Source organism: Quercus lobata, unplaced genomic scaffold (genome assembly GCF_001633185.2).
Source record: "Quercus lobata isolate SW786 unplaced genomic scaffold, ValleyOak3.0 Primary Assembly Scq3eQI_73, whole genome shotgun sequence".
Classification (NCBI taxonomy): domain Eukaryota; kingdom Viridiplantae; phylum Streptophyta; class Magnoliopsida; order Fagales; family Fagaceae; genus Quercus; species Quercus lobata.
In genome coordinates this window covers 550,807-622,895 of record NW_022154703.1, presented here as the reverse complement: position 1 = coordinate 622,895, position 72,089 = coordinate 550,807, and the positions used below count along the sequence as shown (strand labels likewise).

The window sequence follows — 72,089 nt, the reverse complement described above, 5'->3', positions numbered from 1 at the left end:
CCATCATTCTCACCACCCATTTGAATTCAAATGTCTGACTATCAATGTGTATGAATCCATGATCCTACATGAACATGAACATATAAATTATCAATCAATAAAAAAAGAAAAAAAAAATACGACAATTCAATTGGAAAAAACGGCAGGCAGTTTTGGAGTGGTTGTATTAGTATTCAACATAAAATAGTAAAATTAATCTGAGTGCCTACATCCAATACTCTATGATTTTTATAAATTTAAAATAATTGTAATAAAATAATAGTGTTTAAGATATAGATGTAGGTACACATAAAACTTTATAGTTTTTGATGCTATTATGGCATAATGCAAAATTCTTAATAGTGATGGACAAAATAATGTGGGTGATTTCTAAGAGCCACTGGTGCTATGGTAAAACGAAAATAGACAAAAGCACAAAATAGAGCTTTAGATGTAAATTCTTACAAAGTAATAGCATAATTTGGAAGTGGTTAGTTGCTAAAAATTAGTTTTTTTTTTTTTTTTTTAACAACGAAATTATGTATGACACAACTTGAAACAATGTAGGTGCTATAGAGATGTAATAGTACTATTATTTTAATTTTACAAATTATCTGTAGGAACTGGGTTCGAGCACTTCTCCTGTTGGATGAATGGTCTCAAGCCCAACTAGCCCAATACAATAAATTTGTAGAGAATATGTTTAAGAACTAGGTCCTAGTTTGGACTATAATGACTAGACACGGTTACATACGATTTGAGTAACGAGGATATGGATTAAAGCATGAAATTTTTTCCTCGGGCGTTTCGTCCGAGGAACTTAGTATTCTTCTTCTTCCTTCAATACTAGGTTACAGAGGTTTCCAAGATCATGCAGACTATTACTGTCTTCTCCTTTTTCTCTCCTCCTGCTCTTTTTTTTTGTGCCCCCTATTTTTGGAGGGTCTCTCACATTATATACTTCTTTCCAGTCGATCTTGACCCTCCACCTGTTGATCATGCAGGTCATTACTCGAGTACTCGTCCCTTCAGCCACCTTCCTAAACCCTCTGTGAGTTGCGGTAATCAAGGCCGCACTATTCAGGGGTCACTTCCTCATTAATGCGGCCAGAACGTTAGTTGGGTGCATTCAATGCAGAGGTAACAGTTTCTCCTTGAACTATTCATGCACCATACGCCCATAGGTGTCCTACTGTACTTGCCCTTCTCCTAGGGGCACTCTGGGAGGCTGCCTTTGCCGGCGTGTTGCTCTCTCCTCCTGGGATTTGGGATGCCGAGAGCAGGATCATCCTCGGCAATGTTTCCAGGCTATTTGGGTTTTCTTTGTTCATCCTTGGCCATTTCTCCCTCCTCGGCGTGGGTTTTGGGCTCAGTATAAAGTGGGCCGGGGTTGTCAAATTCTTTAGCCCCACAACAGCCCCTCAAAATCCTGCTGTCCGGCTCCTTGGACGAAGAGGAGGGTTTTGGTGACATCGGGCCTTTGTCGTGACTTGTCAAGTCTTGTCCTCCATCAATGCCAGAGCCTCTTCGCTTGCCTGAGGCACGTTCCTGATGCCTTGGTATATGAAGCGTGTCTTCATTAAATTCTGGCGGCTTTGTGCTCCTCACATTCAACTGTGTGATGATAATCTAACGGTGGAGATTTCCTTACCTTTATAGGCAGGAAAACCTGCACAGTTACTTTTAATGGGAGGTATAATACCCATTTGAACTTATTTGTCTATTTACCTTTGCACTTAAGAGTTCTTGCGCACATATCCTGAGTTCAGTCAAACTTCCAGCCAAACTCAAGTCTCTTTCTAGCATAAAAAGCCTGTCCGAGGAGCTTTTCCTCATTTTTGTAAGTTTTCTTCTCTCTCCAACTCACATTTTCTCTCTTTTAAGTTTCTTTTTCTCTTGCTCCTCTCCTTCTTTTGTCGTTCCCTGAGTCTCTTTAGCTGTTTCTAGAGATGGGTAAATTAAAAAAGTTGGTTAAGACCGAAGAAGCGATGGAAAAATTCATCGCCGATTATAGGATACCCCCCAATGTAGGTTTGAGGTATTGTGAGGAAGGGGAATGGCATTTTAGGAGAAACAAGGGTGAAGTGGTGATTCCCCTAATCGCCTTTATAGAAGGTGGTGTGAGAATCCCCATGGGGCCAGTAATGAGGGATTACCTTAGGCATTTCCGATTAGCTCCCACCCAGTGCGCTGCTAATGCGTTTAGGATCTTGGGTTGTATGGATGCTTTAAACGAGAAAATGGGGCTAAGATTAACCCATCACGATGTAAACTGGTGTTACAACCTCCAACTCTTGAAAGGCAAGTCCTACTATATGAAGACGATGGACGATAAGGTTCGGCTTATTCAGTGCCTCCCCGAGTCCAGCAAAGGATTAAACAAGGACTTTCTCATTGTGTCTAGGGAGTGGCACGATGGCCTTCATTGCCTAACAGAGGAGGGGGAACCAGGTGAGGTATTGAGAGTAGGAGAGGGCTGATCTTCTGTGCCATCATAATTTGCATGGTTTGGTTACTAATATGAACATGTTTTCTTTTTGCAAATCCACACGCCTTTTCTTTCACTTGACCAACCGGGGAGATTTAGAGACTATTCTCAAGGCGGCGGTTTTTGTAAACGAAGCAAACAACCAGGTCAGAGCCGCTCACAAGATATTAGGGTACAATCCTATCCAGAAGTCATTCACCGCCCTAAGGCACGTGATTAGAGCTAACGATCCTCGGCTTCAAAAAATCGCTGTAGTAGAGCACGGATTTTTGATTCCCGAAGGATCTCCTGTCCCAGGGGGCATCCTGTTGGTAGGCTCTTCTTCATCCCACCAAGCAACGAAGGCCGAAGGTGATTTGGGTTCGTCCGAAGAAGGATTCGGTGTACTTGACCAAGCTAGTCCGTCCGAGGATCCTTCTGGTGACTTGGGTGACCCCGCTTTGTCCGAGGCGGATCTCTTGTCAGTGGAAACATCTTCTCAGGCAGAGATGGGCTTTAAGAGAAAGCCCCCGACCAGCCTGTTCGACCTGATTGAGGGCCAGTCAGGGAAGGATGCACCAGGGAAGTCACAATCCAAGTTTCCTCCTCCTCCACCACAGCCTTAACCTGTTCAGACCGGGTCTTCTCCCACCCAATCGTGGCCACCATCTCCTCGATCCAAACTTCCTACTCCTCCCCAATCGACTCTGCCTCTTCGGCCTAAACCCACCGACCCAAAGAGGAAGAGGAGTTCCAAGGGTAAAGAGCCAATGGATGGGGGGAAGTCTCACTCATCTCAAGAGGAAGGTGAAGCCCCGCGAGCTCAAAAGCAATTAAAGATTGGGCATCAAGGCCAGGGAAAAGAGGTCGATGCCCACCCTGCGCCCCAGACTTGGCTTCCTGCCCCAATGCTTCATAGGGAGCCGCTGATGGACAACGCTTCCCCAAGGGACTCTAGGGCGGCGAAGGCACTTATATGGCCAACGCATTGGAGAGGACCTTACTGCTCCCTGCCGATATGGACGAGTTGAGGAGTCTGAGGAGGCAAGAGGTCTTCCTCAACATCAAGAGGTATTTGGGCTTGGTAAGGTTTCTTACACTTGTGACTCCGTTGATTTCTACTCCTTGATTTCCCATTTATCGTGTGTTTGTTCCAATTGGTAGGCAGTCCAGACCACTTATAGGCTAGAGGATGAGGCTAAGGAGTAGAGCAAGTCTTTGGAGCTTGAACGTAACAAGCGCATGGACGCTGTGCGGACCCTTAAAAACTCTGAGGCTGACCTCTCTAAGGCTAGGGAGGATCTGAAGGAGATGACCAGGGCCAGGGACAGCGCCGAATCAGGCCTAGCCAGGGCCCAAAGGCAGGCCGAAAACCAAACAAAACGCCTACTTGAAACTGAAGATTAGCTGAAGATTGCTAAGGAGCAAATCGTTGATCTAAAGAAGAAACTGGTTGAGGCGGAGAAGGCCAAAAATGTTGGGAAGTGGGCCAGGGACGAAGCTTTGAGGGCTAAGACAGAGGCTGAATTTGCTAGGACGGAAGCCGAGAGCTCCAAGGAGAAAGTCGAGAAGGAGGCTTATGACTCAGGGGTGGCTGAGACCCAGGCCATTCTCAAGGCTCAAATCCCTGGAGTATGCAGGCTCTACTGCTCCTAGGTCTGGAATGAAGCCTTCAAACAAGCTGGGGTTGAGGCTTCATCCGATTTGTGGAAGGTGGGGAAGGTGTACTATCCTCCGGCCATCCGTGAGACCGCCCCTGCCAACTCCGAGGCTGTGAGTGCTATAGAGGAGGTTGAGGCTACTCGGCTTGAGGCTGCTCTGGCCGTGTCCACTTCTGACGAGCCAACCAAGGGGGACGAGCTTCCTGGGGCGACAGAAACACATGGAGGTTCGAATTCTGAAGCGCCCCAGGAGGCTGCCGAGTCTATAGTCAGTGCTCAAGCCTCTCATGCCGAGGAGCCAGCTCTCTTGGTTCAACCCCTTCAGACCATTCCCCCGGCTGATATCTCCAAGGGTCTTGAGGCCAATCCTGCTCAACTTCCCAGGGAAAGGGCCAAAATAAAGTTGAAGAAGTAGGGGTCCGGCCAATTTTTGTATCAGCTTTAATATATATATATATATATATTTTTTTTAGTTAGTGCTTTTTTGTTCTAAGGACCTTGGAATGGATGTAATTAAAATTTTTGACCACATGTGTTTACTGTTATTGCTATTATTGTTATTACTGTGAACCTTTTGCCTTGTAAATTGGTTATTCTAAGCAGCTTTACAACCCCAATTATAAAAAAATTGGAATAAGCAATTGGTAATAAAACATTACCATCCATCCATGAATCGCTTGACACAAGGCATGAGGGAAGGTGAACTTTAATTTAAAAGAAATGATTCTACCAATTTAAACTTTAAGCTCCATATACACACTATTGCTGCCAGGTGTATGTATCGTAATTGAAATTTAAACTTTAAGTTCTAACTCACCAGCATTAAGGGGACTCTTAGTTTATGTCTTCCCACATTCTTAGGGGGTAGGGGCCGAGCCTATGATCCGAGGTATCGAGCGTGCACTTAGGCCATATCCACAACTTTTACGAATCTTGAAGTAGCTAGTTTCCCCACAGGTTTGAGTCCGAGGACCATGCAAGACCTTGGTTCTGTCTAGTACTTGGATTTTTCTTGGAGTAGCTAGTTTCCCCATAGGTTTAAGTCCGAGGACCATGCAAGACCTTGGGACTGTCTAGTACTTGGATTTTTCTCAGAGTAGCTAGTTTATTTTTCTTGGAGTAGCTAGTTTCTCCATAGGTTTGAGTCCGAGGATCATGCAAGACCTTGGTTCTATCTAGTACTTAGATTTTTCTTAGAGTAGCTAGTTTCCCCATAGGTTTGAGTCCAAGGACCATGCAAGACCTTGGTTTTGTCTGGTACTTAGATTTTTCTTGGAGTAGCTAGTTTCCCAATAGGTTTTAGTTCGAGGACCATGCAAGACCTTGGTTCTGTCTAGAAAAATGCTTTTATTAATAATAATAATACCTTCTCAGGTTATTTACATTTCATGGATGAGGTACAGCTTTTTCATCTAAGTCTTCTAGGTAGTAGGCTCCTATTCCTGCAACTGAAGTAATTCGGTATGGCCCTTCCCAATTAGGTCCAAGCTTTCCCCATGATGGGTTCTTGGTAGCACCCACAACTTTCCTCAGCACTAAGTCCCCTGGTGCTAGCGGTCTAAGCTTCACATTGGCATCATACCCCTGTTTGAGCTTCTGGTGGTAATAGGCTAATTGGATCATTGCCTTTTCTTTTCGTTCGTCAACCAGGTCTAGGTTCTTCCTCTGTAGCTCATCATTATTGCCCTGGGTGAAAGAGCTCGTCCTTAGAGTTGGGAAGTTTGCCTCCAGAGGAATAACAGCCTCGACCCTATAGGTCATGGCGAAAGGTGTCTCCCCTGTTGACTGTCGTGGTGTAGTCCGATAGGTCCATAAGACGTGCGGTAGCTCTTCTACTCATCTCCCCTTGGCATCATCTAGTCTCTTCTTAAGCTCGTTGACTATGACCTTATTAACAGCCTCGACTTGTCCATTTCCTTGAGGATAAGCTGGAGTTGAGTACCTGTTAGTGATTCCTAACTCACAACAGTATCTTCTAAAGGCCTTGCTATCAAATTGGAGCCCATTATCAGAAATGAGGGTGCGAGGGACCCCAAATCGTGTGACAATGTTTCTCCAGATGAATTTCTTAGCATCCACATCCCTGATATTTGCCAGGGGCTCAGCTTCGACCCATTTGGTGAAGTAATCTGTGCCAACCAGCAAATATCTCTTATTTCCTGCTGCTTTTGGGAAAGGGCCTACAATATCCAGGCCCCATTGGGTGAACGGCCATGGACTGGACAAAGGGCTGAGGACCCCGCCTGGCTGATGAATATTTGGGGCAAACCTTTGGCACTGGTCACACTTTTTAACATATTTCAGGGCTTCCTTCTGCATCCCTGGCCATCAATACCCCTGGGTAATGGCTCGGTGTGACAGAGATCTTCCTCCTATGTGACTCCCGCAAATCCCTTCGTGCAACTCTTCAAGCAGTAGTTCTAATGCCTCAGGGTGGACACACAGTAAATATGGCCCGAAATACAAGCGCTTGTACAATTTGTGGTCCTCGGACAACCAGAACCGAGGAGCTTTTCTTCGTATCTTTTCAGCCCCGACCTTTCCTCGAGCAAGATATCATCTTTGAGGAACCTTACCATAGGGTCCATCCAGCTAGGGCCCATCCAACTAGGGCCCACTCTAACCTCATGGATATGGACCATGCCTTTGGCTACTTCATTCACTCTATCCAGATGCTCGACAAGAATAATTCGAGGCAGATCCCCTGCCGAGGAGGGGGCAAGCGTGGCCAGTGAATCTGCATGAGTGTTTCCACTTCTGGAGACATGCGACAAGCTGAAAAGATAGAATCCCGATTGCAAGCTGTACGGCACCTGGATCCCGGGCCCATACAGGCCCAGAGCCCAGCCTCATGCCGTCCTTGGGCACAGGCCCATGCAGGCCCCAGGCCCAGTCCTATGCTGGCCTTAGACACAGGCCCATTAGAAAGGCCCAATTCTCCTGCGCCCTTCCTGAAGCTTCCTTGATAAACAAGCAAGTGCAAGGTATTGAGGTCCAAGTGGTGGTAGGTCAAAAGTTCCCGGTCATGTATATAAACCTTTACCGGGAAGGTGCGACTTGCACAGGAAACTGTATTGCCGAGCATGATCAGGCACGATGGAACCAAGTTCCAAGATCATAAATGCCGCACCGTCCTCCCACCTGAACATCCACTTTAATCAGAAAGTATTGGACCTTCAGTAGCACTAACGGTGGCTGTAATCACAATCTCCCCACTAACCTTGGCTATAAATAGAGGAAAGTTGGGAGAAGAAAGGGGTTCAGAAAATTTGAGGGAGAAGAGTGAAGGAGTGAATATCAACTGGGCGTTGCTTTGAGTCTCTCTGCCGAGAACGACCCATAGTAGGAAATCTTCAAACCCACTACAAATAGATTGTGAGCCCAAAGTAATCCAAGGCCCATAGGTCTTATACTTGGTTCTTACAATTGGCGCCCACCGTGGGGCCCTCCTACAAAGCTGTGGTTCGACTGAGACTCAAACGACAAGGATGTCTGAGGAGCGTTCAGGAGAGCGTGTACCAAGCGGCTCCATGGGATCTTCTCGGGGGTCAACATGGAGGGAGAGAAGGCAAAAACGGCGGGAAGATAGGGAGCACTCAAGAAGGGAGGAAGGGTCCGGACAAGGAGAAGGGTCGGCTCAGACACACTGGACGGTTCCGGACGTCTCGGCGCACCGGCAGCATGACGAAAGGGACCGAGAGCTGGAACGGTTACGCAGACGGGTAATGGACTTAAAGCTGGAAGCAAGGGGTCGGCGAGATGAAATGAATCGCAACTCCCAGCAAAGGAGAAACCAGGGCGAGGCCTCCAGCCGATCCAGTACGCATCGATCCCGAGACCGGTCGCGCTCCCAAGAGTCGCGCCGGCAATCACGGGAACCACATCATCGGCGGAACCGTTCACGGTCGCACGGTTATGATCGCCAAGGATCAGAATCACCGGAGGAACGACTGCATCACAATGCCTCCATGGACGCAATGAGCCGGGCTTTGCGGATGGCTGCCCGGTCTCCATTTTCCGAAGAAATTGAACGGGCCCCGATGCCGAGCAGATTCACACGACCACCATTCAATTCGTATGAGGGAAGGACAGACCCCGTGGAGCATGTTAGCCATTACATCCACATGATGTCTTTGCATGCGCACAACGATGCATTAATGTGTAAAGTTTTCCCCTCTAGTCTCGGTTCCACTGCACTGAGATGGTTCAATGGGTTGCGGAAGGGTTCCATACACAGCTTTGCCGAGCTGATTCAAGAATTCGGCAGCAGGTTCGTGACATGTAGCCGGGTGCAACAGCCGGTCGACGCGCTACTTTCCATGAAGATGAGGGTCGGGGAAACCCTCCGGAGTTATGCCAGCCGATACTGGGAACTCTACAACGAGATTGGTGGAGGAAACGAGAAAATTGCGGCGAGCACCTTCAGAATGGGGCTCCCTGAGGATTCTGAATTACGGGAGTCACTGACGAGAAGACCCCTCGAGGATATGAGGCAACTGATGAGACGCATAGAGGAGTACAAACGCCTGGAAGATGATCGGCTGCAAAGCAGGGGGAAAGCTCCATTAGTGGGGAGATCTCGGCAAAGCGTTTTGCCGGCAAAACCGAAACGAGACTTCAGAATGCAGGGACCAGAGATGCAGATCGACGGGGTCAATGTAGTGTTTAAAGAGCCAGTGCACAAGATCCTGGAACGGATCAAAAACGAGCCATTCTTTAGGTGGCCGAACAAAATGGGGGGCGACCCATCTCGGAGGAACCAAAACCTATACTGCACCTATCACAGAGACAAGGGGCACACAACAGAACAGTGCCGGGTATTAAAAGATCATCTCGGACAGCTAGCAAGGGCCGGGTACTTGAAAGAGTTTGTAGCAGATTCCGTTGACCGAGAGACCGGGCAGGGCGCCCAACATAAAAGGAATCCTCTTCCACCACCCCTGGGGGTAATCGAAGTCATCCATGCTGCACCAACAAGGGCAGCAGCGGCAAAAAGGATACTGACAGTGGTCTGCGCGGAAGGAGAATCATCCAAGAAGAAAAAGAAAGTTGGACGGCTGACCATCTCGTTCGGAGAAGACGATTTTGAGGGGACGGTCCAACCCCACGACGATGCTTTGGTGGTGAATGCCCGGATAGGCGGATTCCTGGTGAAGAGGGTAATGATTGATCAAGGAAGCGGAGCCGACGTCATGTACCCGGATCTCTTTGAAGGGCTAGGGTTAAAGACCCAGGATTTGGCAAAGTATGACACGCCACTGGTCTCTTTTGAGGGGAGGGTTGTAATTCCCGAGGGGCAAATCTCTCTCCCAGTAGACATGGAGGGCAAGGCAGTTACAGTTACGTTTATAGTAGTCCGATCATTCGCACCGTACACTGCAATCCTGGGAAGGCCGTGGATTCACGCCATGGGGGCTGTCCCGTCCACCCTTCACGTGAAAGTGAAATTTCCTACTGAGAGTGGAGTTGCCGTGGTAAGGGGGAATCAACAGGTAGCGAGGCAGTGCCTTGTCGCCGCAGTCCGGCGGAAGAAGGAACAGCTCGGTCAAACTGAGGAGAACGAGAAAGAAAATTCATAGCAATTACAGAAACCCCAGGGGGAAGCTGGGGCGGACGTTGCCGAGGAGGTGCTGAAGGTAAGAATTCTCCCAGATACTGACAAGTATTTCCAGATAGGTACAAGCATGAACGACCGGGAAAGGGTAGATATGTTGCTGTTCCTATTGCAGAACGTGGATGTTTTCGCATGGAGCCCGTATGAAGTGCCCGGCGTAGATCCCGAGTTCATTGTCCACAAACTCAACGTGGATCCGTTATTCCCCCCAAAGAAGTAGAAACCGAGAAGAGCGTCGAGGGAACACGTCGATGCAGTAAACCTGGAGGTACAGCGGCTGAAGGATGCCGGAGCCATAAAGGAGATATTCTTCCCGAAGTGGTTGGCAAACACTGTCGTGGTGAAGAAGAAAAATGGGAAATGGAGAGTTTGTGTTGATTTCACAGACTTGAACAAGGCATGTCCCAAGGACCCATTCCCGATGCCCAAGATCGACCAGCTGGTAGATGCAACGTACGGACACCCGAGGATGAGCTTCCTAGATGCCTTCCAGGGCTACCACCAGATTGCCTTGGCGCCCGAAGACCGAGAAAAGACAGCATTTATCTCCCCGAATGCAAATTATCACTACGAGGTCATGCCGTTCGGATTGAAGAACGCCGGGGCTACGTATCAGCGAATGATGACGAGAATGTTCCGAGAAAAAATTGGATGCACGGTTGAAGTTTATATCGATGATATGGTGGTGAAAAGCAGAATTGAGTCGCAACATACCGAAGATCTCCGGGGAGTGTTTGAGATACTACGTCGGCACAGATTGCGTTTGAATGCCGAGAAGTGCACTTTCGGAGTGGGGGCTGGTAAGTTCCTGGGATATCTGATCTCTACTCGGGGAATAGAAGCTAACCCCGACCAGATAGAGGCCGTGAACCGCCTCAAACCACCAAGCAATCCCAAAGAGGTGCAAGTGCTCACTGGAATGTTAGCGGCCCTGAACAGATTCATCTCCAAGTCTGCCGACCGTTGCCGGCCTTTTTATCAGCTTCTGAAAAAGTGGAAGGGGTTCCGATGGGACGAGAGCTGCGATGAAGCCTTTCGAGAGCTAAAGGAGTATTTGGCAAAGGCGCCGAGGTTGACTGCCCCGGATCCCGGGGAAGATCTGTTTATGTATCTCGCTGTCACCGACCATGCAGTAAGTGCTGTGTTGCTAAGAGACCGAGGAGTGCAGATGCCGGTGTATTACGTGAGCAAAACCTTGGTCGATGCCGAGACAAGGTACCTGCCTCTCGAGAAGTTAGTTTTGGCCCTGGTGCACGCCACGAGAAAGTTGCCACATTATTTCCAGGCACACACAGTGTTCGTCCTCACCGAGTATCCGTTGCAGTCACTATTGAAGAGATCAGACTTCACAGGGCGGATTGCCAAATGGGGGACTCGGTTGGGATCGTTTGACATAAGATACCGACCTAGAAGCTCAGTGAAGGGACAGGTTCTGGCTGACTTCATCGCAGAGTTTACACCCAAGGAAGAAGGCAAGATAATCTGTAGTACGGAGATTCGCCCGTGGAGGTTATTTGTGGACGGCGCATCGAATGCTATGGGGGCCGGGGCTGGTATAGTCATAGTCACCCCTGAGGGTATACGACTGGAACACTCCCTCAGATTGGGGTTCAAAGCCTCGAACAACGAAGCCGAATACGAAGCCATGCTGGCCGGGTTAAGGGCAGTATTACATCTGGGCGCAAAGGACGTAGAGATCTACTCTGACTCTCGACTGGTTGTTTATCAGATCACCGGGGACTTCGAAGTTCGGGACCCCAGAATGAAAGCTTATCTCAGTATGGCAAAGCAGATTATCGGTCAGTTTGGGACGGTAAAGATATCCCAAGTAGCCCGGTCACAAAATAAGCACGCTGACTCTCTTGCCACGTTAGCCTCATCGGCTACCGAGGATACGCCGAGGCTCATCACGGTAGAACTTGTAAGGGAGCCAAGCATCCATGTGAAGAATGCTCCCGATCAAACCGGAGTAGAGATCGCGCAGGTGGCGGTGGCTAGTCAAAGTTGGATGAAGCCGATCATAGACTTCCTTGCGGAAGATAAAGTTCCGGAGAATGAGGCCGAGGCCAACAAGATTCGACGAATGGCTCCCAGATACTGGCTGTCTTCAGACCGAAAACTGTACCGAAGATCCTTCGCAGGCCCCTACCTCTTGTGCCTACATCCAGAAAGAGTCAAAGAACTCCTGACCGAGTTGCATGAGGGAGTGTGCGGCGGGCATGCCGGGGGGCGATCTTTAGCACACAGAGCAATGACACAGGGGTTTTGGTGGCCACAGATGCAGAAGGATGCCGCCGAATACGTTCGAAGTTGCGAACAATGTCAAAAGCACGCCCCAATGATCCATCAGCCCGCAGGACAGCTAAATCCTGTCAGCAGCCCGTGGCCATTTGCACAATGGGGGCTTGACATCCTCGGGCCATTCCCCCGGGCAACGGGGAACCGCCGTTTTGTATTGGTGGCTGTAGACTACTTCACAAAGTGGGCTGAAGCTGAAGCCTTGGCTAATATCCGGGATTCGGACGTGAAAAAGTTTGTATGGAAAAACATAGTTACACGGTTTGGGGTGCCGAATTCGCTGGTGACGGACAATGGGCTGCAGTTCGACAGCAATGCTTTCCGGGGCTTTTGTAGTAAGCTTGGCATCAAGAACAAGTATTCAACCCCAGCGTACCCACAAAGCAACGGCCAAGCTGAAGCGGTAAACAAGACTATTTTGAACGGGCTCAAGAGAAGGTTGGACGGAGCGAAGGGAAGATGGGCGGAGGAGCTACCCAGTGTATTGTGGGCCTACTGTACGACCCCCAGGAGATCCACGGGTGAAACCCCATTTTCCCTGACATACGGCTCGGAAGCAGTAATACCAACCGAGGTGAGCTTATGCAGTGCACGGGTTGCCGGGTTTGACCCCATACAGAACGCCGACCTTATGATGGAACACTTGGATTGGCTAGAAGAATGCAGGGAGGCCGCGACCGTACGTCTTGCCAAGTATCAGCAGAAACTGGCCCAAAGGTACAACCGAAACGTGAAAAACAGGGAATTTAGTGCCGGGGAACTAGTTTTAAGACGGGTAGTAGGGAACATGCGGGACATGGCTGCAGGGAAGCTCGCTCAGAGTTGGGAAGGACCATACAGAGTCACAGCCATTGCGGGTGCGGGGGCTTACTACTTGGAAGACCTTGACGAGAGGCCACTCCCCCGACCATGGAACGCCAACAACCTGAAGAAATTCTACGCATAATCATCGGTGTAAGCCAGAACTTGTATTCCATTGAAATTAAAAGCATGATGAATCCTTTTGTATATGCTGTTTTTGATTCTGTAGCCACCCACCAAGAAAATTACTAACCAAATATCTAAGGATCTCTAAGGACAGAAACCTGACCCTCGGCTCGATCAATATCGCCGAGCAGGTGGAAACCTTACACATAAATCTCTAAGGACAGAAACCTGACCCTCGGCTCGATCAATATCGCCGAGCAGGTGGAAACCTACAAATGAATCTCTAAGGGCAGAAACCTGACCCTCGGCTCGATCAATATCGCCGAGCAGGTGGAAACCTTACACATAAATCTCTAAGGACAGAAACCTGACCCTCGGCTCGATCAATATCGCCGAGCAGGTGGAAACCTTACACATAAATCTCTAAGGACAGAAACCTGACCCTCGGCTCGATCAATATCGCCGAGCAGGTGGAAACCTACAAATGAATCTCTAAGGACAGAAACCTGACCCTCGGTTCGATCAATATCGCCGAGCAGGTGGAAACCTTACACAAATCTCTAAGGACAGAAACCTGGCTCTCGGTTAAACTCAACCTAACAAGCAAATAATCTTAATACGAAAGCTCGATTCCCGGTTCACCGAAGCCTGATGAAAACCTAACCCTTTTTACAAATACTAAGTCAAATAGCGCTCTCAAATTACACAAAGCGCCGCACAATAGGTTCTCGGGGGTACCATTCAATTGAGCAGCCATAGCGTTGACGTGATCCAAGCAAAACACATAAATAAATGTAAACTCATTCGACAAATTGAGACGGAAAAAGAAAACGGTCCGCTAATTAAAGAAAGCAATTGTGCAATCACCACATCCCGGTGAAATGGGCAAACAAAACCAACAAAATAAAGCAATTGTTCGGTCACCACATCCCGGTGACATAAGCAAATAAAACTAATAAAATAAAAATAAGCAAGCAAATGAAAGTAAAATCAGCTGGGAGGTTGAGTCGGCGGAGTCACGTCCTGCTGGACGGTCAGAGGAAAGGGCGGGGCCTCACCGAGAAGCTCTTGCACAGTCGGGATACTGGTGACTTCCATCTCTTCGGGCTCGGCGTGAGCATCGATTTGTTCAACCAACTCCCTCATACTAGCCGTCTCCTCCTCATCAATAGCAACCGGGGCTTCCTTTGCGGCAGGTGCAGGGCTCGGGAATGGAATCTGGCCGGGGTCTCTCAAATGGGAATCTTCGGGAACTCCCAGTGCTTGGAGAGCAGCAAACCACCCGGCCTCAAAACCCATATTCCGAGCACGAGCCACCACCGGCTCTGCGGAATTTTCGGCATCAGCAAAACCGACATCATACCATTTTTGCTCCGCTGCCGCCAAGCCTGCCCTGAGGTCGGCAATCTCCTCGGCGTTGGAGGTGTTAAGGCTGATGGCTTCGGCTAGCTTGAGCTCCGTCTCATTCTGCTTAGTCAAGAGCTCCGCGTACCTCTTCTCGGCTAACGCCCGGTTCTTCTCTGCAGCAGCAGCCTTCTTCTCGGCAGATTCAGCAGCCTTCAGTTTTTCCTTAGCCGATTTCACAGCTGACTCCCGCGCCCCCCTTTCGCACTCATTTTCCTCGGCAAGCTCCCATGCGCGGGCAGCCACAATGTGAGCCATTTGAGCAGCCTAGCAAGCACAAAGGTTAGAAAGGAAGCAGAAGGAAATATATACGAAGGAGTAGATAGACGAAAGAATTACCGCAATGGCATGCCACTCTAACCGGCGCCCCACAGACTCCTCGGACCCGTCCTCAAAAGCATGCACGTACTCGGGAAGTTGGAGAGCTTCAGCCAAAGCTTGGGCAATACGGCCGCCCTCGCCCTTATCCCACATCCGAATACAGGCGGTTGAGGGCAAGGGCTTGCCGTCCAGAAGGATCTTTGGCTCCCACGCTGGAGCCACTCGGGAGGAGGACGCGCCCCCCGTGCCCGCGTCGGTTTGGGGCTCGCGGATAACAATTGAACCTGCTGGCCGGGGAGGAGTGTGAGCAGCGGTGTCCCCCGGGAAATTGGAAGGTTGGTCGGTAACTTTCTGTTTCTTTTTGGCACGACCAGCCTGCGAGGGGGATGGGGGCTGAGGCAGTTGACCCCGGTCCTGAGAAGGCGGGGGCTGATTGGTTTGCCGAGCACCGGGCACGAACCGGTCTATTGACATCACCTTTCTCGATACCATCTCTCCGCTAGACCGGACAGCTTCAGTTAGCAGGGCGGCCGCTTCTATCGCTTGCTGTTGAGGCACGGCGGCTGGGTTCTCGGGAACGGGCTGCTCTTGCACTTGTTCTTCCTGCTGTATGGGTACGTGGGCTAACTCCCTGAGGCGCCGGGATGCTTGCTCTGCAGATTCGTCTCGCAAGGGGGCTTGCTCGTCCGCGCAAGTATACCGCGGACCAAATTCTCTCGCTTCCCCGGTCGTGAGCTTCGGCGGCAAAAAGTTCACGTACCGGACGTCTATGTACGATAGCAGGGGGCTGTCAACTAACAGTGCCTGCTTGAAAGGCTGCCAGGTGGAATAGACCGGCTCCACTCCAAGGATTAAGTGAGAGGCCCGTAGTTGCCCGTCCCAGTGCACGTAGATCTCGGAACGGAGGACGAAGTTTAAATCCTTGGCGTGGACGGGTCTGAGGTCCTGCACAAACACTTTGCCGTTTGCAAAAGAACACATGACATTAGTCTCTTATAATAAAGATTGTACGGGGGAAGGAAAGCAATTGTACGAAGGGGATGGTACGAACCCACTTCACGCTTTGTAAGGGGGCAGGGGATCTCCCCGGCAAACCAATTGCCGCGCACCCTAACGAACTCCCCGGCGGAGTTCCTGTTCGAATCAGGTAGGCATGATATCAGCCGTACCCGAGCATCTCTTGTCTTTAAGTAATAATTGGTTGCCTTGCTCCCACAGAGCCTATACATTTGGTTAATATCGTGGTGGTCTAACTGTAAATTAAAGGTGTGGTTCAGTTTACTGACACAACTAACTACCCGGTAAAAATTGGGGGGAAGTTGGTCGGGGCATAGCCCATAGTAAGTAAGCGCGTTTATCAGGAGGGGATCTACGGGAAACCTGACCCCACCTTCTAAAATGGACATCAAAGGAAAGAAGGCTGTACCCTGTCCTCGGTGGAGTTCAATATCACTCTCGTGACAGTAAGCCACATCCACGTCATTAGGAATATTAAATTTACTCCTAAAAGTGGCCAAAGCAGAAGGGGATTCTAAGAGGTAAGAGTAACCCATACCTAATGCCTAAAAACTACGAAAGTGAACTCAAAGAAACAAAGCTGAAGGAACAGGAAAGGGAAGAGAAACTTACTTTGGGTCCTAAGGAGGAAAAGAACACTGAGCAAGCAAGCGCACAGAAATGTGGTCGGCAGAGAGTAAGCACTAAAAGATCAGAGGCAAGGGAAAAATGGAATAGTATTCAGTGGGGAACTATTTATAGAGCCAGAAAGAGATGAGGGAAGAAGAAACGCCTAATCAAGCAATAAATGGGCACAGTGTACGAGCAACCCAGCGAATGCCAAGCGTAATAGATTCGCACGCCGCTTCGGTTCACGAACCGTCAAGCAATGATGACGACTGCGCCTGGCGCCGCGAAACGGCGCGTCTTTTGAGATGGATATTAATGAGAAGTGACAGTCGGAAGTCCCAGGCTAGAAGATTCCCGAGGTCAAAGGGCCCAGACAGCTCCTTGATTCTTCTCGGCTACCGAGTATGAATCAAGGGGGGGCTATTGTACGGCACCTGGATCCCGGGCCCATACAGGCCCGGAGCCCAGCCTCATGCCGTCCTTGGGCACAGGCCCATGCAGGCCCCAGGCCCAGTCCTATGCTGGCCTTAGACACAGGCCCATTAGAAAGGTCCAATTCTCCTGCGCCCTTCCTGAAGCTTCCTTGATAAACAAACAAGTGTAAGGTATTGAGGTCCAAGTGGTGGTCGGTCAAAAGTTCCCGGTCATGTATATAAACCTTTACCGGGAAGGTGCGACTTGCACAGGAAACTGTATTGCCGAGCATGATCAGGCACGATGGAACCAAGTTCCAAGATCATAAATGCCGCACCGTCCTCCCACCTGAACATCCACTTTAATCAGAAAGTATTGGACCTTCAGTAGCACTAACGGTGGCTGTAATCACAATCTCCCCACTAACCTTGGCTATAAATAGAGGAAAGTTGGGAGAAGAAAGGGGTTCAGAAAATTTGAGGGAGAAGAGTGAAGGAGTGAATATCAACTGGGCGTTGCTTTGAGTCTCTCTGCCGAGAACGACCCATAGTAGGAAATCTTCAAACCCACTACAAATAGATTGTGAGCCCAAAGTAATCCAAGGCCCATAGGTCTTATACTTGGTTCTTACACAAGCGTTTGACCTGGCTTAAGTACTCTTGCATCCTTGCGTCTCTGGCCTCTAATTCTCCCTTCACCTGGCCCACTACTAGTCTCGAGTCCGAGAACATCTTTACTGCTTTTCCTCCCATTTTCCGCACCATGGCAATTCCTTGTAGCAAGGCCTCATACTCGGCTTCGTTGTTCATGGCTGAGAACCCAAGTCTCAGGGATTTCTCTATGATAGTTTTTTCAGGAGATATTAGGACTAGCCCCAATCCGGACCCCTTTTAATTTGCTGCTCCATTGACGTACACCTTCCAACATGGGGGTCCTGACGTAGAGATTACTCCAACAGATTTTTCATCCATGTTATGCTCCTTTGCTACTATTTCTACCGGAGGTTCAGCAAATTCGGCCACCAAGTTAACTAGAACTTGGCCCTTTATGGAGGTCCGAGGCATGTACTTGATGTCAAGAGCTCCAAGAATTGTGCTCCATATGGCAATCCTTCCAGTGTAATCGGTGGTTTGAAGTACAGACTTCAAGGGTAGTTAGGTTAGAACAACCACTGTGTGGGCTTGGAAATAATGGGGAAGCTTTCGCGTGACGTGGACCACAGTAGTATGGCCTTCTCTAAGGGTAAGTATCTGATATCAGCTTCATGCAACGACTTGGTCAAGTAATAGACTGGCTTTTAAAGGCCATTGTCATGCCATATTAGCACCAAGCTCACAGTATGGGGGGCCACAGCAATATATGCGTATAGGACTTCATCGGCCTCGGGACTGGACATGATAGGCGGTCGGGATAGGTATTCCTTGAGTTGCTGGAAGGCCAGAACACAGTCCTCGGACCATTCAAACCCCTTCCACTTGTTGATCAAGAGAGAGAACGGTCTACATCTATCCGCTGACTTGGAAATGAATCGATTGAGGGTTGCGATCATCCCAGTGAGCTTTTGGACCTCCTTTGCATTTTGTGGTGGTTTCAGATCATTTATAGCCTTGATCTGGTCAGGGTTAACCTCAATTTCCCTATGAGTAACCATGTAGTCCAAAAACTTGCCTGATCCCATGCCAAATGAGCATTTGGAAGCATTCAAGCGCAGCTTATGCTTCCTTAAGACGCCAAAGGTGCTGCCGAGGTCCTTTAAATGCTCGGACACCACTTTACTCTTCACCACCATATCATCGACATAGATTTTGATCCTCTTGCGCAACTGTGGCTCGAACATTCTTGTTATTATCCGTTGATAAGTGGATCCTGCGTTCTTCAGACTGAACGGCATTACCTTGTAGTGGTAATTCCCAGTTGGTGTCACGAAGGCTATTTTCTCCCGATCCTCCAATGCTAGCGGTATTTGATGGTAGCCTTGAAAGGCATCTAAGAAGCTCATCTGAGGATGGCCTGCTGTCGCATCTACCAGCTAGTCTATCCGAGGCATAAGGAACGGGTCTTTTGGGCACGCTTTATTTAGGTCCGTGAAGTCCACACAAAACCGCCATTTCCCACTTTTCTTCTTGACCACCACAGTGTTGGCCAGCCATTCGGGGTAAAAGACCTCTTTGATTGCCCCAGCATGCTTAAGCTTCGCCACTTCATCCTTAATCGCATTGGCATGCTCTCTTAACAGGCGACGTGGTGGTTGCTTCTTGGGAGTGATGGTCGAGTTGACATTGAGGTGATGACAGATGAAGGCTGGGTCAATCCCGGGGGCATCGCAAGCATCCCATGCAAACACATCAATATTTCTTTTAAGAAACTCAATCAGCTCCTCCTTCTCCTGAAGAGGCAGCTGAGCCCCTACCAGAAAGAATTTCTCCGGGTCGCCACCAATAACCACCTCTTCTAAATCTTCACATTTCGCCTCTTCGGCAGTTGTGTCAGGGGGTGAAACCAGGGCCCTTGATTGCTATAAACTCTTCTCAGCGGAGGCCAAGGATTCCGCATGGAGCCGATGTAAGACGGCCGCTACCACACATTGCCTCGTCGTGGGTTGACAACCACAAATTTCCAGAACTTGGTCCCCTGACGGGAATTTCACCTTCTAATACAACGAGGAGGCAACAACCCCTAAGGTATGGAGCCAAGGCCTACCGACGATGGCTGTATAGGGGGAGTAAGTGTCCACCACAATAAAGTTCACCTCCACTATCTCTGGGCCGGTCTGAATGGGCAGCCTAATCATTTCCTTTGGAATGACAAGCTTCTCGTCAAAGCTCATCAGAGAGGAGTTATAGGGCGTCAAATCTTCTGGTTTTAACCCCAGCCCCTTATAGAGGTCAGGGTACATAACCTCTGCCGCACTGCCGTTATCTACCATCACTCTTTTCACATTGTAGTCCTCAATTCTGAGAGTGATCAACAGCACATCGTCATGGGGTTGGATGGTTCCGATCTTGTCCTCCTCTGAAAAACTCAAGATGGGACGAAAGTTCATTCTGGCCCTCTTCAGCCCTGGCTAGGACTCCTCGACAGGTAGTTGAGCCACCGATAACACTCGTGCCAGGCGCGTGCCTGTTCTTCCTAGTGCGGCCACGATTATGTTGATCGTCCCTGCGGGTGGCCTTAGGGTAGCATCCCTCCTGGCTTCTTGATGGCCTTGATGAACACTGGAGTGATGCAGAAGGTGCTTCAGCTTTCCTTCTCGGACTAGCTGGTCCAGGTAGTTCCAGAGGTTCTTGTAGTTCTCCGTGGTATGTCTGTGGTCTTGGTGGTATTGGCAATAAAATTTTTGATCGCGCCTTGAGGGTTCTCCCACCATCTTATTCGGCCCCTAAAGTATGGCTCATTCTTGATTTTCTCCAATACCCGATGTACTGGTTCTCGGAATACAGTATTGACAGTCTATGCGTTAGTTGTTCTGGGTTGCCCTACGAAGTCTCTCCTCGAGCAGTTGCTGTTATACTTGTCCGACCTGAAATCCCTCCTCTCCTGAGGGATAACCTTCTCTTTTCCTCTTCCCTGCAACTAGTCTTCCTCCACTCGCTTATACTTATCTATCCGATCCATCAGTTGGCGCATACTGGTGGCGGGCTTGCCAGTCAGAGACTTCCTCAGGCTGTGATCAGCTGGGAGACTATTTTTGAAGGTGATAATGGTGACGTCATCAAAATTTTCTTCCATTTCATTGTACGTCTCCCAATATCTATCCGAGTAGGCCTTTAGGGTTTCTTTCTCATGCATGGATAGCGACAACAACGCACTCAAAGGCCGAGGAGCTCTGCGGTTTGTAACGAAGCGGGAGCCAAAAGCTTGGGTCAACTGCCTATACGAATCTATGGAATTCGTCCTTAGACCATTAAACCACCTCATTGCCACTGGTCCCAAGCTAGATGGAAAAACCTTGCACATCAGCGCCTCGTTTCTAGAATGGACAGCCATCCTTTGGCTGAACTAGCTCACACGCTCCACAGGGTTTGTTTATCGTTGTAAATGGCGAAGGTTGGCTGCTGGAATCGTCGAGGAAGTATGGCCCCTTCAATATGATGCATGAAAGGCGACTTAGAGAGTTGATCCAACGCCCTACTCATGGCATCGTTTCCCAAGCCCCTAAGAGATGGGCTTCTATGCCTACGCCTCCGGTAGTGTTCTTCTTCATGAGAAAATGTCTCACTTGGGGGAGTCCTCGATCTTCGTCTATAGTCATCATCACTTTCATCGTTAGTGGGCATGTCAGGCCTAAAACGAGATTGGCTTTGCTGTGCATGGTGCAGCTTTCTCTTCAAATCGTCTATTTCTCGCTGCATGGCCGGCTTATCATTCTGTTTCTGAGACATATGGCTCCTAACTTCTTCTGGTTGTGGGGCCCGGCTGTTATTTTTTCTCTGAAGCACGTGACTGCCCGCGCAAGAGTAGCTTTTGCTGGTTTGAGTGGTGTTTACGCTCCCCTCTCGAAACCTTCCATTTTCTTCATTTCGATCACGTTCGGGGTTAGAAAAGTTACCCTGTTGTCAGGATTTGGTTGGATCGGGCTGATAGGAGCCTGCTTGATGGGGGCTTGATCCTACCATGCCTAATTGTTACCCCTACTAACACACAAGTTCTTTCCCACAGACGGCGCCAATTGTAGGGACTGGGTTCGAGCACTTCTCCTGTTGGATGAATGGTCTAAAGGCCAACAAGCCCAATACAATAAATTTATAGAGAATGGATTTGAGAACTAGGTCCTAGTTTGGACTATAACGACTAGACACGGTTACATATGATCTGAGTAACGAGGATATGGATTACAGCATGAAATTTTCTCCTCGGGCGTTTCATCCAAGGAACTTAGTATTCTTCTTCTTCCTTCAGTACTAGGTTACAAAGGTTTCCAAGATCATGCAGACTACTACTGTCTTCTCCTTTTTCTCTCCTCCTACTCTTTTTTTTGTGCCCCCTATTCTTGGAGGGTCTCTCACATTATATACTTCTTTCCAGTCGATCTTGACCCTCCACCTGTTGATAATACAGGTCATTACTTGAGTGCTCATCCCATTAGCCACCTTCCTAAACCCTCTGTGAGTTGCGGCAACCAAGGCCACACTGTTCAGGGGTCACTTCCTCATTAATGCGGCCAGAACGTTAGTTGGGTGCATTCAATGCGAAGGTGACAGTTTCTCCTTGAATCCTGCACCATACGCCCATGGGTGTCCTACTGTACTTGCCCTTCTCTTGGGGGCGCTCTGGGAGGCTGCCTTTGCCGGCATGCTGCTCTTTCCTCCTGGGATTTGGGATGCCAAGAGTAGGATCGTCCTCGGCAATGTTTCTAGGCTATTTGGGCTTTCTTTATTCATCCTCGGCCATTTCTCCCTCCTCGGCATGGGTTTTGGGCTCAGTATAAAGTGGACTGGGGTTGTCAAATTCTTTGGCCCCACATTATCCTATTAAAATTTTTGTAAAATTAAAAAATAATCTTGATGGGGGCACTGAAAATTTGGGAGATGAGAATCAATATTATTATAAGGCTCTTTTATTTTTTTTAGTAAAATTTTATGATTTTTTTTTTTTTTTTTTGAGAAGGAGTACTAAAGGTTAATGATTTTCATTCATTATATTTTGAGATTATTATATTTTGTAATCATAAAAATATCTAAGGGTGTGATTAATGTTGTGCGTTTTGGATGAAATAATTTTTTCATTAATTACACCTATAAGTATTTTTTCATTACGCACGTGCTCAAATGCTAGTATTGTATATGATGATATGATTTTAAAGGTTATGCTTTTAAAACCCAACAATTGGACCCATTACGGTGACTCATTGGCCAAAATCCAGGTGAATAAAGATGACCCAAATTGGGCACCATCATTGAAAGCCACGAAGCCCATCTACGATTCTGCAATGCAATAATATTTTGGGTAATGGTCATTTTTGGAATGCTCTTTCTAATCCAATTCTCTGTCTATTTTGATGGAAAACCTTCTGTAAAAATATTTTTTTCATGTTTTTCAGTGTTTGGTAGTATTAAAAAAAATAAAGTCAAAGGAAAACTATCTTTGGTCAACAGAAAAAGTATAGCTTATTTTTAGAGATTGTTTTCCATTAAATTTTTTAAGAAAACAACTTTATCTCACAGCAAGCTAAATAAAGGAAGTAAAAGGATTATTTTTGAACTCATTTAAGGTAATTACCAAACATAGGAAAATGAAATAATTTTATAGAAAATAGTTTTTTAAAAATGACTCATTTTTTAGAAAATATTTTTGTCTAAACAAACAAAGCGCTACGCAAGGTTATCAGAATTGAACTGGACTGACCGGTCGGACCATGTTACATGTGAACCGATCATAATCCAGTTTTTTATATATGAAAACCGAGCATTTGAATATTTTGAGTGAACCTCTTGAACCGAGGTTCAACCTGAAAAACCGGCTGAACCATGGGCCGGTTCAACCGGTCAAAGAGTTGACTTTATTTCTTAAAAATGGAGAAAAGGGAGCCGTGGAGTTTAGAACTTGAGACCTATGCCTTATTTAAGAATGACTCATTTTTTAGAAAATATTTTTGTCTAAACAAACAAAGCGTTATGCAAGGTTATCAGAATCAAACCAGACCGACCGGTCTAACCAAGTTACGCATGAATCAGTCACAATCCGGTTTTTTATATGTGAAAACCGAGCATTTAAATATTTTGAGTGAACCTCTTGAATCGGGGTTCAACCCGAAAAACCAACTGAACTGTGCGCCGGTTCAACTAGTCAAAGAGTTGACTTTATTTCTTAAAAATGGAGAAAAGGGAGCAGTGGAGTTTAGAACTTGAGACCTATGCCTCATTCAAGAATCAAGTCCAACATCATGATCAATGCACCACACCTGTCGCTTGTGAACAACTATGAAGTGTATTATATTTATTATAGATTTATGTCAATTTTAATTTTTCAACTTATTCTATCACATCTCTCTCAATTTATTAAATATTACTAAATTTATTTCCTTTGATTAATTCAACTTTGATTAAAGAATAATGCATTTGCATGTGAATTTACTAAAATAATCAAAAATAATTTTTTTTATTTAATCAAATTAATTTAGACTTGTTGGATTATTATGAAATATTTTTTTAATGCTTATTTATGTTGTACTATTTTATATTAACCTTATAATATCAATAAATTTTATTTTAAATTCTGTTTCAATTATTTTTAGATATTTTTAGTCAATTTTGCTACTTTTTTTATATTTAAAATACCTTTATTTGTATTTTATTTAATTATATAATTAATTATGACATCATCACGGTTCAACCTCAGTTGAACCTCAGTCCAACCTTAAAAATCTTGAACTTCTCCCTTTTCCGGTTCTTTGAATAGTTTAGGTTTGAAAACCATGGCGCTATGTAAAAAATAAAAAACCTAGGTATAAATACAATTATTTATCACTGTTTTCTGTTTCATACTATATTAACCTTATAATATCAATAAATTTTATTTTAAATTCTGTTTCAATTATTTTTAGATATTTTTAGTCAATTTTGCTACTTTTTTTATATTTAAAATACCTTTATTTGTATTTTATTTAATTATATAATTAATTATGACATCATCACGGTTCAACCTCAGTTGAACCTCAGTCCAACCTTAAAAATCTTGAACTTCTCCCTTTTCCGGTTCTTTGAATAGTTTAGGTTTGAAAACCATGGCGCTATGTAAAAAATAAAAAACCTAGGTATAAATACAATTATTTATCACTGTTTTCTGTTTCATACTTTGCTGCCACAAGACAAGACTGAAAAGAAAAGTCAGTTGATTCCGGATTTCATCTTTGTTAAGCCTGATTCTATATTCAAAAGTAATAATTTTTTGTTGTTATTTGCTTGCTAGTTCAGTTCAAGTATGATTTTTGTATAGTTTTTTTTTTTTTTTTTCTTCTTCTTCTTCTTTGATGTTGTTTAGTGAATAGTAAGTTTTACTTGATAGTTTATAGGGTTCTTTGATATAATGAGGTCCTTTAGTTGCTCTTAAACATATAATTTTTCAAATACTTTTGTCTTTCAACATGTCCTTTATTATTTTGTTTAAACTTTCTTCTGCTTTATTTCCTTGACTTCCAAGTCTTCTTAGTCTCTTACTTATAATATAAATATACTTAGGAGTAAGGATATATCAGGGACAGAATTAAGATTTCAAGCTAGGGGGCCGAAGATAAGCAAAAAAAAAAAAAAAAAAAAATCAAACACACATCCATATAATATTAAGGGTACGTTTGGATACCGCTTATTTTGCTAAAACTGAAAACAATAAAAAAGATATTGTTCATGCTAAAAGTACTGTGCATTTTCCTTAATGCACTATTCATGTCCTATGAATAGTGCAAGAGGCGTTGGTTCCACAAAAAAAAAAAAAAAAAAAAAAAAAAAAAAAAAAAGGAAGAAAACGCAGACACCAGCATTTTCATCCATATCCAAACCAACACTAAGAAACTTTTTTTTTTTTTTTTTTTTTAAACCGGAACCAAATGACTTTCATTAAATCAAAAGACTGGAATCCAAATACAGAGCATCCACAGCAGGGGGAGGATCCTTCTCCATCCATACAATATCATTATCAAATAACCTAGCAAATTTTGCCAAAGCATGAGCAACACCATTGGCACTACGCCTAACACAGCTAGCTGAGATGGATCTAAAACCTGTAGCCAAGCACCAAATATCTTCATAGATCAATCCAAGTCGAGAGAAGTTTGGTTAAGCCTGTGAAACTGTCTTCATAACCAAGGCATTATCACCTTCTAGTATCACCTCCATAAAACCAACATCTATAGCAAATTCCAAAGCTTTGCGACAAGCCATCACCTCAAATTCTTCACTATCCCTCACAACACCACCCTTGGCAGATACAGCAGCCATAACTTCACCATTCCTATTGCGAATAACAGCACCATAGCTCGAAGTCGCACCATTATCAAAACTGGCTCCATCAAAATTTAGCTTGAAGAACTCTCCTTGTGGTGGTTGCCATGCTTGACTTGTAGGGATGTGGATTGATACAGGTACACTCAGTTGGTCTTAAGCCTCAACAAACTCTCTCAAATAATCCGATGCACGTTGGTGAGACCGTGATGGGTGTTGGAAGACACCCCCATGCAACACCGTGTTCCTCTGCAGCCAAATTTGCCAACAAATCACCCAAAATAAATCCCATTCCTCCAATGACAGCTTCGGCATAAGGCCAGCTACTAGCTGTCTAAAATCCACTTGCTCAGTCCCAAATTTTTGAAATCTGATAGCACTACTCGCCCACACATCCTGTGCAGCCCCACACTCCCAAAGCACATGCAATACCGTTTCCGTAGCTCTATGACAAAAGCAACAACTTGCATCCACCATCCTTCTCCAAGCCAAATTATCCCGTGTAGGCAATATATTTTGACATGCTCTCCAAGAAAAGAGTTTTACCTTATTGGGGACCCTTGCTTTCCAAACCTGTAACCATAAGGAAGTGCTTGATCTTTGCACTGAAGTCTCTCCTGAAGAACTCTCTGCCATCTTCAATAGCTTAGCGACATGGTACCCGGACCTCACACTATAACTGCCCTTCTTTGTAAACAACCATACCAAGGAATCTTGCACAACCCGCCTGCTCAAAGGAACCTGAAGAATAGCTTCAGCATCAAACTGATGGAATAAAGCCTGAATCTGTTCTCTATCCCACTGGTGGGTCTGGCAATCTATTAAGTCTAAAACCCTTCACTCCCAAATATCCTCCTCGGGTTGGAACAAAATTTTTCTAGTTGGCTAATTAGGTAACCAACAGTCCTTCAGAACATGGATGGAAGCACCATTACCCACTCTCCAATAACACCCTCTCCTCAAAACCGGTTAAGCAGCCAGTAAGCTCTTGCACACCGCGGAAAATATTTTGCCTTAAAACAATTATACAAAAGAGAGTTTTTATCTTGCAACAACCGCCATCCTTGCTTTGCTAGCATAGCTAAATTAAAGGATCTAATATCTCGGAATCCCATCGCACCCTCTTTCTTTGACTGTGTTGAAAAGGTCTAGCTTTTCCAGTGAATTTTCCTCTCTTCACCAACTTGGCCCCACCAAAATCTGGCACACATAGTATCCAACTCATCACATAATTTTCCAGACAATTGAAACACCCCCATCGTATAGGTGGGAATAGATTGAGCCATTGCTTTTATCAGAATCTCTTTCCCTGCCCTAGAAAGCAAATTCCTTTTCCAACCTTGTATCTTTTTCCAAATTCGTTCCTTAAGGAAAGCAAAAGAATCATATTTCCTCTGTCCAACCAAAGTAGGCAACCCCAAATAAGAATCAAACTTTTCCATGGCCTTCACCTTCAGTTTTTCAATAATCCATGCTTTTTGCTCCACAGATACATTGCTGCTAAAGTAAGCAAAAGACTTCTCTAGGTTAATGCATTGGCCAGAAGCATCAGCATAAAGCTATAGAGTATCTGAAACAACCTGCACTTCATCTTTATTAGCCTAACAAAAAATCAAAGAGTCATCAGCAAAAAGCAAATTAGTTATACGAGGAGCATTTCTACAGACTGCCACTCCATGCAACTTCCCATCTAGTTCTGCTTTAGCAAGGAGCGAGGTAAAACCTTTAGCACATATCAGAAACAGATAAGGAGACAACGGATCACCTTGGCGAAGACCTCTAGAAGGAATGACATTGCCATAGGCTTTGCCATTAATCCGAACAAAGAAGGAAGGTGTAGAAACACACCTCATAACCCTATCCACCCAAACCTCCAGAAAACCCAATTTTATCATCATACCCTTAAGAAAGCTCCATTCCACCCTGTTATAGGCCTTACTCACATCCAGCTTAAGAGCTAAAGCCCCCTTTTTCCCCTTCCTTCGAATATGCATGGCATGCAAAGTCTCATAGGCTACAAGCACATTGTCAGTAATAAGGCGACCTGGTACAAATGTACTTTGAGTAGGAGAAATTATCTGTGGCAAGATCAACTTTAACCTATTCGCCAAAACTTTTGAAATAATTTTATATATCACATTACAAAGGCTAATCGGTCTAAAATCTGCCATTTTTTCCGGTTTCTTTACTTTAGGAATCAGAACAATATGAGTATAATTAACATCATGCTCCATATTACTAGAATGTAAAAAATCTAACACAGCATCAGTCACCTTATTACCCACAATATGCCAAAATTTTTGATAAAAAGGTGCATTCATACCATCAGGTCCGGAGACTTTGTTGGTCCCATGTGGAACAATGCTACTTTAACTTCTTCATTGCTATATGGCCTGGAAAGCACCTCCTGCATATCATCTGTGAGTTTATTAGTAACTGTAGTAAGGCAATCTTCCATTCTGTCACACGTGCCTGCTTTAAAAATATTCATGAAATAATTTAACGCCACCTCTGCCACTTCCTCAACTTCTTCCACCCATACCCCATTAGCATTCTTGATTCCCTCAATATAATTTCGTTGCCTTCTTTGGGAGGCTTTGGAATGGAAAAATTTAGTGTTCTTATCTCCATATTTTAACCAAGAAACTCGAGACTGCTGACGCCAAAATATCTCCTGCTTCAGCAATAAATCATCAAGCTGTTTGCTCACCAATAGGAACTCACTTCTGCTTTCTTCAGTCAACTCACATTCATTCATCAACTCCAATTTCATTTGTAGCCTCTTAATCTCCTCAGTTTCTGGTTTGGTCTTTGAAGAACCCCAAGCATACAATTCAACTCCACAAGTTTGGATACAGTTCCTAACACCCCTCAAACCTGAGCTGTCACCACCATCTTTTGCCCATGCCTCAGTCACGACTTCCTCACAATCATCCCACAACAACCAGTTCTCTTCAAACTTGAAGCCACCAAACCCCCTTCCTCTAACTTGCCAATCCTTCATAGTTTTCAACAAAATAGGTAGATGATCAGAAGCATGGCTGAACAAATGAGACACCGAACTTGCAGGAAATTTTTCCATCCACACCCTATTAGCCGTAGCTCTATCCAGCCTTTGTTTTGTATGGGCTAAACCTGGTCGCCTATTAGTCCATGTAAATTTATGCCCGAAAAACCCCAAATCAGCCAGCCCACAATCCTCCAAAGCAACCCGAAAATCCTCCATCTGATTATAATAAGGTGCATGGACACTTTGCTTTTCAGATGCATGAAGAATGGCATGAAAATTACCTATACAACACCAAGGACCCTCAATGAAAGATCGTAGATAAGTTAAAAGAGCCCATGACTTCCACTTTTCATTTGCCTCTAGCCATCCATAGAACTCTGTGAGGTGCCACACAAAATCATCGTCTTCCACTACCTTCGCTAAAATATGGTTATTGGTAAAATTAATAACATCTAAGTGCACCTCCTCCTTCCACAGTAATGCCAACCCACCACCCAAATTTGGCTTTTTCAGAATCAATTTATTTTTAAAAGGTAAGTCACCACAATGCTTCTCAAAACCACTTTTATCTAACCTTGTTTCCATCAAGAAACATACATCAGGAACTTGTTCCCTCACTAATTTGTGAAGGCTTTGAACTGTCCAAAGGTTCCCAAGCCCTTGGCAGTTCCAACTTAAGAGCCTCATTGCTCTTGGCAAGGGTGATTCAACACCCCTGCTGCTTCTAACATGTGTAAATCCTCACCAATCTTCCCCCTCTTGCCTGTACTCATTGTATCTTCTGCCTCCCTATCAGCACCCATAGCTAGCATGTTCCTTTTCCCCAATATGGACCTAGCTCCTTCTTTAATTAATTCCACAGGCCCAACATCCATACGGGTCAGCCTAGTCCATGTGGATTGCTTTTTAAGTTTGCTCAACCCAACCCCTTCTACAATGCTTTGCATGTGCTCTGGTTGAAGTGATTGCACCACGTCAGTCCCCTCATCAACACTTGAATTTGGAACACCTAAAACTAAGGAGCAAGTGTCTCTGTTTTCCTTATCCAACCCTTCAAGCCCATGATTCTCGGCCCTAACCTTGTGATGTGCCAAATCATCTCCACCCAAACCAGTTGCAACTTCCCCAACTTCTGTCCCCGTTTTGCACTGGTTGCTTTTCTCACCGCCGCTGCTCTCCTCCACCATCGCCATACTCTGCAAACCCCGAGTACCCTCCCTCGCTTCATGGACATTATCACGATTATTATCCTTCCCAAACCCCCTTCCTTGTGGTGACCGTGCCCTTCCTCCCATAGCCTTCAGCCAGTCGCCATAGCCACACTCCACAGCAGTTCCAGTTTTTCTTTTACAAAAGTACTTAGCACAGTAATGGAGATCATGCCCTATGAGACCACAGTAATGGCAAAAGACAGGCAAGCGTTCATACTTGAAGTTTACCCAATGTTTCCTCCCATCCGACCCTGCCAGAAAAGCCCCTCGCCTTATCTCTTTTTCTAATTCAATCGCAATCTTAGCCCGCATAAAAAATTTTTGACTCTCATTGATGTGCCGTTTCTCAACTTCCAAAACCCTACCCAACTAGTTCCCCACCTCTTCTGCTACCTGAGAAGTTCTCATGTCAAAAGGAGCCCCCAAATTTGAACCCACAAAGATATGGATTCGAACTTGACATTCACCGCCATCATCCCCGACTCCCATCTAGTTAACAAACAATGCTTGATTATCAAAACACCAAAGACCACCGGTATATACTCTGTCCAACTCAAGCTCTGATCTGAACTTGAATTGAAATAGGTTTGACCCCACCTCAGCAACCTGCACTCCATCTTCCAGCCCCCATGCTTTTTTGATTGTACTCAGTGCTTCTCTTTTATTAAACGGTTTGCAGGTTAAGAACTTACCAATAACACTCAAAGCACAACTTTCCAACTCTTCTCTTCGACCTTCATCTGATATTGGAATAGTCTCTTCTTCCTCCAAAGTTAATGTCATCTTCTCTAAAAACTGTGAGACGTCGTCTGCCATGGCTGTATAGTTTGCAAAAGAGAAGGAAAAGAAAGGCAACCCCTTAGGAAACCCTAAAGGAGAGAGCTCTTGTAGCCGAGAGAGAAAACTCCTACAAACGAGGAGAGAAAAAAGTCAAATATATAAAAATTTATTGTTTCTTAATATATTAAAATGCAATCATCTACCAACAAAAACAAAAGATACAAAACATTATTGTTTCTTAATACACGAGACACTATTGTTTTTTTACATTATTTATTTATTTATTTATTTATTTACATGGGCTGGGCTAATGATTCATGATTTTGGAGGAAGGCTAAGCTACAAAGTAAGGGGACCCACGTCTAATTTTTTATTTTTTTTACTGAAAATTAAATTACTATTTTTTTTTTTGGGGCCCAAGGGGCCTAGGCCCCTACCTGGGTCCGTCCCTGAGACATATCATTGATATCAATGTATTTGTGTGTGGAAGCACTTCATGTCGTGGAAGCCTAAATTTATATAATTTGAATTGTGTAATGCAGGTTTTACGATTTTGGAAAAGAACCTAGACAGTATTTAAACAGTTTCAATGTAAAACTCAAATGGGTCATCATCGCCATCTTCTTCTTCTACTGATTTTAACCTCATCTTCTTCTTGCATCTTCATTCTGCATCACTGCTATCTACTGCACTGTTAGGCTTAATCTTCTGATAAAGGGCTTAAATGAACATGCTCATAAGTTTACCTTGAATTATATCTTGAAAATTACTCCATCTACCATTAGTTACAGTTAAGTATTATTCCTTCACATAATTTGAATGAGAAAACATTAGGTCAAGCTTGGCATAAAACACTGGTTTTATGCTAGCCAATAGATATTTGCCATGTCAGGCCCATCACTTAAAGAAACAGAATGACTTATAAAAAAAATATAAAAAAAAAAAAAAAAAAAAGTTCAAGCTCACAGCCTCTGCTTCCTTCACACAGAACCTCCACTACCACCACACAGATCATCAGAGTAGAACGATTTCAAAGAAGAAAGAGTTCTTGTCGTGCCCTCTGCTTCCTCCTTTGGGGTTGTGAAATGGGTCAATTTTCTTTGTGAGTGAAAAATGTGAAATGGGTCTGTGTGTGGTGTGGGTAAAATTTTGAAGGCTTTGTGTAACTGTGTTGGTGTCGTATTTGTGTGTATTGTGAATGTGTATGGGTGATGTATAAACAAATTTTGTCAATTTTCTTTCTCTCTGCTATTTTTTCCACGTCCTTCTCTCTGCTTTGCTTTCATGTTCCTATTTGGCTAAAAATGGAATACAAAAATTAAATTTTGAGAATCTAAGTCAGATCAGGAGAAATAACCGGTGAGGAAATGAAACAAAGGGGGTGAGTAATCTCTCCATAGTGTCTGGTTTAGCCTTTGAATGTTGAATAATGAGATCCTTGCTGTTTTTGTTGCTCTTTTTTTTGCTTCCATTCTCTTTCTGAGATTTTTTGTTGGTTTTCTTTCTTTTGGGTTTTTTTTTTGGCTGCGTTATGGGTGAATTTTTCTGGGTGTATGAATATCTGGTGTTTTGCTTGCTGGGTTTGCTAATGCTATGTTTGGTTGGGACGTGTGAGAGGAATTTTTGTGGGGGGAGTTAAGGCTATATTTGTTTTACTAATTTTTGTGAATAATAGGGAAAAATTAATTTCAAGTTCGAGCAAGCAAAGGACAACTCAACCCCAGAGGAGGAAGCAAAGGGCATGGTGAGAACTCTTTCTTCTTCGAAATCGTTTTGCTCCGGTGATCTGTGTGGCAGTGGTGGAGGTTCAGTGTGAAGGAAGTAGAGGAAGCGTAGGTGAACGGTGTGAAGGAAGCAAAGGCTATGAGCGTGAACCCTTTTTTTTTTTTTTTAAGTCATTCTGTTTCTTTAAGTGATAGGCCTGACATGGCAAACAACTATTGGCTGGCGTAAAACCAGTGTTTTACGCCAAGCCTAACCTAATGTTTTCTCAATTTGAATACTTTCTTTTCCTTTTCTAAAAGAACTTAAACTGAGTTGGTTTTTTTTTTTTTTTTTTTTGGTTGTATTTTCATGGCCCAAGCATTCAAGCAACAAATAGAGAGATTGGTAAATGAACTGAAAGTTTCGGCCCCACTATCTAAAGACAAATTAAAAATTATAGAAGGCAAAACAGAATCTCTATTGCAGAACTCAAGTGAGATTTATGATTCTTTGAGTTCCATTGATACTCAAATTCAACTAGTAGCTCGAACAACTAAGAATGTAGGTGATCATATAGATGTTATTCTCAAGCATTCAGAAGCTTTATATGAGCAATTAAAGAAGCTTGCAGCTTCTCAATCAAAGCTGCAAGAAAAGAAGGACAAGTGGAAATGAGGAAAAGTTTGGTGGATGGAATGGCAATGCTCAATGATTCTTACAACAGTTTGGGTAATGTTTATGAAGATGAAAAATCTGCAAATCAAAGCAGATGGCATTCAAAATTTGACCGGGATTTCCTTAGATAAGCAACAAATTATAGACGAAAAATTTATAGCTCGAGGGTCTTTTAAATTTAACTAAACTAGTGTTTAACCTGCGCAATGCGCGGGGTCATTTTATGCTTTAGGGTCAGCTTTACAATACTCACCATAAAAATCCTCTTTCATATAAGACATGCAATATAATACCCTATATTTATGTTGTTGTCATTAAAAATCTTGACTTCGCATGTCATCAATATGTGTTGCAATATAAAAGAAATTTTTTAAAGAAATGTAAAGGTTATTATAATTTTTTTAATATACAATTGATACCTTTGTCTCTAAGTTCTATTCCAAGTCTTCTATTTCAGTGAAATGTTACCTTTATAAATTTTCACAATAGCTTAAGTGACTATTACAATGAATGACCCTTTATATGTTTTGTAGGAATCATAATTTGTCTAATCTGCCTTTATGCTTTTACAAAAACATGTGCAAAGAAAGAGGTATTTAGAATGGATGAGACTCTAGAAACTGAATTTCATTTATTGTATGTATACCAGCTTAACAATTATAATTATCTAAAATCCAAAAAAGCATGTTGTGTTTAAACAAATGAACCGTAAAAACACTTTTGAACTTTGTTTAACACCAAACACAATTTTAACTATTTAATTTAATATTCCCATTCATATTAGAGTGGAATAATGAAGTCACAAAATAGAGTATATATGCTTGGACAATGAAAATAAAATTGAACATTATCTTGATGAAGGAATTAAAGAGAAAAATACAACCATAAAATTCCATATCCAATCATTTTGACAGGAAGCCAACTTATTTAGAATTACCACCTAAAAATTAAAAAATTAAGATACCTACTATGGCATTATAGGATATCTTAAGAATTTCAATATCGTTAAGTCTTAAATTTGCTCACAATTGTAAAATGATGTAAAAAATATTTTACATGGTACTAACATGCATTGTGGAGGAACAAAACCTATCGTAAACAAAGATGACCCACAATTGAAACATGTGTGATTATAGCTAGAAAAAATAAGCACCAAAATAGTTCTCATCATAGTCAAACTTTCTTTAAAATGTTGATTTTCAATTGGAAATCTTATAAATTATATGTTAGCAATACTATTAACCACTCTTCAATTGGCATATCTGATCCACATATAAGGAAAAATGTACCATAGAGAAAACATTGAAATTAGAGACTATGTATAAAATTGGACAAACAATAGTTAACTTTGCTATAACAATTCAGTAGGGTTCAATCAGTGTTCACGCTCTGCTTCATTTAAACATCTACAATAATAATAATCTATAAGAAAATGCATCAATTAACCTTTTTTTAACCACAGTAAAACAAATATGTACAATCTGCAAATCTCAACAATAATAGAGGATTTAAAAGTTCTCTTTGACCAAATAGAATAACATCCCAAAACAATAACTAAACACATCCTTCTACATCACTCTTGTAGATGACATCCATCCCATATAGCATCTTCCCAAACGGCTCTCTTATAGGAGTCTATTTTCTCTTATTTGACTCAGCTTGACTTACTTGACTCAGCGGTTTGCTTCATATGGCGAGAGTCATTGGTTCAAATCTAATAATATGTAAAACCAGCTGAAACCCCTGTTTTTGCTAGCATGACAGCAAGTACAAACTGGCAGCAAGGAGTCAACTGAATGACCAAAGCATTGGTAAGTCCTTTGTTGTACTATGGATCCCTAAGCAAAGAATACCCACTGCACCACAACCATACACACCCCATAAAATTTAGTTCAAAATTCAGAAAGTTAAATGTCAGAGATTATACTATAGTTCTGAAAAGCGATAAAAATAGAGTCCTCTGTTATCTCAGAGTAGCATTTTTGGCTTCTGAACTTCATTTATATTAATATATTAATTTATATGTTTTACCCACGTATTTTATTTTTTGGCATAAACCAAGTGGGGCCTCAGTTTCTGAATTGAACCCAGATCAGATACAACAATACAAATCATATCGAAAACAAAATAAAAACTCTCCCCTTTTACTATCAAACATCCCTCTTCACCCATGTATCAATAGATCAAGGAAATCTCAATCCTGGCATAGAGGCATCAATGTACTTATTCTACTGATAAAATAAATTTATGTACATAAAATTCCAAAAGCTTACAGACACAATAAAATCAGAATGGCCTATTCACTATTAGATGAATGGTAAATGAGAGTTAAGAACTCTTGCACTTATATACACAATATTCTGTAAATAGCTTCTTTAAAATACTAATGGATAAAATCATGAAACTCCATTAACTCATTCTATAACCCACTTGTAGATACTTTTTAAGTAGAAAATTAATAAGACATATAGATCATGATAGCATATTTCAATATCATAATTACAAAATCAAATGGTACCAAAATATTTTGACCAACGAATCCAAAGAAATAAAAAAAGCAATACAAATTCTGTTAGGTTCAAACAGTAATATAATAATTGGTAAGAAGTAAATCACAGCCACAATAACTAAGCCAAACACTTCATCATTTTTCTCTTTTATGCTAAGATTTTCTCAATATTAGTACTCTTCTTCTTACTACTAAATCTGAGATCTCTTACTAAATCTGAGATCTTTTATATAATCCATTCAAGCATTGTATTATTTTTATGCTCATCTGGTCCTTTAAAACTGGGTGAAATGCAAAGAATGTAAGGATTTTCATAAATAAAAAATTAAAAAATAAAAATAAAAACAGAAAAAAGAAGCCTTACATAACCGGTCTCGCATTCCCGTAGCAAATTTTAAACATTCTTATAGTATCATGTATTTTTAGATGATACTGTATAGCCTATGCATTCTTTTTTTTTTCCTTTTTTTATTCTCTCTCTTACTCAATCTCTCATCTCAAACACACATAATCCTTTTTTATTCTTTTTCTGTCACTCAAACACGCATGACTTGTGTTAGGTGTAAAAAAAAATATTATTTTAAAATGGTGTATTGTAAAATAAAGAATGTGATGTAAGGACTCTTGTAAGAGTAGTAATATAAAATAAATCAAATGCCCTTTTGGTGAGACAATGCATTTTTTTTTTCAATAAGCAGTTGGGTATGCTCTTAACAGAGTATGAACTAAGACAATATATAGCAATTATCAATATCATTAAGACTTGACATGTGCACTGAATTGTAAAAGGTAAAAAAAAAAAAACAGAGAAAGTACCTTGTATATGATAATTTCTATCACATATTTGAAATATTTGTACCAGATTTAGCAAGCATGGTCACTACAGCTGAATATAATAGCTTCTATAAAAGTATAATAAAAGCCAAAAAGTAATGGCAAGGAGAATCCTCTTTAAAATTTAAACTAATAAAAGCAACTATAACAATCAAATCATGTTCTTGTGTTTTTATTTTCAGAATATATGAGGTGGTCTATTTCATCAGCAAAGCATAGTGTCCTTAACTTTAGTATGCAATAGGCAATGCAAATAATACGTAATATTGTTAAAAGAGCTAAGTTGAAATAATGCCTTTGAGTGGAATCTTGTAAAATGTGTGGATTCCTCTAAGAAACTCATCAAGCCCATGCTACTTAAGACAACAGAAACTAAATTAATGAAATTAAAGATTAATTTTCCTCAAGTCTAAAAAATAAATTATAGTCTATTAACATAAGAGGGCACGAACTTCTAGGAAAGTTGACACTCCTAAAATTTAATTTATATGAGCTGGTCATTTTTTAAATTCATACCAAAACTTGTAGTTGGCCACATGCAAACCCATTTGTGTGGTTTGCAACAATATTTGTATAATCTATGAAGAGCAATAATTTCATACAATCTCTTGTGCAAAGAGGACAATCCATATAATTGCAGCCACTATTTCTGATTGCTCAAAAAAAAAAAAAAAAAAGCATAGCAATTTTAAATTGCAGCAGAGAAAGATGAAAGAAATACCGCAAATGAAGCCTAAGAAAACATTAAAAATATGGGTTGAATTGTAAAAAGTAATGCAGCAGTTCAATGAAAATTTAAATCTGAAAAATGAAGGTTTGGACCACAACGAATCAAACCTTGATTCTGCATTTGTTAGTGGTTCATGTACAGCCCAGAATTCAGATAGCTAAAAAATCTATCCTTGTAACAATAACAATAAATAAATAAATAAAAAGCTATTCCGTAATTGAGTTGGACTAAATAAACTAATTAACTTAAAATTTAAGGAAACATATATATCAAAGAACATTGTGAAGAACAAATAAAAAATAAAAAATCAAGAGCATATATGAAACCTTAAACATGATTTATTTTAAAGAATTTAACATTCAAAAAATTACATACCCAAACCTAAGCCTAAATCAAAATCAATTCAATCGAAATCCCCAAGCCTAAATCATATTTAAACGATAAAATTTTAAAACAAATCAAAAAACCTTACCGGTAAAGGTTTCGACGTGGTGACAGAACGGTAGGAAAAATAGTGAACCGGTTTGCTTAATCAGCCATATGATAAAGCCACATTATTTCTTTTGCTTGTTTGTGTTGAAAGAATGGGTTTAAGGTTTGGTTGAGGGGAAAAACCATTATTGAAACCATAAATAACCAAAATGCCTAAATCAAAACAAAGCAAATACCAAAACTGCCAAACATAAATCATTTTTATCGCAAGATTTTGGTTTTTTCTTTTAGAAATTTATAATAAAAATAAAATAAAATAAAGCAAAAAAAGAAAACTCACCCTGTAACAATGTACCACCGATTGAGGGATGCAAATTTTTTGGTGGTTAGAGTTCGACAGTTGTGCTGGCCTGAGATGTCTCTCCATCTCCCCTACGCCTATGCTTTTTTGTAGTCCACGCCAAACTGTAGAAAAAACAATGACAGAACCGACTATTTTGTTTTTGTAAGAACCAGAGATGATAATTTGAGACGAAAGCATCAAAGAAAGAGAATAAAACCGTCTATTTTTCAAAAGGGGTCAAAGAAGAAGCCTAGACGTCTCAACAGGGGAAACTCAACGGTGAGAAGTTTTAGAAAACAAAAAACAGTAGAGAGAGTTTTTGCATGTTTATAAATTTGACAAAAAAACGTTTTGATAGAGAATCCAAAAACCCAAAACAAAAATGAATCAAATCTAAACCTATCCAACAAAAAAACTCAATCAAAAGTAACATTTCATACCCAAATCTAAAAAATGGGGGAAAAAAAAAAAAAAAAAAAACAATGTACGGTGCCCAATCGATGCAGTGTTTACCATTCTTCCTCTTTCTCTGTTTCTTTCTCCGTGTCCCAGGCCTTATCCTCTCTCTATTTCATCACCTCTCTCTTTCTCGGCCTCTCTCTGTTTCATCGGCTCTCTCTATTTCTAACCCAAAATACCAATCTATTAATCAAAACCAAATCTGACCAAAAATACCAATCCAAATCATAATTAACACCCAATTGATTCTCCAAATAAAAACCAAAAACCCTAAATTTTTAAATTTAAAACAGAACTTTACCTAGCGATTCTGATAGTCGGGTGGTGAGTGGAGGCTTACAGCGATGGTAGAAGATCTGGGTGGCGCCCTTACGGTGATGGCAAAGGCGCCCTTCTCTCTATCTCTGCCTCTCTATTTCTCTGTCTCTCTTTTCTCTCAATCTGTCGCTCCTTTCTCCGTAGCAATCTTTCTGCTTTTTATTTTTTAGTATTTTTTTTAAGCGGTTAGTTCCCTTTTATACTAAGGGCTCCCAAACAGTATTTTAACATAGTCAAACATTATAATTCATCGCTTTTAAACGGTGTTGTAGCTTTTAAAACAATATAATGTATCGCTTTTTAAAATGAAACGCGTCTGAATTTTAGATAGGTAGTTATCCTATTTGTCAGCACCACCTTAATTGTAGGAATTCACTTTCTCTCTGCTTCTGCTATTATATATAGTATATGATATCAATTTGAAGCACTAGAAGATAGCAGGTACAATAGGAAACTAACAATTTTTTAATACTAATGAATTAAATTTAAACCAAGAATATCAATAAATAATTTTCTAATACTAACAAATTACAAGAGTACTCTACAACGGTTTGCTGAATATAGCCACAGACAACAGGAAGAGCTTCTTCGGGGGCAAGAACAGCTTCAAAGAATTCATGACCACTTAATGGAAAATTCAAAGCCTATTTTGGCAGCTCAGGCTAGCATTTTCTTCTAAGCCATACTATTATATTTATATAGTGGTTGCTTGGATTAATGTTCATTATTTTGACATATGATATCTCCATCTCTGCATTTTAGGAATCTTTTGAATCAAAGCTAGCAAACATGTTTGTTGCTTTAGATAAGCTATTTGCTTAATTTGTACGATGCCATGCTACTCGAATCGTGGCTAATGAAAGCCTTCTTTGTGTACTGTGTATCAATCTTTATCATTTACATTTTCACTAGCACAAAGCAAACATACAAAGTTAGACACTAGCTATATATTGATATGTTCTATTAGTGTGCATTTGGCATTGACTTAAAGTCAGCTCTTTTTATTATTTAGCTTATTTTTGCTACTATTTATGGGTTCCACTACACTTTTTGGTACTATTTATAGGTCTTACTGTACTATTTCAGCTACCTTTTAACTTTATCTATAGTACTTTTAGCAAAAAGTTGTCAGTTAGTAAATAAGCTTGATAGGCCAAAAATGTATTGATCCATTGTGATAAATTAATTGATTAATTAGCCAAATTTATTAATTAATCAAATTAACATGCAATGTACGTGGTAGCACAAACAAATCACCAATTAAACTAAGTATGCAGCGGAAATTAAATTGACACAGTGATTTGTTTATGAATGGGGAAACCTACATGGCAAAAATCCCACCAGGTGATTTTAAGGTCACCACTCCCGAGAATCAACTATTATCAAAACAAGCAGTTACAAGTAAAGAAATCTCAGTACCTTATACCAACCTACAGTTGAACCCTTACCCCAATACTCAATTGGACTTGTTCTGTAGTGATAATCTCTCCTTGTAATGCACGGCTCCTGGTACGTGACTAACCAATTGCACGAATCCCAGTACGCGACTTGATCACCAACTTAAGAAGGATGTTGGCTGAAAAGTTCTTCTGTTCATCCCACGATGAAGATCATGAAGTTGCTTGATCACAAAACCTTATGGTGTAAAAACACAGCAGCTTTTACAAGAACTAGGGCAAACTAGGTTTCTAGTCACACTTTTCTTCACACTTGTGGAATTGTGTTCTTGTGCAACTCTGTGTAACCTTTTACGGCCTTTAAAATAATCCTTATATATGTTTAGGATTGTGAGAAAAGAAAGCCCAAACACATACTCACGGATTGGATGAAAATAGAATTGAGAAATTTGTTTTTCATAAACCTCGACAGATACCTTTCTGTCGAGCAGCTATTGAGCCTCGGGTTGAAACAGCTCTCTTTAAATCTCAATAGATCCTAGCTGTCAAGCTTAAATAAGCAGCACTTTCACAGTTAATTCTTGGACAAACTTGCATGGCTTTAACACTTGAACTTGATACCTTTTTTCATGAAGCATTAAACACATCTTAGATCTACCCAATTACAAGTAAAGTGCATTTTGTCAAAAGATTAGTCAATTACATAAAATAGTGACATATGTTCCTAACAAGTGAAACACATATGTCCTAAAAATCTCCCCCTTTAGCAATCCGTGACAAAACTACAACAAACAAATGAACATATGAGAGAAGTCATAAATCACTCAACTCTTACTCACTTGTTGAATACAATAAAATCTATTCTAACACAAACTCTTGAAAAACTTTGCAAGAAGAGAGTTTATGGCAAGTAAACTTTGACAACCTGTATTTTTGAAACACTTTAAACAAAACTCATCAAGGCATCTTAGTGTGAAATAGAAATAATAAATTGCATACAAGTTATAAGAAGCATGTGCATAAAAAGAGAAAATAAACAACACATGTAAGGGTAGGTGAAAAACATACATCAATATATAAAGAATATAAGTACAATGTATGTCAAAATGATCACAAGACCAATATACAAGATATAATGTATCTGAAATAGAGAGAAAAAAATACATCTAATCCTCACTACGTCCCTCAAAGTACACACTCCCCCTAACAAAAATCTTCTATACTAACTCTCCCCCTAAGTATGACTACTCTCATATCCGAAATTACTCCCCCTTTTTGTCACGAGTGACAAAGGGTAAGAGTATTAAGTAGACATCTCATCAGTTCTAGAAGAGCTAGCATCTCCATCCTCATCATCATCATCATCATCGTCGGAGTCATCATCGTCCTCAGATGCCTCGGGAGGAGGAGAGGAAGACTCCACAAAGCCACCAAGGCGAGCTTGCCATCTAGCAATATGGCCAACATGGGTGTTCACCTGATACATCTTAGTAGTGAGTGTATCAAGGCAAGCATCCATGTGCTGAAGCTATGCCATGATCGCATCCAAAGTCACACCTCTAACAAAAGTAGAGGGAGTAGAGGTGGATGGAGCTAAAGGAGTGGGAGGAGTTGCCAATCTGGATCGCCTCAAACGAAACTATGCCTTGCTCCATTTAACTGTAGTGGCGTCAATGGCACACATAACAAGGAAGTGGTCAAACACGGGAAAGGGAACAGAAAAATGGCATAAAATCCTCGTGATAGTTGAAGGGAAGATGAGATTATCACAGGTCATCATATCCCTATGTACATCTATGATAGAAAGAATGAAATGAGAGGGAAAATCTATAGTGAGATGCTCTAACAAAGAAAGCAAAAATCGAGCACGGGGCTCGATAATAGAGTTATAATGAGAAAGGCGATGAAAAACAAAAGTCATAACCATGTTAAGAAAACGAGGGCCTTTAGCAAAGGCCGAGCAAGAAGTGAATTGATGATCACCCCAATGAGAGGGACGCTCATAAAAAGCAGAAATAAGCTCGTCTTTCGACACAGTCTTAAGATGATCACAACCAAGGTAGTCAGGATGCGCTACCCTGGGGACATGAAGCACATTGGATACAATATCCGGTGTGACCACTATGCACATACCTCAAACGCGAGTAACAAAAAGAGGTACTGAATAATCAAATCCATGCATGTTGGAGTAGAACTCCTAGATTAGCACAGATGGACAAGTGATCGGGATGTCACACAGTGACTCCTAACCCCTACTGTAAATGACAGTGGGTAGGTCAGTGTCAGAGAAGTCTGACAAGATGACTTGGCGTTCCGAATGAACACCTCATCTAGAGAAGTTCTCAAAGAAGTCTGTTTTGGCCTTTGTTAAGGACATATTTCATGTAATTGGCTAATCCTTTGACAAAACGCACTTTACTTATAATTGGGTAGATCTAGGATGGGTTTAGTACTTCAAGAAACATGTTGTTCAAGTCTTGTATTAAAGCCATGAAGCTTGGACCAAGAAACAAGTAAAGAGAAGCTATTCATTAAAGCTGGATAGATAGCTCGATAGCTGCTGACAGATAGTTGGACAGATAGTTCGATAGTTGCCGACAGATAGCCATCTATCGAGGTTTAATGAGTCTCGACAGCTGTCGACAGATAGCTATCTATCAAGAATTACAAAATTTAGATTTCCAGATCTGATTTTTGGCCCATGCTTATGTATTTGTGTAGGGTTTCTTTTCTCATAACCCTAAACATATATAAGGCTTATTTTTGAGGCCGTCACATAAGAGAATACAAGGAGAACATATGCAAAAGGTGACAGGTGCCTTATTCTCTCTTAAAGAAGCTACTACGTTTTTGCACCTTAGGGTTTTGTAACCAAGTGCTTCTTAATCTTCATTGTTGATGAAGTGAAGAACTTTGCAGCCAACATCTTCTTCAAATTGGTGTTTTAGTCACGTATTAGGAGTCGTGTATCTTTGGTTAGTCACATACTGGGATCTGTGCAAAAAGGGTGGCGTTCATCTATTGAAGAGTTCAGAGGTTCTAAAGCGGTAGAAGGTTTCTGCTGTAAGTTCATCTACGGGGATTGTAGAGTCTAGGGACAAAGGTTTTGTACTAGATCTAAAACTTTTCTTTATTATAGTGGATTACTTTTCAGGAAGGTTTTCCCCCAGGTTTTTTACTGTGAAAGTAGTTTGTTTCATTGGTTTTCCTAGGTCATCATATCTTGTCTTATTTATTTTTTCCACTGCATGATTTTGACAGGATATTAATGTTTGTTTGGTTTAACAAGTTTTACTCATAATAAATCTAATTAATAACTTAGGTTTAAAACTTGTTAATTCTATCAACCGGGGTCTAAATTTTCCCAATAGCCTTTTCATCACAGAATTGGACGTGTGAGGGAGTAGGATCAGAAGAAGAAGTGGATGCCCCGAAATGAAGAGGGTTCCGGGATAGACCAGACTTACGTTTTGGCGCCATGATGCATTAACGTAAACTAGAGAGTGAGGGGTGAGGGGGGGGGGGGGAGAAAGAAACACTCAGAAAAATCTCAAAATAGTTCAAATATATAAGAATATATAGAATGTAAAGGACGTATGCATGAAAATGCATGAGCATATGATATACAATAGTAATTGCATCATGGGCTTAGCCCAATCCAATCCTACCAGCATACAATCAATTTAACATATATAACACATATCTAAATGCATGAAAAATATAGTTATAATGCACATGAGATGCAATACATGAAGTTTTAAAGATCAAATCTTCAAAACCCATTTCAAAAACTTTGCAAAAACCTCATCAATTTGAAAAATCCCAAACATTTTCCAAAAACCCCAATTTTTAGGTCAAAAGATATGAAAATGCATGAAAATGAAGGATTAAGACACTTACCAAGTGAAGGAAACTTGATAAGGCCGACAAATCCTTGAGAAAGAGGTTTGGAGTGAGAGAGATAGAGGTTTAGGGAGTTGAAGAGTCTAGAGAGATCAAGCAAAATGAGATTCGGATCACGCTGAGCGAATATATAGAAGCTCAGTAATTCTCGACAGCTATAGGTTTCGAGAGGTGTCGAGAAATAAAAAGGTCGATAGATGCAGCTATCGAGCAAGTGTCAAGAGGTGTCCACAGTCAAATAGAAGCTCAATGGATCGAGGAGCTATCGAGGGGACATAAACTTTCTTGATCGATCCACCTAGCTATTGAGAGGTGTCGAGATTGCGATAAAAAGCAACTGGAGAGCTTGATAGATAAGCTAGGTATTGAGAGGTGTCAAGGAGCTGTCGAGATTGCTTTAAAAACAGCTTTTCAAGAAGGGAAAAACACATACATGAATGCAATCAAACATGCAACTCAACCAAATATCCAAACATCATTTTAATATCTCAAAATCATCTCTCATCAATAAAATTGATAGGCATTTAGATCCCAAAACACACACACACACACAACAAGTCTATCCAATTCTATATTTCAAAAACAAGTTAAGACGGTTTAGTGAGCATACATTAACACATATATTCCTTGTGATGGCCATATCACATTGTGTCTGCACATGTATCAAAAGTAGCAAAGAATATTGCTTTTTGTGTCTGAAAAACATCGCAAGATTGCATAAGCGTCTACATGTTATGATGATCTGAGATATGAAAAAATCATTTTAACTCACACACAATCATAACTGTTTGATGGGAACTATCACCTTCAAGGTACATCATATAATTCCCACATCTCTTAGAATACATGCTTGCAATCATATATAAAGCAATTTTATTCTTTTTGCCTTTTATTTACTCTGTATATTTTTCATTTTAAGCAAATCATGCATGAGAATATAAGAGAGAGAAAAGAAATACCCAATTATGTTAAGCATTTGACATTCCACTTTTTCTATGCTAAAGCATACAAATATCATTTCATGATTGGCGGGCAACAATGATAAGATGGTTATTTATGCCTTTCTCTTAGGATTTTCTAGTCCTTCCCGTCAAAAAGAGTGATATGAGTGCTAAGTACAAGAGATCACTTAATCTTACTCATCACAAACACGAGCCACAAAGCTTACTTGCTTAGTTGTGCATAGAGATGCTCAACTAAGCAACAAAAGATACAAAATTTAGAAAATTTTGTTTCAATGGCCATCCAAGGTACACAAGTACCAATGTACACAAACACACACTGTTTTTGTATTTTTCATTTTTTTTTATATGAAAAACAAAATAAACCAAAACTGAAAAGAAAAACAAACAAAAACAAATTAAACAAAGCAATGCATAAAACTAGACTGACTCAAAACAATAAAGCAAAACACACAAGTAATGCAAAACCAAAAAATATATATTTATATATATGAAGGGGAGAGAGAAAAAGTGACAAAATCACTTGGAGCCCTTTTCCTTCCACACCTTGGAAGAGCCTTTCCTTTGCGTGAATCTTTGAACTGGAGGTGAGGGAGAAGAATTGAAACCGTTCAAGTTTGAAAAGAATACGAGGGCTTTGAGAAGATCTCCAAGAGGATCAAAAGAGGATGGAAGCTGATTCTGATCTCCCGATGTGATCATGCTATTGCTCTTTTGAGTGGCTAACCACTTGTAGCAATTAGGTTGAGTATGTCCAACTGCTCCACAGTGATGACAAAAATATTGCTTTTTCTTAGCCCTAGGGTTTTTAATCTCTTTCTTATCAAACTTAAGGAGTGCTCCTAAGATAGATTTACCATTGTCTATGTTCTCACTAGCTAATTCATTTTTGATAACATTATTCTCAGTTTCAACATTTTTAGCAGGAGGAACAAAAATAGTAGTACTAATAGAAGCAATGTTAGGAGAGGAGAAATCATATCCTAAACTGGTTCGATCAGAAGGAGATTTCTGATAACTGAGCATCTCATCAAGCTTAGCACTTGAAGTTCTTCCCAACTGAGCTTTGTCTTGGAACAATTCTGCCTCAAGCTTCTTGGTCTTCTCAGCCAAGAAGTTATTGTAAAACCTCAATGCTCCAATAGTCTGATTTGCTTCATCAAACTTTGTAGAGATTTCTTCTCACTTAAGCTCCACATCACTAAGCTTCTTGGTGGCCAACCTATACATCTTCTCATGCTTTTCTGAGACCTTGTGTAACTTTGCATAGGCTGTGTGGATGTCATCTTGTTCATCCATCTTCTTAAACTTAGACTCCACCAATTCCTCTTTTTCATCCACATCTTCACCAATCCCATCAGTAGGATTGACAGTGGCAGTGAAGGCATTCAGGATTCCGTCATCCTTATTGTCAGAATCATCCTCAGGCTCAGTGTCACTCAACGTAGCAGCGAGTGCCTTGCTCTTCCCAATGGTCTTGAGATATGTAAGGCACTCTTGTTTCATATGACTGAAATCTTGACACCCAAAGCACCTTGGTCCTAAGGGAACAGTGTACTGACCGCCATCCCTAGCATCCTTCTTCCCTTTGTCTTGGCTCTCATACTGAGAAGACCTCGACTGTCTACAGTCCTTGTTAAAGCCCTTTGCATTGACATTTTTCATAAACTTCTTAAATTGCCTGGTGATATATGACTTTATCTTAGAATCTTCGTCATCAGAAGACTCATCAGTATCACCACTCTTGGCCTTCAATGCCATGCTCTTACTCTTACTCGATTTCCCAATCCTTGTTAAACCCAACTCATAGGTTTGTAGATTTCCAACCAACTCTGTTAAAGGAATTTTGTCAATATCCTTTGATTCCTCAATTGTGGTGATCTTCGCATGGAATCTCTCAGGTAGAGATATGAGCACCTTTCTCACAATCTTGGATTCAGGAATGGTTTCCCCAAGATTGAAAGCTGAGTTCACGGTGTCCTTGAGCTTGGCATAGAACTCATCGAAAGACTCATCCTCCTCCATCTAAATCTCTTCAAAGCTAGTAGCGAGCCTCTAAAACTTCGAATCTTTGACAGCCTTGGTTCCTTCATAGGTTTTCTAGAGAATGGTCCATGCTTCCTTTGCAGTTTTAATGGAGGATATCTTCTTGAATTCCTCATTAGTGATTGCACTGAACAAAGCATTCAATGTCTTGCTGTTGAAGTTTGCTGCCTTGATCTCAGCATCATCCCAATCGGCCGGTGCTTCCTTCGGCTTGGTCTAGCCTATCTCAACAGCCTGCCATACTTTCTCATCTAAAGACTTCAAGAAAACTCTCATGCATACTTTCTAGTATGCATAGTTAGTGCCATCAAATAAAGGAGGTATAAAAGGAAACTGTCCTCTATCCATGACAAACAGGGTTCAATGGATCACACAGCAAAGATTAACCCTAATCAGAGTGTGCCTGCTCTGATACCACTTGATAGGCCAAAAATGCATTGACCCCTTGTGATTCGGCTTGGTCTAGCCTATCTCAACAGCCTGCCATACTTTCTCATCTAAATACTGCAAGAAAACTCTCATGCGTACTTTCTAGTATGCATAGTTAGTGCCATCAAATAAAGGAGGTATAATAAGAAACTGTCCTCTATCCATGACAAACAGGGTTCAATGGATCACACAGCAAAGATTAACCCTAATCAGAGTGTGCCTGCTCTAATACCACTTAATAGGCCAAAAACTCATTGACCCTTTGTGATAAATTAATTGATTAATTAGCCAAGTTTATTAATTAATAAAATTAACATGCAATGTACATGGTAGCACAAACAAATCACCAATTAAACTAAGTATGCAACGGAAATTAAATTGACACGATGATTTGTTTAAGAATGGGGAAAGCCTACACGACAAAAACCCCACCGAGTGATTTTAAGGTCACCACTATCAAGAATCCACTATTATCAAAACAAGCAGTTACAAGTAAAGGAATCCTAGTACCTTATACCATCCTACAGTTGAACCCTTACCCCAATACCCTATTGAACTTGTTCTGTAGTGACAATCTCTCCTTATAATGCATGGCTCCCAGTACGTGACTAACTAATTGCGCGGGTCCCAATACGTGACTTGATCACCAACTTGAGAAGGATGTTGGTTGCAAAGTTCTTTTGTTCATCCCACGATGAAGATCATGAAGTTGCTTGGTCACAAAACCTTATGGTGTAAAAACACAACAGCTTCTACAAGAACTAAGGCAAACTAGATTTCCAGTCACACTCTTCTTCACACTTGTGGAATTGTGTTCTTGTGCAACTTTGCATAACCTTTTACGGCCCTTAAAATAATCCTTATATATGTTTAGAGTTGTGAGAAAAGAAAGCCCAAACACATACTCACGGATTGGATGAAAACAGAATTGGGAAATTTGTTTTTCATAAACCTCAATAGATACCTATCTGTCGAGCAACTGTCGAGCTTCGAGCTGAAACAACTCTCTTTAAATCTCAATAGATGCCTGTTGTCAAGTTAGCTGTTGAGCTTTAATGAGCAACAATTTCACACTTGATTCTTGGACAGACTTGCATGATTTTAACACTTGAATTTGAAACCTTGTTTCTTAAAGCATTAAACACATCCTAGATCTATCCAATTACAAGTAAAGTGCATTTTGTCAAAGGATTATCCAATTACATAAAATAGTAACATATGTTCCTAACAAGTGAAACACATATGTCCTAACAAAGCTGTTCCCAAACGGACTCCTCTCACCTTTTTCTAATTATTTGGAAACCAATATTACCATAAAATTAATTATTATTATTATTATTATTATTATTATTATTATTATTATTATTATTTTTGTAGGGCTATTTGCTACTTTCCTCATAGAAGTTGCAATATTTCGGCTTGCAACAAATGATAATATCAAACAAAACACTTGGATAATAAATTTGGTTAGGTCACTCTTTGTACTTCTTGTCTCAATTCAGATTATCCATGCCATATACACATACAGGTATGTTGAAATGAAGAACAAAATAATATTTGGATAAGAAAAAGCATTTATAGATTCAGAATTTAATTTAGTGATTCGTAAATCATGTAGAGACTATGAAGTTCTGAATTCATAGTTGTGAAATCATCCATCAGATGCTACTAACATTAATTGAGCAGATTAATGGCATGCAAAGAAATGAGGAGTTGTCATGGGACATGGATAGTGATGTAAACTGGTCCTCATGGATTGGCACTGACTTACCCGAAGATGTAACAATTTTGAAGACCCTGACTATATTCTTCGATAGGAAGTTGGAGAAAAAATTCAATCATGACCACTTCAATTAAATGAAATTATAATCTTCGCCACAGTAGATAGGACTGGCTCAATGTAGTTTGAGACTTGAGGCGATAGATTTAAGGAGAAGGTATTTTATATCAAATGATACTATGTTAGCAGTATCAAAATTCAATAAGTGTAAGAAATGACAGCAAAAAATAACTAACTTACTAACAAATGAAACACGTGTTAGTGGGTAGTTATCTTTGCACACATATCTCTCGTTTATTGGATTTTGATACGGATGACGTGGTATCACTTGATATATAATACTTTTTCTAGATTTAAATAAGATATTGTTTTTAATGATGAAATTTTATTTAAATAATAGTATTTAACTTTTTATATATAATTTAAAAATCATTCTTCTAACTTCTTGAAATGCAAAATTATTTATTGTCTTTTTAGTTTGTTAAATCCACCTAATATATATATATATATATATATATATTTATATAATCCACTTAAAATGAGATGAAATATTTTTATAAGATAAATATTTTGTTAAAGACTGTTATTCCTAATTTATTGCACAAATTTCAAAGAAAAAAAACCTAAATTATATCACATCCCAAAATAATTATATAGCCTACAAATCGTGAGAGTCTGCTACTAGTTTAAATAATCATATGATGGGAAAAACAACTTTCTTGGATTTATATATGATATTTGATATATTTCTTCTCAATTTCCCTCTTACCTTATTACAATTCAATGACAAAGATTCACAGTAGTCATGCATAAACAGGCAACAAAACAAGTCGCAGCAACGTAAAAAAAACAAAAACAAAAACAACACAACACCTTAACTTAATGAAAAAGAAAAAAAGAAAAGAAAATAAGAGATTAACCTCACTGGCTACTAAACTACAAGCGAAACAAGCAACTCTTACATGCATAATTTATATTCTTCGCCTTCTTTGTTGACCACGGTAATTTGTAGGTTTTGTTGGGACAAAATGCTTGGCAAGATATAGGATTTCCACTGTTATGATGAAGCCAACTGCATATCTAATCCCCACTCTTTTCCATGAGAACCATCTTTCCTTACTCTCAACCTTTGGACGTGGTTTTGTTGGTGAGAAGTCTTCCAAACATGGCACTCGAATTTGCATTCCACACAACCCACTATTGTTGGCATAAAAGTTTGGATCATTCATTGTATCTGTTAGGTTCTAAGACTTTAGAAACTAAATGTATTAGAACTTCAATTTGTAATGTGTTGGCAAACCATGATCAAAACTTAGAGTTTAGATTTAGGCTACTCAAAGTGTGTTTATGTGTAAAGTTGGAATTGAGTGATTGTAGAATGTACTGGACTAAATCTGTAAGGCTCAATCAATCGAAAATTAGACTCGATCGATTAAACCTCGTGCAGATTGTTATTTCTGCAGAATTTCCAACTCAGCCCAAGCCCATATGACATGTAGGGTTTTATGTTTTACTTCAAGTATAAAAGGAAAAACCCTAACTACGTTTTAGAGGTTACTGATATGTTGTGTGTGTGAATCTTCTGTGAGATTTAGAGGTGTTTATCTTCATACACACTTAGGGTTATCAAGATCAAAATTGATGTCAAGAACTTGGTGATCTTTTCGGTTGCCGTTTCAAGAGCTTAAAGGAAAACACAAGTAGCAGAACTTGTGGTTGCTGTGGATCAAGGAGAAAAGTAATCCGTGTACTCGAAGCTGTCACGTGGTCATGGTAGTAAGTTTTCTACTCGAGGTAGCAATAGAATGTTAGTGGTCTAAGTCTTATTGTACAAACTTCAATTCTTTCATAATGGATCTGTTTTACCTTGAGGATAGATAGGTTAAATCCTCCCCAAGTTTTTTACCGGTTTGGTTTTCCTAGGTTATCATATCATTGTGTTATTTACGTTTCAGCATTGTTTTCATGATATGATTTGATTGTGTTAACCTAGATTTGAATAATTTATCTAAGTAATCATTTGGCTAAATAACTAGGTTAAACAACTTGTGTTTTAAGGGGTCTAAAAACATATAGTATCCATTTGGCTACCACCTGGAATCTTGCTAGCCAACTTGTTGTTACTAACATCCATAATAGTCAATTGTTGCAACTTTCCTAGTGATTGTGGAATTGAGTTTGATAAATTGTTGATAAGTCCAAACTCTCTAGATTCGACAAATCACCAAGACTTTCTAGTATCCTTCCATAAAGATTGTTATGTGAGACTTTGAGAACCTTTAGAGCCTTCAAACTACCTAATGTGGTTGGGATTTCACCTGAAAGTTGGTTCATTGACAAGTCTAAGAAATAGTAGATCATGAAATATTTCCAAGATAGACCTTGTGTTGACTTCTTCCAATTAAGGATCAGATCATTAATCTTGTTCTTGGCTTTGAAGCTTGAAGTAGTAGTTGTAGCATCAGGAAGAACGTCTATTGATTCGTGAGATGTTTTAGTCATACCAGCAAGATTTCCAAACTTAGCAGGGATTTTTCCAACAAGATGATTGCTTGAAAGATCAAGAATTTGGAGTCTAGGAAGATTGGAAATACAATCATGGATTGAACCTTGAAAAGAGTTGTTTCGTAAATTTAGTATTCGAAGGTTGGAGATTTGGCAGATAAAATATGGTAATTCACCTGTGATTTTATTGCCAATAATGTCTAGACATATAAGGTTGCTCATATTATTTAGGTTGGTAGACATGATGCCAGAAAACTTATTTTTTCCTAATGAGAGAATTGTAGTCTGTATGGAAAGGTTTGTTGAAATTTCACCTGAGAATTCATTTGAAGATAAATCAATGAATTGGAGAAGTATATTAGAGCTAAAATCTGGTAAACTATTGCCAAAAAATTTCTTTTTGGACAAGTCCAATATCGTGAGGGTGAGAAGATTGGAAATGGATTCAGTAATCTTCCCTGAAAAATTGTTGTCATTCAGCATAAGAAACAGAAGATTGGTGGCACTACCAATATTGCTTGGTAGTTGTCCATAAAAGTTGTTCCTAGACAGGGAAAGAATATGTAAATATATAGAGTTGAAAGGAGGAGGAGGGAGAGAACCTATGAGATTGTTATACGACAAAATCATAAATCCAACTTCCATTTCAGCAAGCCATTGTGGGAACATATAGTTACATTTAAAATTAAATATAATTTTTATCATAAAAATATAGATAATTAGTTAATTTTATTTTTTTTAAGTAAACGTAATTAGTCACATATTAAAATTCTTACCCAAATTTTATAATACTTATGATCATTTTTTTTCTTCTAAATTTTAATAAGATAGAACATGTGATAATTTTTGTTGTGTGCTGATTTTTATTGAGTATATGTAATTTTTTTTTTAATTTTTATATTTCATAGCTCATTAATATTAGATTCATAATATTTTACACCCATTAACTCACTTGGCACAAAAATTAAAAAACTTAGATGGACACATGACACAAATTTAAGTGGATAATTATAATATGGTCCCTACATAAATTTAGACACTATTTTTATTATAAAAATATAAATAATTAATCAAATTATAAAAATAAAAATAAAATAGCATGTAACACATGCATATGTATGGGTAAATTTAAATTAAACACAATTTTTATCATAAAAATATAAATAATTAGTCAAATTATATATATATATATATATATATATATATTTTTAAGTAAACGTAATTAGTCACATATTATAATTCTTGCCCAAATTTAATACTACTTATAATAATTTTTTCTAATATTTAATAAGATAGAATGTGTAGTGATTTTTATTGAGTATATGTGATTAGTTTTTTTTTTTTTTTTTTTTCCTTTAAAATTATAGTTCATTAGTTTAGATTTTTAGTATTTTGCACTCATTAACTCACTTGACATAAAGATTAAAAAACTTAAGTGGACATATGGCACAAACTTAAGTGTAAAATTAATTATAGTGTAGTCCCCATATAAATCTAGACACATGGCACAAAATTAAGGACTCTAATCTGGAATTCTAATTTAAATTTCTTTCAGTTTCACCTATTATTATATTTATAGATTAGGGGTTTAAATGGATATATTTTAAAAATCCAGGGTTCAATTCGATTTTAAACTAATATAACTAATTGGTTTAATTTCTAATAGTCTTAAATTAACTTCATAGTTTGATTTAAAATCACCTTAATTTGATTTCCATGGAGTGATTGAAGGAGTCATTCAATGGAGTGATTGACGGAGTCATTTTAAGACAAGCTAGTATCACAACATTTAACACAACATTTTTCATAATTTACTGCATGGTGAGTTGGTGGTAAAGAAAAAATAGTGGTTTCACATCTTCAACACTCCCAACTCGCTATATGACAAATTATGACAAAAGTTGTGTAAAATATTATATTATTAGCATTGTCTAAAAGTTTAGACTAAAACTTTAAATTCTCAAGGCATGTAGTTGTCTATCTAAATAAATGAAAAGGTTTGTTATAAATAATGCTAGAAATACAAATTATTTTACAAAATTTTTTATAAACTATTAATGTGATGAATGATTATTGGTAAATGTAAAAGTGATACTAATGGTGGGGCCTAAATGAAAACCAATAAGAGGCTAAGCCACAACAACATTTTGTAAAAATGTTATAAAATAGTTTGTGTCTGTAACATTGCATGTTAGTTATTGATGGTAACTGTGCAGAGATATCTGTGTTAAGCATTAAGAGTTGGTTTTTCATTCCCTTTTCCCCCATGGCTCCAATATTATTGCTCCTTGTTGCTCTTTTGATATTTGGCCTACAATTGACAGGTATATACATAGTCTCTCTCAGGGGCGGCACTATTCTATATTCTTCCAAGAAAAAACAAATTATACATATAAAATATTTATTTATTTTTGTTAGTTTAATACTTTAATTTATTTTTAAAAATATTTTTGCACACCCTGACTTAAATTTTGCACACCCTTATTACAAGTATTTCTAACTCTAAGAGTAAAGAGTAAGTGTTTGTAAATTGTAAGTATCGCTCTTTTTTATAAATTTATATCATGTGTATGAGTGTGTCTAATATTGATAGTGTGTATTACTTTTTGTTATAATGCTATTTGTATGAATTATGATGTGTGTTGACATTTGTGTGTACAATATAAATATAATATAAATTTATATAATTTAACAATTAAGAAATAGAGATGATTTGTTATATGTATGTGTATTGTTATCATGTTATAATAACCATTTTTTTTTATAAAGTTAGTAAATTTTAAGAAAAAAATTGTAAAGTTAGTGATTATCCAAGCATTTGGCTAGTTAAGTAGACGCAAAGTGTATAAGTTTATATATGAATGAGTGTGGTTGTGTGCCTCAATAATTAATACAAAGCTAATGAGTTTAGTTTAGTCATTTAGTTTAAAATATTTAATAAAAACAATAACAAATAGATAATAACAACTGCATAAAAATAAAAATGTTAGATAGACTTAACAAAATAAAATAGTCATAGCCTCATAGTCATAGCTACCCACATTGGGCATAGATACTCATAATGAACTATCATATAACAATTTAAAATTTGAAAACTTGTAGAAAAAAATTATAAAACTTCATGTATTAATTTTTTTTTTTTGTCGATAATTCAATATATTCTTTTCTTTTTTGGAACTTATAATTCAATATATTCAAGTTCTTTTTTATTAAAAATTTTTAATGACGCCCCTAAACAAAATTCCTGGAGCCACCACTGGTCTCTCTCTCTAATTATTTACATACTGCATGCATATGCATGTCTAATCTTTTGATGTTGAGCTTTGTCTTGGCTTTTATCACTTTGAGGATCCAGGAAAAGCTCTATATTCTTTGGTCTTTACCAAGGAGTTTGGCCTCGGAACTTTTTATCGGTCCCATGCCACTCATTTGATCAGAGATTCCAGACCTGTCTACATGGGGCAAAGGCAGTTAAACTTTAGTTTTTCCTAAACTTTTTTCAAATGGTGGTAGAACTAATACTGTTACAGAATTTTAAACCTTATTTTATAAGAGTGGTTTCAAAATAAAATCTACAGTTTCATAAGTTTCATACTGTTACAAATAAACTTTATATATGATTTCATCAATTTCAAATCGAGTCCCACACTTCTAAAATCATACCAATTTACACCTTGGTTTGGGGTCTGATTTTTGGTATTAATTAGGGGTTTAAATGGATATATTTTTAAAATTCTAGGGTTCGATTTTAAACTAATACTAGTCGCTAACCCGTGCGATGCACAGGAAAATTATTGACTATGAAAAAAAACTAACAATGAATGAAGAATTTAAGTTATCGCTTATGCAACAATGCTAAACAGCCTTAAAAATCTGAGACAAACCCATGGAATGGATTTGAAATTTGTTCACAAAGAAAGAAAGCCTTACGAGAAAAAATATATTAAATTAGTATAAATAAAAAAATTAACTAAAATAGTCCAATTTAAAAGGTTTCAAAATAATAATAGTCCAATTCAAAATATAAATAAATATATTAAATTAGTACAAATAGAAAAATTAATTAAAATAGACCAATTTAATATAGAGACATATATTTCTTTATATATTATTGGTCAAAATTCATATAATTTTTTTAAGATGTTTTAACTAATATATCAATACCATACCCAAATCTTTACCCAATAATAATAACAACTATATTTTCTAGAATATTACAATTATAATATGAACCTAAAAATAATGAAAAGAAAAATGAAAAAGAAGAAGAATAGGTTGACAAAAAATAGAAGAGAGAAACATGACATGCATATTACATGGTAGAATGGAGGATCTCCAAATTGAGATGAAATGTGGCTTGGTGTTCTGGTAAAGAAAGAGGTTTCAAGATTTTGAGTTGATTTAAATAGACCAAAAGCTACGCTTAAACCCAAACCCAACTAAAAGTTAAGCTTAAGCCCAAATCCAAAAAAAAAATTTTCCTGCCAATTTCATCTTGTATTCCCTCCCCCGTACTTGCCAATTGTCACATCAACTTCTCATCAAAGCCAAACAATCTTTATTTTATTTACATTTTCTTCTCTCTCTCCAAAGTCCCACCGCACATTCATTCACTCTTTATTTTTACTTCTTCCTTTTGTTTGTTTTCTTCTTCCTTCTGCAGCACCGCAACTCCCACCAATTGTTATTACCTTCAATTTGTTCTTCTCAGCTCTCAAGCCTGCGTTTCCTGTTGCAAATCCAGGTTCATGGTTTCCTTTTTATCAATTTTTTTCTTTTATTTTTTTTCTCCCATCTCCCTTCTTCCCCAATGTTAGAGATATATTAGCTCATTAGTATAGGCCCAAGCCTAATTCTACTTTATGTGCAAGCCAAGTCTCCTACTTGTACTAGAAGTCTATTAGTTTAGGGTTTAGTCTACTATATATATACATGTTATGATTCATTGTAACACAAAATTTGTACTACACTATAATATATTATTGATGTAGCCCTTTAAGGTTTCCTCCGTAGATGTAGGCCGTTAGGCTGAACCACATACCCTCATGTGTTATTGTGTTCTATACTTTATACTTTCGCTTCTACATCCATACTAGCATATTCAACATGGTGTATCAATGCTTATTTAATATGGTGTCAGAGCCACCTTCCTGTGGCTATGGTTTTCTGTCCTTACGGTATATTTAAGAGCAATCTTTGTCTTCCTCGGTGTTTTTTTTGGCTGCGTTCATCTTCTTTGGCTTCCTACTGCTGCCGTCAAAACTCTCTGGTATAGTCATGTCACCGTTAGAAGTCACATCAACACTGCAAGACCATTACCTTCCTCAAACTACCGTCACAGAACCAAATTTTATTCAAGGGATCTTCTCAACCTTATCAAATCTTAAAATTTCATCAAGCTTCCATCTTGAATTTGAGAGAGGGTGTTAGAGATATATTAGCCCATTAGCATAGGCTCAAGCCTAATTCTATTTTGTGTGCAAGCCAAGTCTCCTACTTATACTAGAAGTCTATTAGTTTAGGGTTTAGTTTACTATATATACATATGTTATAATTCATTGTAACACAAGATTTGTACTACACTATAATATATTATTGATGTAGTCCTTTAGGGTTTCTTCCGTGAATGTAGGCCGTTAGGCTGAACCACATACCCTCATGTGTTATTGTGTTCTATACTTTATGCTTTCGCTTCTGCATCCATACTAGCATATTCAATATGGTGTATCAATGCTAATATTTAACACCCAAGATTTCACTCTCAAGGTATGAAAAATTTTCAGTATTCACATTTCGGCCTAGCCGGAATGGAACTATATTCAAAACATTGGTCCACGCCGTGTCGGAGCCATGTCAGAGAAGTGAAAAAAAGAAAAGAAAAGACATCGCTCGAACACATTGACGTCTATTCTGAGGAAGCATTCTTCTTCCTCTGCTTCTTCAGGACATCGACCTCTGTTCTGAGGAAGAAGATGTCTGTTGGTCTGTGGGTATGGTGGGTTTTGATTGAGGAATCTGTAGGTATGGTGTCTTTAGATGCTTTGCTATTGGTTTGTCGTGGGTCTAATCGTTGGGGGAGCTGGTAGGGAGGAGCATAGAGGAGCGTTGGGTTTGACAAGCTGGTAGAAGGAGAGAAGGCAAGGCATGAATTTTGGAGAAAGAGAAGGCAAAGCATCAAGGTCGGGTTTTAGAAAGGTTTTATTATGTTTTTTTTTTTATTTATTATTATTAATATTGTGCTGACGTGAAAAATTGTGGGAGCTTCAGAGGCTTCGATTTTATATGTATATATAGATAACTATATGGTTTAATTTGTAATAGTCTTAAATTAATTTCATAGTTTAATTTGAAATCACCTTAATTAGTATATTATTTAAAAAGTATAATTTATCCTAAAATAGCAAAGCAAGCTATCACATCTCTTTCTCTTTAGATCAAAATGGTTACTATATATCATTTAAAACTTTGTTTTCAAATTATTTCGCACCACTTGATGATAGGAACACAGATTTAAAGAACCCTTCAGATCATTAATCTTGGCTTGGAAGATATAAGTAGTAGTCACAATGCCAACAACAACATCTGACGATTCGTTAGATGTTTTTATCATACCAACAAGATTTCAAAACATAGCAGAGATTTTTCCAACAAGATGCATGGTAAGATTGGAAATACAATCATGGATTGAACCTTGAAAAGAGTTGTTTTGTAAATTTAATATTCAAAGGGTGGAAATTTGGCAGATAAAATCTGGTAATTCACCTGTGATTTTATTGTCAATGGATGTCTAGGCATTCAAGGTTGCTCATATTATTTAATTAGGTTTGTACACGTATATTATGCCAGGAAACTTTTATTTTTTTTCATAATGAGAATTCATTTGAAGATAAATCAATGACTTGGGGCCAATTTTTATAGCTAAAATCTGGTAAATTGTAGCCAGAAAATTTGTTTTTGGACAAGTCCAATAACAAAAGGGTGCGAAGTTTGGACATGGATTTAGGAATCTTCCCTAAAAAATTGTTGTCATCCAGCATAAGATACAGAAGATAGGTGGCATTACCTTGGTAGTTGCCATAAAAGTTGTTCCCAGACAGGGAAAGAATACTTAAATTTATAGAGTTGAAGAGAAAAGAAGGGAGATAATCTGTGAGATTGTTATCTGACAAAATTATATATTAATTGAACTTTCTATTTCAGCAAGCCATTGTGGGAACATTCCTTCTCGTTAATTGGTTCTCACTCAACTACTCCAAAATTTCAAGATGCCGCAACTCTGTCTTATTCCCTATCACTTTAGGGATGTCATGGAAAATAGTTGCTACTCATCTCAGGATATTGAAGGTATCTCAACTGAAAAGGTCGAGAGGGAATGGAGCAAAAAAAGTCATTCGACCCCAAATCAAGATAAATTAATTCGGTCAGATTAGCAAAGCCGTCATTTAATTGGCAATTCTCCTTGTATTTTTGTTTTTAGACACATTGAGGTGCGTCAAGCTAATAAATGTGAAAGAGCAGTGTCAAGATGTTGGAAGTCAACACAGTGTGCTCCCGAGGCAGCTGGTCGGGCAATCACAGTCCTTAAACCAAGGCTAGAACTATAATTGACCCTCTCCTAGCTTGCAATAATCTGAGCTTGAATTCCATTTTTCAAACAAAAGAACACGCTGGCATTCTGATGAAGAAGTAGTAGCACGTCGTACTAGTAGAATTTATGAGAGACTTTAAAGTTGAGAAAGGCTTGTTTTTTATATATATTCAGGACAAGAGAGAGAAGGGGTGAAGAAGATGTGTAGTCCAAGTAATAGTGGTAGGCTGAATTTTGCCATTCTTGTGTTTCTTTCTTCTTTGCTGGAATTGGATGCTTCTTTCTTGGAACGACGTTAACTTATGCATGCCACTGCCACAGGACACAACTTTGTTACAAAATAAAAAATAGATCAATTCGTACGTGAGTAATGGCAATTGACGAGCTAGTTAGGAAAGTCGTGTGGCGAGCATAAGTCATTGTTGTATACTGTATTTGATTGTAATAATTTTATTAAATTTTAGCGACTATTAGATAAAGAATACTTTTGTTTTTCCTTTCGAAAAGTAAAAAACAAAGACTCCAATTTCCATTGCGAATAAGTAACTTTGACTCTTTGAGGGGTTCTTTAAGAGCACTGTAGGGATCAAGTTTCGAACTAGATCCTCGGATTGAGTGAGAACTGAACTTAACCAGGCATTTTAGAATAAAATTTATAGAGTGTGGGGTCAGGTATCAAGTAATCTTGCTGCTTAGTATGATTAGTGAGAGTTAATGAACAGAATGTACACAAACTTAAAGGATTTTTGTTTTGATCCTTCCTCGGGAAACGTCCGAGGACACAACTTTATATTCAATACTCAAGTTAAAGTGCTCGGGCAAGTATTGCAGTCTTTTTCCTCATTTTTTCTAACCCCCTTCTAGTGGGGGGTTGCTGGTATATATATATCACTGCCTAATGCATCCTGGCCTTCCACTTATGTGATTTCTGACCTTTCTTTTAGATACTTGTCACATTAGAGTATGCTAGAGAAAGTAGAAGGTGCTGCTAGCTAGCGGAATACTGTTCAAAAGTTTTTTCTCATTAATGCAATCATATAAGTAGGTATAGTACATTTAATGTAGTGGTGAGATGTGGAGCAGTAGGAAGCTTTCTCCCTTGGATATTTGTCTTACACCACTCTTCTACCTGAAGCTCTCCCTTCCACTCACTCAAAGAGAGAAACATGGTACCTTAGAGCACTCACAATAGTGGTGCTATAATGCTATATTGCTATATTTTAGCTCTTCAAACCCCAAAACCAGCACCCAGCAGTGGAGCTAAATCTATATTTTTTAGCTCTATTGCTACAGTGCACATCTATAGATAGATGTACACTGTTCATGAGAGCTAAAAAAATATATATTATTTTATTAAATTTCTCTCTCCTCTTCTATTCAAAAAATATTTTCTCTTTCTTTCTTTTTCTCTCTCTCTCCGGCTTCTCTTCTTTCTTCCTCTTTCCTTCTCATTTTTTTTTTCTCTCCCTCATTCACTCTCTGCTTCACCAAAAACCATTGAGGCTCACAACTCTGAAGTTGATCAGATCAGGAAACGTACTCCTCGCGCTTCTCTCTGGTTCGCCAAAGAAATATTGGCCGTACGATCAAAGTTCAAAAAACAAAGTGCGATAATGATGATCATGATGAAAGTGCAGTTTGATCGATCTTATTGGAGAGGAGGGAACCGAAGCCACAGATGGAGACGAGGCCATTGGAAGAGATGATTTTTTTGAAATAGGACTCGTCAGCAAGTTCTTCACTCGGTTTCGATAAAGGAGCTTGGGGGCGATGATCGAAGGACATGGCGGTCGGAGATCGAGATCGTCGCCGGAGATTGATTCGGAGAGGAGAGTAAGGTAGAGGAGTGAGGCTGAGTTTCATGGTGGCTGAGTTTCGTGGGTCAATGGTGGTGTAGCTGTGTTGGTGGTGATTTGTGTGGTGGTTTTTGGCTAATTTGGATTTTTGGTAATGGTTGTGGGTGTATGTGTGGTGGTTTTATGTGGTTGTTCTTGGCTTGCTGGTTGTTGTTGGGTGGTTGTGGGTGGTTGTTCTTGGTTGGCCGTGGTGGTGGATCGGTTTGTGGTGTTTTTATTGTAGTGAGATGGATTATTTTATTGTGATATTTATATTATTTTATTGTGTTGAAAGCTAAAATAGATTCACTGCTACAACATGTGTGTAGGTAAAATAGATAAAATAACTTTTGGTGGAGCTAAATTACTAAATTTTTAACTTCACTGCTGTGGATGCTCTTAGGTGGGCCTCCTCGGGTGCTTTGGTTACTCCCACATTCATGCATTTAAGAAATCCTTGAGTCACCAATATGTCTCCTCGGGATACCCCATGTCCCCTAATTAGCTACCTCGGGCTCCTACCCCTTACAAGTACTAAATGTAATTGTATTAAATTCATTTTACTCTATATATATATATATATATATATATATATATATATTAATTTTGAGAAATGTTATGTCTTCAATATTTTTACAATATTTTCAGAACAAATCTGATTTTTGGTAATTGTTCACTTTGAATTATTTGTTGGAATTTTTTAATTAAAAATTTTTTTTGAGAAAAAAAAAAAAAAACCTTTTAAAGCCTTAATATAAAAATTAAATAGGCCTTCATCAACAAAATAAAAAAATGAAATAGATTTCATAGTAAAATAATTAAAATAAGTTTTGTTGAATTCATTGGGGGATTCTGGCCTTTTGCCCCTATTGAGCAAAATATTTGGCAATATGCCATTTTCCAAACTATATAGGTTCGTACCCCTGTTTTGAAACTCGACTTTATTAAAACCAAGTTTCAATGAAAATCTCGATTGGTTTAAAATCGAGTTATGCTTGATCAAACTTTAAATAAATAAATAAAAAATTGCATGGAACTCAAGTTCCATTTAAAACGCCACTATAGGGCCCCCTGAACCTGGTATGGGGCGATCAAACTTATAAATAAAAAATAAAAATAAAAAATTGCATGAAAATGCCACTATAGGGCTGTAAAACGCCCCTATAAAGCTCTCTAAACCTAGTATGGGGCGATCAAACTTATAAAAAAAATTACATGAAAACGCCACTATAGATATGGAACTCGAGCTCATGAATCTCTTATGTAAAAGGCTAGAATCCCTGAATTCTTTGTCTCTTACAAAAATAAATTGATTCTTCCCTAAAAATATTGATTATTTTATTATAAAAAAATAAAATAAGATGCTAATATAAGCCTAAAAATATTCCAACTGGCCTCACTCAGTAACTCAGCCCACTAAAGACAAGATAAGCATTGCTCTGAGTAGAGTCATGGGTTGCGTGTGACTTATTGACCGGTTTATTTTCTATTATACTCAACCCATTGGGCCCAAGGACTAAGTAAAAAAGAGTAGAGCCCATTGATGACCCTACACCTACTTTGACTCTAATGCTTCATACTGAATAATTGGTTTGAGAAAGGGAATTTATGATTTATTATTATCTATATATATATATATATATATATATAAAAGCGAAGTCTCTGCTAGCACCACAATTTTTCACGTCAGCATAATATTTAAAAAATAAAAAATAAAAATAAAAACATTATAACACCTCAAAACCCTAGCAACCTTACCCTCAAAACCTTAGCAACCTTACCCCTCTCTCAAGTTAAGAAATATAAAGCCACAGTTTCTGCAAACTCTCTCTCTCCAAACGTAAATATCAAATTCAACCCCTTTAATTTCTCTTTATATTTTTGAGGCTTCTATAGAGTTATAGTAAGTTATGCTGATTTTGTTTTTTTTTTTTTTTTTGTGTATAGATGGTCATAATACTCCGGTATTCCAAGAAAAGTTTGTGTTTTCGTTAATTGAAGGCCTTAGAGAGATAAGTGTTGCAGTTTGGAACATCAATACAAAAGACGATTTCATTGGCAGCGTAAAGTAATTACTTTGTCTCATATTTTTGTTTTTTGAATTGATTTTGTGTGCTTTTTAGACCCTTTTGGATCAATTTTGTTAATTGGGTGTTTTTTTTTTTTTTTGATAGGGTCCAATTGGGGAAGGTTCTTTCAAAGGGTTACGACGACTGCACTTGGTATCTGTATACTAATAGTGGGGGGTAAGTGCTATAAATTACTAACCTTTTTAAGTGTATAATCTGTTTCTAAAATTATATATAATATTTTGTCCTCCGAAAATTTTATCTTTTTAATTTTATTATATTGTGTTTCTTAAGCTATAGACAGATTTTCTTTGTTTCTTATTTTCAATAATAAATCATTTTATTGCAATACCAGTAATTGTTTGAGAAATCCAATATGTTCATATCTCTATAGAATAAAGAATAGTAGAAGCCAATTTTATTACAACTACTTAAATTGAGTTGACTTAATTCCGTACAATAAAAGTGAATGCATATAAATTTTGTTTAACTATCCCGTGCATCGCACGGGTTAACGACTAGTAGTAAAATATTTTGCAAGTCGAAAATAAAGAAAAATAAAATTGAACATAACATTTGTATCGAATGTATAATTTTAAAGCACCGTGGCAGTGCTACACATTTGAAAGTACTTGATATGAATGACATTTATCCTACATCAACCGTTCCATTAGCGACTGAAATGAAGAAATATAATATTTGAAACTTTTAAGAATAAGAGAGAAAATTTTAACCTACAGTTGTTTTATTGAGCCCTTCAAGGAGAGGGTGGATACTTGTCAAAGCTACTAGACATGCTTAGTGGTGCCATCTCCACCATAATCCTTTGCTTTTTGCCAATTATATAAATAAATAAAAAAGAAAAAGGAAAAATGGAAAAGAATTAGTAATTGTTATATATATATGTGTGTGTGTGTACGCACGCGCATAATAAACGGCAAATGCTAACAGTTTGAGCCTTGAAGAACTTTTTTATATTTTTTGGCTAAATAGTTTGAAGGATTTACAAGGCAGCTTATTACTTATTTTTTCTACTATTTTTGAGTCTAACGTGAGTTACATATTTATTTTATTTAATTTTTTTCTTATTTTTCTCACTATTTGTGTTCAAATAAAACAAACTAATTGTTTTATGAATATGGTTAATGAGTTCTAGGTATTAGTTAATGAATTGTTTTTTTTATACTATTTTTATGGGATATATAAAAATTTGAAAAAAAATCAATTTTTTTCTATTGTCATAAAATAAAATATATCTAAAAATATTTTATAAAACAATGTGCTTAGAATATGTGTTAACTTTTCTCTTGTTTTATTACTGTAGAAAAAAAAAAAGTGGGAACTGCAATAAGAAAATTTGGGGACAAAAATTTAGTGAGAGATTCGCAAACATTATTTGTCCATAACTTTTTGACCAAAAAACAGCACCAACAGTGTGAAGAAAGCTACGTTTTGCTGGAAATAAATGTGCATTTGGATTGTGAGGATCAGCTTGGCACTTGAGTATTTGACTTAAATTTTCTATTATTTTTAGTATTTGCTAGTCCCATCATGTGACTCTCGTGACAAACAAACTAATTTCCATAAAAAAATGTAGCTTATTTTTTAACACATTACTGTTTGAGAGTCCCACTCTTTTTTTTTTTTCTTACCAAATTTTTTTATTGCGAATCCTACACTATTAAGACTAAAGAATTCCTAAGAGCCTACTTTCACACACCAAAACGCATACTTTATTATTTTAACATACTATTTTACAATTCACCTTACATAATATTTTTTATTTTTTAATTCTATATGTTAAAATATTAAAATAGCATTAAGAAAACCATCAATATGTTTCTTTATATGTACTATTCAAAATACCCAAACCTCGAAAAGGCACAAACAAACCAGTTTACATGAATTGTCACCACTAACTTTAGAATCAATTGTAATGATGGAAAACTTTTGTATTTACAAACCTCGTGGATGGAGGTAGATGGAGAGTCTCTCTTTATTCCAAACAAACCCTCAGTTTCCAGTCATTACTCATGTCATACTAATCAAAGTATTAATCTATGGAATTGAACCAATTATATAATACAATTGGATCACACACACACTTTGGGAGAGGGTATGCAATTCTAACACAAAGACACATGACAAACTCTACTCAACTTAGCTTGGAAAAGTATGTAGCTTGTCAAAGAAGATGTAGCACTATGAGAATACAACTTAGCTTTCAAAGAATCTAATACCCAATAGTCACAAAATTGTTAATATTATTCATGCAGTTCAAATCAAGTTCTCTTCTTGTACTCTAGATTTATGACTGATAAGAAAACAAGAAAATCAAACTCTCGCAAGGTAAAGGGCAAAGTTAGGATCGATGTCTATTAATTGTCATTTTTTCTTGGTGGGCCGAGGGCAATTGCCTGTTGTGATCCGAACACCGTAGTAAAATATAATTCGGTTGTATTGGATAAAAGTTTATTAACAGGGATAAAAATATGTTATGCATGATAAGGATACCTCTAATTCTTTCCAGGATAATATTTTTATGATCTCCACAGTGATTTCTTTTATATATTGGTTATAGATGTCATCCCAATTCCAATTTCAAATATACCTTGACTACTAAATATCACACATAGACTCGAATCCTTTATTGAACTTAAAAAATAATAATAACTAGCGCGCATGCTCAGAGACTCTTCTATTTTTTGGGTAAAGATTAATAATTTGCATTTATTATAATTTGAGATTTCTATTTTTTCTAATCACAAAAAAAAAAAAAAAAAAAAAAAAAAAAAAAAAGAAGAAGAAGAAGAATACGTGAAGTGAGTTTTGTAGATTGGAGGAGTTTTAAAACTAACAAAAGAGTGATCATGTTTTGTAAAGAGTTAGAGAATAGAAGTGAGAATTTAAATTAACGTAAAAGTAGGAGTTTATTAGAAGCAGGAATGCGTTTCAACGTAGAAGTAGGAATTTATTATTTTTGTCAATTTACTATTTTAACCTCATTTTTAAATTTTAGGTAGGGATATTTTTTATAGTAAAAAAAAGCAATAACTAACTTTCTTTTGCCAATTTACTATTTTAATCCTATTTTTAAGTTGTTGGTTAATTAATTTAAGGGTATTTTTTACAGGAAAAAAAGCAATAACTAACTTTCTGAATCCTCTTAATATATACCGATAACAATAAGAAATTGGAGATTACGTGTGCAAGGATAAAAATAATATATAGGAAAAAATATATATAAAGTTAAGAAGTGGCCACCCACCATTATCAACTAATTCATACGTGAAGTGTGAACAATGATAGTCGTTATCATAGTCAGTCACTAGAAATGAATAAAAGATTTGAATTTTAGGAAACTTTAGATTTTCGTTTTGGCCGGTAAACCTGAAGCAATTATAGGACTACGCAAAGGCAAGAGATTTGCATTTTGGAAACTTGAAGAACTACAAATTATAGGATAGGACTACCCGAATGAGAAAACGATTTATGTTAAAGGAAACCCAAAGAAATTGTTAACAAAATTACCTGAAGGACCCTTGGGAACATTCGTTACAAGGTTTTTGAGAGTAGTAACTGTCAGAAACTTTTTAAGAGGTCCATTTTTTTGACATGACCCTCTTGAAATAAATGAATTTTACATTTTAAGAGATCCATAATAATAGCATACAAAATAAATGATTATATAAATTACTTCAATTTTTAGTTTCATAATTAGTAATTGACTACCATAAAATATGGATCTCTTAGAAAAAAATTGGCAAATGCCCTTTTTGGGCAAAAAAAGCAGCATTCTGCCCTATTTCCTAAACTAATCAGGAAAATGCCCCTTTTTTGTAACTCGATAGTACGGAAGTCGAGATTTATTGAAGAACTCGATTATGATATAGTCGAGTTAGCTTCAGCCTTGTGCCACGCTGTCAAAGCAGACGTGGCCTTTTCCAATAAAAAAATGGTTGTTTATAAACACATAACTCGGTAATTAGAAAATCGAGTTTGCTTTTCATTTTTCAAAACCAACGTCTCACAACGCCTGTTCCCTGTTCACTCTCCCTCGCTCTCTGCCATCACTCTCCCTCTACACTCTCCCGCTACACTCTCCCTCGCTCTCTGCGATCATGCTTCCTCAGTCTCCCCCACCCTCCATCAGTCTCCCTCACCCTTTTCGATCAGTCGCCGTTGTCGGTACCTTGGTGCTCTACCGATACCCTTTTTGAACCCTCACCATACCCGCCGCTGTTGATTACAGGTACGTTGCTCTGCCGTTTTACTGTTTTGTGCTGCATTTGTTTTGTGGGAAATGGATGTTTATCAGAGGGGGATCTCGCATTACCAAAATCTTCAATTTTTTTCATTTTTTTTATGGGTACGACGCAGGTTCAGATTTTGCGTAGGGAAGAAAAGATGATAATAAGTGCTAGTTAAATTTTTTACTATTTGAAAATGGGTTGTTGAAAAAGTTTTGTTTCATATTTCCAAAACAAATGGCTACCGTGGAAGGAGCAAAGTAGCTGTATTTTTGAAGATACAAATTGATTAAACACTCGGTTGGAATCATTGTTGATTAGAACTTTGGTTGATTGGTCTCGTGCCTGGGGTGCTTACAAATAGCAACCCCCTTCTTGATTTCACATAATCACTTAGCTTTGTACATAATTCTTTTAGGTTATGGTGTGCTTATCATCATGAACATGAAGCAACTTGTTCTATTAATAAATTATCATTATTTATAATAAGACAAATGAACATGAAGTAACCTGTTCTATTAATAAAATTTATTTATTAATATACGAAAGTATAGTTTATATAAATATTTTCCATTTCTGCAATAGGTGTGGACATTGAACTTCATGTTGATATCGTTTCCTTTCATCATTTATTGTGGAATTTGTATTTGCTGCAAACAGTATAAGTGTATGCACTGACATTGAAAATAGAGAATATATTGCTACTTTCATTAGAGTCCAAGCCATGACATGAATTTATGATTTCCATTTTGTGAAGTTTCTTATATTAATCTATGCACTGACATTGAAAATAGAGGCTAAATGCACATCAAAGTTTGTAACTTTTGTTTTATGATTATTAATCTTCAATTGTTTATATTAATTTTCAATGTTTTTCATTTGTTTTATGATTATCAGAGGGGGATTAATCTATCTTTGTCTTTCATTCTCTTTAATGTGTGAGTTATAATATGTTGACTATTACTTCAATCTATCTTTGTTTTTTCATTTGTTTTATGTTGACTGTGAATCATATACTTTTATATCTTTTTGTCAAATGCTGGTTCTCAAATCTTCCATCATTCATTTAAATCTTGAACCAAATGAGAAAATCTCTTTTAAAATAGTAAGACACTTTGGTGATAAGATGTCTCAATGACTTTACTTTTGTTTGGTACCTTTTTGTTAGTTTCTGTTAATGTTAATTGAATTGCTTTTGTATGAATTCATCAGTGTGCTGTCCCACAAATTAAGATTAATCTTTCAAGTATGCTTTCTTTATTGCTAAAACCAAACAATTTTCACGCTTTCGTTAGTGTTTTGGAATTCTGTACTATCTTGTTTTATGTTGCTTTTATGGAGAGAGAGAGATAGAGAGGAATAGAAGGATATTTTGAATGCCAAGAGTTGTCCATGTAGAGTCTTAAATTTCAATTAATAGGGTTGTTGTATTATTGGATGTTATTGAATGTGCCTAGACCTCCAAAGCTTTCTGTTCTCATAGTATTTGTAATTTGTAGTTTGTACTAGAAACTTAGGGTATACATCCTGTATGCTTCATTGGATTTTGTTGTACTTGGTTTTCATTTGATGAAATTTAAGCCTTATGGTCTAATGTAGAATCCTGACTATTGCTTATAGCTAATACTGGACCTGGGTATAGTTTCGAGTCTGGTAGAGTCATACTCATATAAATGGATCTAGAACTAACTCCTAAAAGTTGAAAACAACTCACCAAGTAGGAAATTGAGTAGAATTAACTCCTAAAATGTTGAAAATAGACCTAACAAGCAGGGAAGTGGGCTGACTAAGTCATGGTATGCTTACATATCTAGTGAGTAGAAATGTAGAATAATTAGTATAGGTTTCTAGATATTAAGTTGAGAACTTGACACCAAATGACTGTAGCTGTAGGGATCTAAGTGGTCCATTGTAAACGGGCAATTGCATAGGACATAAAATGGGGAGCTATCAAGGATGACCTTGTAGAGAGTGTTACTTTGTTGAAAAGACCAAGGTTGATTGAATAGTTCTGAGAACAGAAAACCTAAACATTGAGTTGTTGCAATTTATATTTACTATGTCACTGCATTGGTCATAAGCCATACAGTTGAATTTAAATGTTCTTGGGGAAGATCACATATTGTGTGTTGCATGGTTAAATTTAATTGGAAACCTAATATGCAGCTCCTAATAATTGTAATTGATATTTTCCCTGCTAAAATCACTCTCAAAGACATCATAAACCAAAAAGAATTATCACATTTAAATATTGCTTAGATGTTGAACATCTAGGTGTCAATCAAGTTTCTAGCACATTAATTAGTCACCTGTTTGTTTTTTTAATTCAATTACAGATAATAGAAAAAGAAAAAGTGTTTTTATGTAAAATTATGGCAAGTTCTTATTTTATTTATTTAAGCTTTAATTTGATCGCTTTTGGGTTGCATGTTAAGTGAGGGCAAGAAGTGATGTTGACAATCTTGTTGGGATCATAATATGTCTTACTATGTCCATGCTTTTATTTATATTAATTGTGGTGTACTTGTCAAATGATTGCTAACAATCTATTTGCTGCCATGTCAGATATGCAAGCACTAGATAGAGTGCAGCCTAGACCCGACAATCAGACCCAGTTGACCCGGTAGTTGGATCATCGGTTAACTCCGCTTTGGAGGCGTGCTGCCAACGAGGTATGTAGTTGTATTATTAATACATGTCCGTTTTATAATTACCTTACGTGCACTACCTAACACAATGCTCGTCCGTGTGCAGGAGGTACCTGGGGTTCGTCGCCGTAAATGTGTATTGCCATAGGTGGGCTAGACCCACGTATCATGCAATACATAGATGCAGCAAGTTTGACCGGATTATTCAAGGTTCCTGATATGGAGGTCGACCATGCTTTGATCACGGCCTTGGTCGAGCAGTGGCGTCTGGAGACACACACGTTCCACTTACCCCATGGAGAAATGGGTATCACCTTGCAAGATATAGAGGTGATGTTGGGGATTCCGGTGGATGGGTTGCTTGTCACTGGGAGGACAGACCTAAAATGGAACGTGGTGTGTCAAGACTTGTTAGGCCATGATCCTCCGCCCGTGATACCAAACTCAAACAAGTCTACCCTTGCTGGGGCGAGGATAAAATACAAGTGGCTTGATGAACAGTTTACCGCTCCCCCAGTTACGGACGCCGGTGACGAAGTTGTGCAGCAACATGCCCGCTACCACCTACTTGTATGGATGGGGGCCCTGTTGTTCATGGACAAGTCAACGGACCGGGTCTCACTATTTACTCTACCGTTGTTGAACCCAATCAGAAATGCGAGACGGTACAGCTGGGGTAGTGCAGCATTGGCCTGACTCTACAGGCAACTTTGTAGTGCATTGAAGAAGGATGCGATGCAGATTGGAGGAGCACTCTTGTTGGTGCAGCTATGGGCCTCTTCAAGGTTCCCACAAATATGCCCTATTACAAGGCCACCTCTATCGCCAGTGCACTCAGGGTCCCTTGCCATTAGGTACGTTCATTGAGTTCTAGTTATTCATGCTAAGTGTCTCTTAGGAATAATTATTTATGTGTAATAGTATATTAGATTTTATTTGTCTCTTTGTTATAATTAAAAATATGTCAAACTAACAAACAAAAGAAACTTATCAATGCTTAGTATATGGATGTGAAATATAAAGCAAAGTTTGTTAAATGTAAAGTTCAGTAACGAGTATTTGTTGAAACCCCATGTTTGCTAGGTGGAGCGGGCCAAAGATCACCGTAGAGCATGCCACACACGTCCTTGCTGCGTACCGGACGTCGCTGGCTACATTATGAGTGGAGCAGGAATTCGGTTAATTGACGTCCTCAATTTGAGTTTTTCATTTTCGTTTCCCTCAATTGCATGACCACGTTTTTTTTTTTTTTTGTTTGAAATCTTGGATTGTTGTAGGAATGAGTTGATTTAAGAATATTGGTTCTTTTCTAGGTTGGTTACGCTTTTATTGAAGCCTTCTGGTTTATTTAGGATCTATGCTTGGTATTGATGCTTCGTTAGATTATTTTGAATCATGGTGCTGATTGCCATCGAGTTTTGTATTGATGAATGTTGCCTTTAAATTCTACTCCTGCACCCTAAATTACCTATTAACAATAGACAAAAAAAACCAAAAAAAAAACCAAAAAAAACAAAAAAAAAACAAAAAACAAAACAGAGGTAAGGAATTGACTATGTTGATTCAAGGCTCTTATCCTCAATTAAGGAGTTGTATTGATGCAGAATACTGCTTTAGTGTTATGTTAAGAAGCTTAATAGTTAAGATTATTATTAACTAGTCGCTAACCCGTGCTATGCACGGGGAAGCTATTAAGGGTCTTTTTGGATACAGTTGAAAATTGAAAACACTGTAGCAAATCTTTTTTACAATGTGTAAATAGTATCGTGGGACCAATTTTTTATGAAAAAGTTGCTGAACAGTAAAGTTTATGGGTCCCGTTAACAGTGCGTGCACTGTCCACGAGAGAAAAGTCAACAATCACGGGTTGAAAAAAAAAAAGGAAAGAAAAACGCAATACATGGACATGGGAAGTGCAAAACATGTTTCCCAAATGCACACTAAATATGACTTAGAAGATTATTCTAATCATGCACACAATCTTCTCTTTTTCTTCTCCAATTTTCATACACTGCCAACTCTGTC

General features: G+C 38.8%; 1 protein-coding gene and 1 pseudogene across 1 annotated transcript; one reads left to right on the top strand and one right to left on the bottom strand.

Moving 5' to 3' along the window:
* Nucleotides 1-38,678: 38,678 nt before the first annotated feature.
* Nucleotides 38,679-49,206, top strand: LOC115972756 (annotated as a pseudogene).
* A 2,120-nt stretch (nucleotides 49,207-51,326) lies between these two features.
* On the bottom strand, nucleotides 51,327-52,319 carry LOC115972754 (receptor-like protein 46). Its single transcript, XM_031093014.1, has one exon. It carries the CDS (start codon nucleotides 52,317-52,319, stop codon nucleotides 51,327-51,329), a length of 993 nt encoding a protein of 330 aa, XP_030948874.1.
* Between the last annotated feature and the right edge of the window lie 19,770 nt (nucleotides 52,320-72,089).

Coding starts and splice junctions, on each gene's coding strand:
- LOC115972754 (XM_031093014.1), bottom strand. CDS start 52,319: ATGGAAGTTGGATTTATGATTTTGTCGTATAACAATCTCATAGGTTCT.